Here is a 66,953-nt window from a genome sequence, read left to right as displayed (position 1 = left end):
ACATGTTAGTCTTCCTTGTAACTTCATGTGTAGGTGAGCATCTTGTAGCTGTCACTTAGCTGGTAGCTTTAGGGGTTGAATCATGTCATTCATTGGTATGATGCTGAAAGATGTGGTTTTATACCACAAATGTTGCCATTTCTACATACAGAAGGCTTTTGACCTTGACCTAGCTGCACTAAAACATTTTATGTTCGAACAAGTAAAATTAGATGTGGATGCATCATTGAAACCTTTCAGCATGACATTATGTATTTGCATCTTTAAGGTTCTTGTAGATAAGTGATTAAAGCAAACCTAGTATAAAGGTTAATACATATGATTCTGCTGTGGAGAACCGCACATTATGGGTTGGAGTGCCTCTGATTTGGGGAGATCTGGCTGCCCGCCTTGGCCCATGCTGATTGGCTGATTGGTCGTCAGTCATAAATGAGAGCCTGCTGTCAAGGCAGCCATCTGGTTTAATGTGTCTGAGCAACTGCAAGGGGGGGGGGGTGATTCTCTGCCTGGAGATGTTGCACCGTGTGACCAAACCCCCCCCCCCCCCCCCCCCCCCCCCCACATGCACACAGACACACTCTGGTTTCAGGTTTCTCTTCAGTCAGTCATTAATAGCAACTTCTGTCAGTTTAGTGGGTCTAATAAACCTTCTAAAGACGCTTGCCTTGTTACCTTGGCCTCTCCTGCACGTTCCTGGGTATTTTTTATTCAGTGCACAAAAGAATGACTTCCTCCAGGTTATGGCCCATGGGTTCCTTTAAATGGTGGCTTTCTCAAGCGTGTCACTGTGCTTCTGTTGAGTTCCTGAACGGCTGCCCAACTTGTGGTTCACATCTCGAGCTTCCTGTGGCATCTGTTTGCTTCTAACTCTCCTTGAACCTGGTGCCATTAAGCTGGCTGAATCTGCATCCTGCATTAAATGCATCATGTCCTTTTAGTCCCCATATCTGACGGTGTTCCCATTGCAAGCTTCATTGTTTAATTCTCGTTTTCTTTGCTTGGGTCGGATTTACCTCTCTTGACGGTTCACATTCATAATTACAAGTGACCTCTATCTAACGGTAATGTGAAAGCATCTGTCCTCAAACAGCATGCATGTGCACATTGGTATGTTTTTGCACGAGTCATCCACATCATCAACAAACGTCATGTTTATGGGACAGCTCGGTATTAAAACTGACGAAGTGGACACGCTTTACCCTTTCTTTGGCAATACTTTTGATAGCTTCTTGATTTTCAGTATGTTCGGTCCAGTTTGGCTTCAGCTGGTTAATTTCCCTGAATGTCTAGTAAATCGCCAGCTTCCCCATCCTTCTGCTAACTGTTGTCACAGCTGTAGCTCTTCTCCATTGTTGTTCTTCGGTGCTGGTGCTGGCTGATGACGATAGCACTCTTCCTATTCTATTCGCACGGCCACAAAATCAGTTGCGTATCCGATCTAGGACCACATATGAAAGTGACTCAGATCTGATCTGAAAAGGTCATATTTCTATGTCCTCTGCCCCAAAAACATCAGACCCGTGTCTCTCTAAGGCAAAAAAATCAGATTTGAGTCACTTTGTCCTGGTAATGCGAATGTAAGTAAAGCAAGCGAAGACCCCAAGGCCCACTATTGTGTGGGGTTGATCACCTCGCTACAGCTTCCCACTGCTCTCTGCTTAAAGTACAGCCCTTACAGCTGTAGAACTGGTGACCACTCCCTATGGTGATTTTTGTTAATGGTTAGTCCAGAAGTGTTGGTGTAAACAAACATGCTTAAGCTAAGGGATTGAGCTCACCAGCATGCTGCTTCTCAGTTTTGAGTGGAGACTGGCAGTATTAACTGAAGTTTTATCATTTTTGCTGAGGACCTGTTAAGAACCAAATTAATACTGATGACAGGCCAGGACCTCAGTGACAATATGCGGACGTTGGTCAAAACATTGATTTTATTATGCAGGTTTTAAGACCAGCTGGTAAGAGACTCATGGGGACTAGCTTTGTGTGTGATTTTTGTCTAGTTGATACCTCTGCAGATCCTCTGGTATCCCCTGTCAGCTTTGGCATGGAGGGTTAGCAGCTCGTGTTCCTTCTGGAATGTTGGCACTGACATGGGACAAATGCACCCAATAATATGTCAGTGCGTCACTGTGCATAAAGGTAGCGTGTTGGGCCTTGAGTTTAAGCAATCAACACGTATGTTTACATCTTGTGTAAAACCTGCTTTATGGAAGTTTGGGGCCCTTAAGGGACCGTGTTTGAATTACTGGTCACTGTGTGCATTGGTTTGGACTTTAGCAAGGATATTTGTTGAAATGGTGGATATTACTGTTTCCCTGTAGTTGCTGTTTATCTTTGTAATTCAGCAGCATAAACTGTTAAGGAGATTAATGAAAGCTTTCTCCCATTTGCTAATTGTCTTGGCTAAAGGTGATGTGGCAATGGATTGGAGCAGAAGGTGAAGGTTCATGAAAATGAGGCCTGTTTGTTGAGCTAATAGTGGTTTTTCCTGTTCAGGGGCCCTGCACAAGAGGAGGACATACTGTTGATGGAAGCGGGGAGGACGAAACCGACACAGAGAGAAAAGAAGCTGGTTTGAAGGTAAGATGTGAAGGTACCGGGTTTTGTAGTCCTTCCTGCTAATCGGAGAGGATTTGAAGGATCTCACTGAATACGTTTTACCTGCCCGTGGATGGGGTCTAGCGAGGATGGTGTGTCTGTACTGTGTTAAAATGTCGGTGTCATTCTTCGCCCTTCCGCTATTGCGGAGACGCAAGGCCTGAATTAAGGGTCAGGATATGTGGTGCGTATGCTGAGCTTGAGAATAAATCTCCAGTGTCTGACACCGTTTGATCCTTCACTCATTTTAGTGACAGCTGGTTTGGCGTTGGTCTTCATGCCCTGTGTTTCATCTCGTGTGCACTTGGGCTTCAACCTCTTCCACTGCTGGCAGACGTTGGTCTCTGGGTGATCCGTTCTGGTGTGTTGACAGGAGAGCCCATGATGAAAACAGGGTGTCTGTGTTCCATGGTAGCTTCCATCTTGGCAATGAGTTGTTCGGAGTACACAAAGCTGTACCTTTGCATCTCTTCGCCGAGAGTGAAGGCGGGTGGTCACGCTTGTAGCTGGTACCGGGGCTGCCAGATGGGGAGGCAGGATCCTGATTAAATCCATCTTGACTTGAACCTTACTGTCACATTAGTTTTATAGTTGACTTTCAAAAGGTGCCATTTCCCCCCTTGGCTGGTTGCTTGTTGAGCATGATGTCCAGTGCAATCCGCTGCTCTTGAATACAGAAGACTAACTGGCCATAGTTGTACTTATTTGCTGCTGGTCTCCGTATGCAACCGGATAAGCCAGTGTGGCGGTCTGCCGCCGTGTGCCGAGACTACGGATTTGGTAAATTCAGGAATTAAGTAGCCACTGCCGTAGGTGGCTGTTTCAGTTCCGCTCCCTAAACCGTCCACACCACAAGCTGGAAAGTGTCCTGAGCTCGGACGGGGAACGCTTTCTCAGGAAGCTGTCAGTGCGGCGTCTGATCTCGGCACAGAGGCCCGAGTGTGTTTACCAAATTGTGCGGCTGCTGCCTGGCGACAGTGGCGGCCTGGGGCTGTGCAGTGCCGAGGGGAGTTGGTTGTTGATGAGGGCTCTGTGTGCAGAATGTGCAGCAGAGATCGCTGGCGACACAGCATGGCTGCCGCCCAGCCTGAGATGTACTGGAACAGCAAAGCTCATTCAGTCTCGTTTTCTGAATGTGTTTTATTCTTGAGGGTCCCTGAAGGGTTTTCGTTTCGGGCCGTGCCATGGGGTGGGAAAGCTGCCCCCAGGACTTTTTGAAGGAACATCACCCCGAGTTGTCCGCTGATGTTTTTGGGCAGCTTTCTGCTGAGCTGTTTGGGCGACGATGTCACTATGTGTATGCTTATGTGTGTCTGTGTATCTGTCTGTGTGCACCTGGCCGCATCTCTTAGCCTTGCTGGTCATTCAGGGTTTTCACCATTAATTGCAGACGTGTTGGTTTTTATCACGCATGAACAAGTCAGTGGAGGAGCGCTCTGTGTCCTTTTGCATGAAATGGCGATGAGGTCACCCTGCTGCAGCTGTAGCCGCGAGCCCCGCCTTCCCCACTGTCTTGGCGACGCAGCAAGGAGTTTAAACATTGAGCGTGCTGCTCGCCTGCCCCCCAACCCCCATAGTAATTTTTAAGTAGCAGTTTTTGAGCTGTGCAGTAGCATGATGGCAATGCTTCCTGTCACTTGTCATCCTGCAGTCAGCAGGCCTGTCATGCTCAAACAGGAAGTGGCTAATGAACATTCGTCGTTCCTGTCCCCCACGAAAGTCCTGCACTCAGACTGCCCTCGGCAACAAGACAGTCTGTCCATCTAGCTCCGATACCATTTTTTTCTGCCTTTTTTTTTTTTTTTTTCTCCTCCTCCTCTTTGTGCTGCTTGAATCCCCCCGCCCCCACCCCAGTCACCGCAGGAGCTGGCAGGGGTTTGCTCGCTTAGAAAGACAACAGTGTCTCTCCATTTTGTGTTCCTGAGGTGATGTGGCTATGGAGAATGCCCTCGTTGCATGGCCCTCGGCATAAAAACAAAGGGGGCGCTATTCACCTCTTGCCTGCCCCACCCGCCTCCGTTTTCTGCAGCTTCTTGCATGTCACTGGTGGGGTGAGTTGACAGTCTTCACAGGCACTATGAAGAGATGCTGTGGTGCATGCTGGGAAGGTGGGAAGTGGGGCTGATTAACTAGTCCTGAGCTCATTGGCTGGGCCTCCGATGTTTGCATGTAATGTGCCCAGAGGCTCCGGCACACACACTGAGTGTCACTTTTGTTTTTTGGCATCGGCACCGGGCTGCTTTTCCTGCGTCCGGCTCGGCCCGAGGTGGCACGCGAAACGTGAGGCCGTGATGCATCCTGCCAACTCGCTCTTGGACAAATGGAGAGTTTGCTCTCCTCGTAGCTGTGACCTGCTCCCATCGTCCATGTGAACTGTTACGCTTTATTACTTGGACCCATTCTGTGTGTTTCCTGGGGCAGTTTAGGTTAAGCTCTTTGCTTGACTGGTGTGCCCACAAACCTGCCCCTGGGGCCTGACCTGGTGCTGTCAGCCCTGCAGATGCTCCTATTATTGTTTACCTCAGGATTTAAATATTTTTTTTTTTTTTTTTGCAGTGCCATTTAACAGGTCCATTGCGACTTTCACCCAGTTCTCCTGCCCGCACAGCGGCTCCCTCCTTGCGACTAGCACCGCCAGCGATGCCAAGTGTGCCCCACCCGGCTCTCCGCCGTGTCTCTGTCATCACCGCCGCCGTGAACAGGGACAGCTGCTGAACACGGATAGCCTGTCCTGCCGGACTCGCCGGTGCCCTGGCAACCCGGGCACGGCTCTCTTCTGGTCAGTTGGGGGGCGTACCTCCGGCCAGCGAGGTCCCAGACCCCACCCTCTCAGAGAACCTCCTGGACACAGGTATCATTGTTGTAGGAGTGCCAGTGGCATCCCAGAGCCCTGCTGTTCCCTAAATCGGGGAAGAAGGTTTTTAGGAAATGTTGCATCTTTATTTGGCTTTGTTGTGATGTCATCGCTCATCCGGCTTGTATAGAATTTGAATGGTTTCTCAGGTCCGTGACGTCCTCCTTGTTTTGTACTTCTCATTCTTTTTTTGTCTTCTCCCCAGGCATGGCACCTATCCGAGACTCAGTGAGCCACTCCCCAAACCAGACAGGTGAACTATTATTTTCTGTGTACCAGGGCCCCCCTCTCAACTTTTCTTGAAATATCAGTATCTCTATCAGTACAAGTTTTTTTTTCTTTTTTTCCACCCCCGCCCCCCATCCCCCCGAAGTTCGGATGGTGGCCTGGTGTCGGCTAGTTGCTTAGGTTGTTGTCCGTCAGCCAGAGCCAACTTGCGGTATTTGGCAATGTCTGCTGTCCCTTTCTGAAATTTAAGGCTGGCATGAGCGTTGGAAGAACTTGACAAAAGTACGACCACTGGAGTGAGATGTAATAGGTTTTAGCGGGGTTGACCTTTCCTCAAGCTTAGCCGATGTGCAATCCTACAGGTTTACCTCTGGTACTGGAGAGGTGAAAAGCGACAGTGAAACCACTGATGTCCCTGCATCGTCCGTGCTTGTGCTGTGGTGTCGGACTCTTGCCCGCTTTGCCTTAACCTTGCCCCCTCTGCCTCTCTTCCACCAGATGTGACTCACAGCAGCCTGGGCACCCAGTACGAGAATCACCTGTGGAACTCTGGTTCCCCAGGAAGCGATTCTGACGTCCCCTGGGGTGGTGGCGTCATCGTAGGCGGGTGTGACAGAGAGGTCTGGCCCTCGATCCACAGCGGCAACACAGATCTGGCCTCGGAGTGTGTGGATGGCGACTCCGCCTCCAGCTCGGGCTCAGAGAAGAATCTCCGGGCGACTGTTGCCAAGGGCGATGGCAGCAATGGCAAACAGGCCCACGGGCCCGGGTCTCATTTCACAGTGGCAAATGGCAGTGACTACGCTGGCAATGGAGGCCTTGGGGGAACTTGGGGTGTGACACACAGCCCTGCCGTGGGGGTGTGCGAGGGCCCAGTGGAGGCCTTAGCCAGCGGAGGCACTCTGAACGCAAACGCCAGCCACGGTGCCTGGTCAATCTCTCAGAGTGCTGGGCTGATGGGTGCCGCACAAGCAGACCCCTCAGTCTGGGGGGAGTCGCTCCAGGAAGACTGCCCTGAGCCTGCAGCCGCTGGTGCCACTGGTGGGCAAACTCAAAACCTTAACACTGAAAAGAACGGACCAAACAACACTACTAACGGCGTGACCTCCAGTTTACCAAACTCTACTGGTTCGTTGGAAATGGACGAACCCTCCACATGGCACACGGGTGCCGGGGTCGACTCCGCCCAATTCCGGACCTCCTCCACTGTCCCTGGAAGCGGCAAGGGAGGAAACAGTGGATCTCATGGTGTAGTGTGGGCAGCGCAGACAGGCACTACCTACTCGAGTGACAAACCCTCTGTCCTGGAAGACCCAGCTGCGTCTGACACTGTGAAAGCAAGCCTGGCTCACCCTGCTGTTCACGGTGCTGCCTCCTTCGGTAACTGTGACGACGACAGCAGTTCCAGGGCTCAGAATGGGGGGTGGGACTCTGGCCCCAGGGCCTCGCAGAGCATGACCTGGAGCACTGGTGGCAGCGTTGGGCCTGCAACAGCCCCTCGTCCCTGGGAGAGTACGTCCTCCTCATCCTCATCTTCGTCTTCCTCGTCCAACGCTGGAGCCAGGGTCTCGAACGGGGAGTGGACCTCCATGCCCGGTGGTAGACAGCGGCACCACACCGACAATGCAGACAAGAAGGGAACAGGCGGCTGGAAGTCCCTTGAGGATGATGCCCTCGGTGCCGTGGGGCAGCAGGGTCATGGCACATGGTCACGACCAGCAGGGGGCAGCGAAGGGAGTGCTGAGAGTAGCACTGGCAGCCACGGGGACCGAGAAAAGGATGCTCATGGTGGCAACGGTCACAAAAAGGCAAACCACTCTTCAGGACTGATGCAGAATATGCTGTCGCCGGCTGACATTGATCCCCGGGTCCTATCTAACAATGGCTGGGGTCAGACACCAGTCCGGCAGAACACCACCTGGGATGCGGCCGTCACCTCTGACAAAAAGCCGGATGCTGGCACGGGGGGCCGGGCGGCCGCCCCCACCCCCAGAGGCAGCAGCTCGACAGCCTCAGCTGGATGGGAGGATCCGAAATCTGCCTCGGGATGGGGGGGTGCCAAAGGTCTGAGTGGACAGGACAGTTGGGAAGACGGTTCAGCCAGAAATGGGCCGTCGGCAGGCTTGAGCAAGGAGAACAAGTCATGGTGCGGTACTCAGAAGATGAAGCAAGGCTGGTCAGCTGGACCCGAGGGGTGGGGTGGGGAGAGCTCTCAGATGAATCACTGGGTGGAGCCCCAGAAATCAGGCTCTGGCAGCTGGGACAGCGACAGCGACCGTTCAGGCTCCGGATGGAGTGAGTCGGGCCATCGCAGCAATCGATCAGGCAGTGCCCCCTTCAAGAATGATGGTCCGACAGGCTGGGGAGAGCCTTCCAAGCAAGGCGAGCAGAATCGGGGCTGGGGTGAACCCATCAAGCAGAACAACCAGAACCAGAGCTGGGGTGAACCCACTAAGCAGGGCGAGCAGAACCGGGCATGGGATGAGCCCGCTAAACAGAACAACCAGGGCTGGGGGGAGCCCAGCAAGCAGGGCGACCCAAACCGAGGTTGGGGTGAGCCATCTAAGCAGAATGACCAGAACCAGGGCTGGAGTGAGCCCCCCAAGCAGACTGACCAGGGCTGGGGTGAGTCGGGAAGCACTGGTACAATTCGACGTAAAGGTATCGAGAATGGAAAGAGAAACCAGTCCACCTCTGGCTGGGGAGGTGATTCCACCACACATGGCTCTCCAGACTGGAACAAGATGCAGGAACCCGCGTCCGGCCCGTCTGGAGCTCCTGGCAACAACAAACCCTCTGGCTGGCTCGCTGGGCCAATTCCAACACCACCTAAGGGGGATGGGCCAACAGGCTGGGAGGAGCCTTCCCCTGAGTCCATCCGTCGGAAGATGGCGATTGACGACGGCACGTCAGCCTGGGGTGACCCCAGCAAGTACAACTCCAGCAGCGTCAACTTGTGGGGTTCCGGTGCCGGGGGTGACACAGGGACCCCCACAACCCCACAGCAGGCACCTCCTAGCTCCTTCCCAGAGAAAGAGAAGACCTTCAGTTCAGGTGAGGCTCCCTCCTTAGCCTTGTGCTCAGTGGCCCTTGTCATTTAATCTTAGGTAGCTCTAATAAGGTTGACCTCATTTCTCTGGAATGCTCCTAATGCTGTTTAGTTGTGTCCATTCAAGGCCTCATGTGCATTCCCCCTTTGGGAAGCACATTGTTCAAAGTTTAGCCAACAAAATTTTGCAACCGCTGTTTGCTGCAGGTGTAACGATGACTGACTGACTTGATTCCGAAAATATTGTTCCGATGGCAAAATAGTTCCAGCACACAGCACGAGGGTGGTGTTTTTAAGAGAGGTGCAGAATAAAGGCTAAAGTTTCCTCCCAGCTGACATTGCAGTCATATGCCTGCAACTTGAGCTGCAGGATACCCATGAACGGAGTTATTTTTAAAGCAGGAATTTGGAGCATGCATTGGACGGTGAAAGTGGAAAGAGGTCCTCTGTAGTGCTGAGGTGGGCAGAAGTATCAGGCATAAGCACATTTGTACAACCAGGTTCATTTGTTGCACTTACAACTTTGAATATTTTAGCCTAACATTGGCTTAGCAGTGCTCCAAGGTCTTATTCTGCATGGCCTGTGTACTTGTGAACCAGTAAAGCGTTCTGCATGTGAGTATGTGCAACATCTCAAGATGTTGGAGGATCTAATGTAATGCTGTGGTAGTTCTTCATGAAGAGAGTAGTAGTGAGGCAGCCTTTAGTACTTGAGCATAGACCTTTCCCCTGCTTTGTTTTGCTCTATATTTACTTCATTTCTTAATCATCTGTGGTAACCATGATCTTATCTTTGTCCTAAGTTTCACATCCTGACTAGAGCATTACTTTAAGCGACACTTCAGGATTCTTTCCCCTTTGCAGCTCCCCCAGGCCTCTAACTTGCAGAAGGTTGTGTTTCAACGGGAGTGTTGAGTAGGACGTCGTCTGTACGTGAGTTTGTTGTAGCAAGTTTACATCGTACCTACTGGAAGTACTGTTGTGTCTGCAGGGTGGGGGGAGCCGTACGAAAGGACACCGAAATGTGAATCATCTTGGGGAGAGCCTCCGACTGGTCCCCCGGTCTCAGTAGACAATGGCACAGCAGCCTGGGGCAAGCCAGCGGACACCGGGTCGAGTTGGGAGGAGTCAGCTGGAGGTCCTAGCAGCTGGGGGCAGCAGTCGCAGCACAAATCTGGTGAGTGGGGTGGCGGATACTGGAGGCTCCTTAATGTAGAAAAACCACTTCTGTTGCCCATGAACCATAAATGAAATTGCATCTCGGTCCTGGTTATCGTAGTGCCCAAACCTATGCAAGACTGCTGGGGTGCTGAGCAGGGGCCTGCGACGAGCCGCCCGGCCTGGGAGGACAAGGGCCACGTGGAGATCGGGATGTGGAACAACGCCTCCCAGGAGACTAACCAGTCTGGGAACTGGTCTTATATGAAGAAGGCCCCTCCAAAGGTGTGGTGTCAGTCCCATTGATGTTGAGTAACCCTTAGGTTTAAAGCTTCTCCATGGACTGGAAGGTAGCCCTGGTTCTGTTATGCAAGAGTCTAACGGAAGCTCTCCCCAAACCCCACAGTTTAACAAGGGGGCCAGCAAGACCGATGACACTTGGATGAACCAGATGGCAAAGCAATTCGGCAGCATTAATTTCCCTGTAAGTATCTGCAGGTGAAGCATCTATGAGATGGGTGGGGCTTAGCTGATTGCTGAAGAAAACTCATTCTGTCTGTTTACAGAGAGACAGCCCTGAAGAAGCCCTCCCTAGCAATAAGATGGATGTACCTGGAGGTAAGTTGTCTTTTTTGGGTTTGGGTGTAATCCTCAAGTGTGCTGGGGAGGTGTGTAACAGCTTTAGAGATGGGTGACCTGGGTGGTAATCTTTGGGTGTTTTTCAGGGACAATGATGGACAAGCGAGCAGATCCTACGGAGTACAGCGGCATGATGGGAAGAGGTGCTGGCTCACGACACCAAGTGAGCAAGGAGCCCTCAACAGACCGTGGACCTTACTTTGACAAGGTCAGCTTGAGGTCTCACCACGGATTCGCCCAGCAACTTAACGTATAACCACTAAGCTTTTTGTGTGGCATCTCTCACGCTCCCCCCCCCCCCCCCAACCGCTTTTCACGTGATGCTGACCTAGCGGCATAACCTGACATACTTATTTCTAACACCGAGTTAATTGGTCGAATAATTAACATTGCCTGTGTCAGTTGGTGTGCAGCCAGTAAGCTTATCTCTCCGCCTCCAGAATGTCGGTCCTGCGTTCGGGGGAGGTCATGTGATGACGCACGGCCGGAGCTCCCAGCAGCCGCCAGCACAACCCCGTGCTCAGGTGCCTCCCTCGCTGCTCCCCTCTCAGGTAATCCAGCCCCCCTCCAGCTAACCTGGGTTCTGCTTGTTCTCAGTGGTATTCTGTCCAGTGATTGGCCCTCTGATTTGAATCTTCCTTCTGGCCAGCACTGCTTTTCTGAATCCTCTCTGGCAACAATTCAAGATGCTTTCAGGAGAGTCGTTAGTTTTGCTTGCTTGGCCAACTTGCCTCGTCTTGGCAGGTCCCTCCGTCACTGCTGAAATACCCCCCTAGCAACGGTGGTTTAGGCCCTCTCTTCGGACCCCAGCAGTTGGCTGTGCTCAACCAGCTGAACCAACTCAACCAGTTGAACCAATTGAACCAACTCAACCAGCTGAACCAGCTAAACCAACTCTCCCAGTTGCAGGTACTGCTGTTTTTTTCTTTTTTTTTCTTTTTTCACCCACTTAGGCTGAATTGTATTGGCAAAACCACCCTTAAATCAAGCACAGAAGGCTTGGGTGTCAGAGCATGGCATGTCCGACCGCTGCAGTTCTGCAGCTGATAGCTTTGACTGTAGCTTTGGTCTCCCCTCTTTGGCACACTGCTGCCCCCTTCTGGCCGGCTACTTATTTGGCCATATGTAAATGTTTTTAATGATTGATGAATGAAAGGCAAAAGGATTTCTTCATAGATGTCTTTGACCTTAGTTTTTCGTTCTGTTCACCAGAAGGCAGGACATTGTAGTTGTGAATGAGGGTGTTCTTTTGGTCCCAAGTCCATGTCTTGGTGGTACTGAGTCTGGATCTGTTGCTCTTCAGCGCCTCCTGCAGCAGCAGCAACAACAGCAGCAGCAGCAGCAGAAGAGAAACCTGCTAGTGGGGAATCGGCAACAGCAAGATCCACAGGTAGGATCTTTGCAAAATTGGGTGAACTTGCTTAATATCAATGTTGCATGAAAAATCTGAGGTCGTCATTTATTTGTGTAACACATTTAAAAATCAGGAGTTGACCAAAGTGCATTCAAGCCTAGAAGGAATTAACAAATACTACATGCATAGTACAATGTATACATGAAATACCATGAAAATGTGCTTACAGGAAATAAGAATTAAAATTAATGATAATATAATAAGCAGATTGTGGGGAGAAGGGTAGCCATATAGAATTTTTCAAAAGTAAATTTAAAGCCCCTCCCCCACACACACACAGGGTCGGCCTCTGGGCCCTTGTTCCCAGCTTCCCCCAAGACACCTGGACCCGGCCCAGCACAAACAGCAGCACAGTTCCTCTCAAGCTTCAGCTTTTCTGAACCAGCCGACTCTCAAGACCTACCTGGAGAGCCTGGTTCCCCAGGCTGTGGCTCCCGACCCCCCGAGGGAGCAGAGCACGCTGGGTGCCTTCGCCTCCAGCTTCTCCCTGAACAGCTTCCCTGCCCATGGGGGCCTGAGGCAGGCAGAGGCGCTGCTGCAACAAGCAGTGAAGCCCCCGCAGGTCACAGCTGGCCCGGATGGACATGGGCTTCTGAGTCCCACCCTGAGTAACGGCCTCGCCGGGCCGGACTCGCCCCTCCAGACACGATCCAGAAGGACCGGTAGTGGCCTCGACGGCAGCTCTGTGTCAGCGAAAGGTGAGTCCGCCTCCTGTGCTTCGGCGGCCAGGAGTGAATGTCTAACCCTGACCTTCCTTGGCCCAGCAAGCCGTGGCTTTTTATTCTGTTAAATCAGAGGTTGTCTTATCCAAACAGGGCCATTGTGTATGTATGATTTTGCTGTAACTCCCTAATTAATGATTAGAGGACTGACTGGCTGGAGAGTCCTCACACCTGGGTTTGAACAGCTGACCTAAAGGTTACCCCAAAAACCCGCATACACATCAGGGTTTTCGGGGGTAAGGTTGGCCACCCCTGTCATAAATAGATATTCGTTTTCATTGGAACCGTTTAGGTTAAGAGGTTGGCTTATGAGTCCGTATCTTTATCTCCTGTGTCACATGCTGCCCACTCGCTTTGATGCAGAGTGGGGGGAGACACTCTCGGCATGTTCGTCGTGCTAGCAGCAGCTAGGACATTTTGCCTTGCCGTCGGTTACCTGGGTTGACTGATTTTTAGACATTTCCCAGCTGAATATCTACCTCCCCTCCTCCAGGCCTGAACTCAAACTTGAATATAAACACTCTGGATCTGGGTTTCAAAGAGCCGCAGCAGAGTCGCCTGAAGAAATGGACTGCGTTGGACGTTTCCGTGAACACGCCGCTTGATCAAAACGCCAGCAAATCTGGTGTGTTTTCCCCCTGCGCCTCCCTTTCGCCCCCCCCCCCCACCCACGCTGTCTGTAGTTCCTGATTATGCTGGAGATCTGACCTCCATTCCAGTGCCGCCTGAATGAACCTGGTGTCTGTCGCACGCACAGGTACTCTCTCCTCTGGGCTGAGGGGCGAGGACCCCCCCTTTATCCCCTATGACATCAGAAACGGCAGTAGCTCCCCCGTCAGCCCGCCTGGATCCGTGGGGGACGGCTGGCCCTCCCGTGCCAAATCCCCTCATGGTGCCAGCCATGCCAACTGGCCGCTAGGTGGGCACCTTTCCTCACTACATTTGTCTTATGTCACGTTGACAGTCAACTGAAAGGCACCCCCAGACCCTAACCATAACCCCCCCCCCCCCCCAGAGTTCCGTCCTGGTGAGCCCTGGAAAGGATATCCAAACATCGACCCCGAAAACGACCCCTACATCACTCCTGGCAGTGTGATTAATAACCTCTCCATCTATACTGTTCGGGACGTGGATCACCTCAGGGACAGGAGCAGTGGTATGCTTACTTGTTTCCCATTTCCAATAGTTGTGACATCCCCACATCCTCAGATTCTACCTAAAGGTTGTCCTATTTGATGCCAATTGAGTCAATGGCCATCGGCGTCTGGCTTTCAGAGCCTCTGGTTTCATTTTTTGAGAGAACCCATACTGCACTGGCGCGTCTTGAGGCATCGGTGAACGTTTTTCTTCTTTTCCCAGGGCCAACCTCATCTCTGAACACCGCGCTGCCTTCAACTAGTGCCTGGTCATCCATTCGTGCCTCCACTTTCAGCGGTTCCCTCAACAGCACAGCACAAAGCACTTCAGGTCAACAGAGGGTGCCATCTGACTACCGTGTAGCGGGACGTGGCCACCACCCGGTGCTGTAACCGTGCCCTCTGTCTCTCTGTGACTGCAGCCAGAACGAGTGACTCCAAATGTGGATGGTCGCCCGGCTCTAGCTCCAGCTCCTCCCTGGCCCATGAGCTGTGGAAGGTCCCCCTGCTCACCAGGACTGCGCCTTCCCGCCCTCCGCCCGGCCTAACCGGCCAGAAGCAGCCCTCATCCTGGGACGGCAGCTCGCTCCGCCTCGGCAGCTGGGCCAGCTCCGACTCCAGGTTCACCCCCGGTGAGTGGGGCGGTGGATCCGGACCGTCCGATCACCTTTTCCCGTTTGTTTGCTTATCCACTCCTGTTTGTGGTCCTCAGGTTCAAGCTGGAGTGAGAGCAGCTCAGCGCGGACAAATTGGCTTATTCTGAAAAATCTCACGCCTCAGGTCAGTCTCCGTCACCCTGTGTGGCGGTGTGGTGATGTCACACAGTACTGCGTCTGACCTATGCTTCCTTGCGGCAGATCGATGGCTCCACGCTGCGGACTCTGTGCATGCAGCACGGCCCTCTGATAACATTCCACCTGAACTTGCCCCACGGTAACGCCGTCGTCTGCTACAGCTCCAAGGAGGAGGCGGCCAAGGCACAAATCTCGCTGCACATGTAAGTTCGTCCCGTCTCAGCTGCCGGCTAAGCTAACCGACCGCGCCGCTGTTGCCCCAACCGAACTTGACGAGCCCAATGGCCTCCTGTCGTTTTGTAAGTTTTACGTTCTCCGGTTCTTATACCCACATGACCACCTCTGCCTTGCCCACAGGTGTGTTTTAGGGAACACTACCATTCTTGCTGAGTTTGCTAGTGAAGAGGAGGTCAGCCGTTTCTTTGCACAAGGCCAGTCCATGGCTGCCTCACCCAGCTGGCAGTCCCTGGGTGCCCCCCCCACCCCCCGGGCCGGCCCCATGGACGGTGCCCACGCCTTCCCCGGTCGCTCTGACGCCGGCCACTGGAGCACCACTGGGGACCTCCAGGGCTCCTCCCTCTGGGGGGCTCCAACCTATTCCGCTAGCCTGTGGGGGAACTCCGGGGAAGGTGAGAGCCGGGGGGTGGCCAGCCCCTCCCCCCTCAGCTCCTTCCTACCCGTTGACCACCTGGCAGGGGGTGGGGACACTATGTGACACAGAACTGTGACCTCGGCGTTAACAACTATTAACCATAACAATAACAACGATGCTAAGATAATAGCGTTACGAATGCGACCAATGGCACTAGTTCAACCCTAACCCTAACCCCCTCCCAGCTACAAGATGGCGGGGTCCCCCTGTGGAGAGAGGAAAAAGTTGCGCTTTTCTACACATCTTTCCACTTTGTTTTAGCCCAAAACATATCAGTTTCAATACTTGAATCATGCAGGCCAATATTATAATGTGAAAGAATACATTTCCACTTCCAGGTAGTGGTCTTCATGCGTGGAAAAAGGCTTCAGACAAGTTCGGTTAATGTTTGTTTGTTCGTTTCGTGTTAATTTGAATTCCATTTTAATTTTCTTTTTTTTGCGTGTTGCATTTTTTTGCTGACGACGTTGGAGAACGAGCTTTTAACTTTTGCACTGAATGTGGGTTTTCTGTATAATCTGCAATATTGAGGGGGGCCGTCCGCTCCTGCGTAGTCGTTTACTCAAGGATGTTCTTTAAAAAAAAAAAAAACAGAAAATCGTGTACGCTGTACTATGCCTTGACGTACGCCCTACCTTTATTGTGGTATTGTGGAGTTTCAACGATCAAAATGCTGACATAGGATTACCTGCTATCGAGGAGTAAGTATTGCACCAGTTTTGTGTTTGAACTAAAGAATTTAGCTCTGCGACGTGAACTGTAGCCACATGACTTGGGATTGGGGGAGGGGGGTGGGGGGTGGCACTATCGGGGCAGGCTTTTCATATTGATTTGGGGGGCCCTTCTTGGGCCCTCTTGTTTACAGACTCCTGTGAGAGGGAAAGTGTTTGCTCTTCCTTCGTTTTAAAGTTAAACAAAAAAAAAATCAAATAATGCAAAAACTAAAAAAAAAAAAAAAAAAAAAATAAAGTAAAAAAAAAAAAAAGTGAGGATGAAGACAAAGCCTTCTATCTCTGGGAATACTAATCAGTGTTCGGCCATTTGTGTGTGTGTGTGTGTGTGTGGGGGGGGGGGGGGGGGGTTTCCCCACCTTCCTCACCTTCCTTCTTCCTCTTGTGTTAATCTATTCCTCTCGTCTGCTACATTTATGAGCATGGATCTCAGGAAATGCACAGATTCCCTGCGGAAACTCCTTGTAGGATAATCCAACTTTTAGCACTGACATGATGTATAGCCCTGTAGAGTGTGAGTGTGTGTGTGTGTGTGTGTGCATGTATATACGCGTGTGTTTTTTTTTTTTTTTTTTTTGCCGCCAAATAATTGCTTTAAGCCGGATCTGTCCCACATACTGCTCTCCGACATGCTGTCTTTTTATCGCCTGGCGATGGCTCGACGAGATGAGCTGCCGCCCCGCGTCTCGCCCTTTGTGACCGTCGGAAATGGTCCGACAACTATGCATCCTGTAGCCAAGTAGCCGGCGTACAGAATCGCGCTCGTCACGGCACCTCAATGCGCCATGTGCAGTTCTCGCTGTCCCTGCGGCAGAGATGTTCTCCAAAAAGTCACACGGAAGTCTATCACATTTCATTGCCTTGATTTTCAAATTGTCAAGTGGCTTTTAACTGTTTACAGATAGAATATGATTGTAACGTCTGCAGGTCGGTCCTTACCCATAATGACGCCGCCTCGTGTCTTTCGGCTGCTCCGGTACCTTGTCGGTAAGGCTACTTCGAGACCCCTGGCCGGTAGCTGAGAGACGGCAGTAGGCCAACAGTGGTGAATGTAATCTATCGCTGGTAGTATGACTAAACACATTTTAAATACTGTACATAGAAGACTTAACAGACGATACTTGCAATATTGGTTTAGTTATTGTGATGCACACATTCAGGTGCTTCACAACGGAGGTATATGTATTAAGCTCAACCATGGACCTTAAATGTCAGTGCCCCAGTTTTGTTTTGTTTTTTCTTTTAATTGCTACATTATTTAAAAAATATTCTCATTTAGGTTTTAAGTTGTTACGACCGGCTAGCCGTTTTACAGAACCTTGAGTATTACCCAGATTTTGTAGTTGCATGCCAGTATTGAAACATTAAATGAATCATAATTAATTCTGGGTCCTGCATTACTCTGTCCTGAAGTGGATCGTACTAACCAGGGTGGAAGGGGTGAGACGGACAAAGCCTTGGATTTGCACTTGGTGTTCATGTGGAATGAGCCACATCGTACTGTATTTGTGTGCTCCTGAATAGACGGGCACAGTCGCGGGGAGGTGGCGAGTTTTCCCAGGCTCTGCCGTCTCCTAATTGTGTCCTTCCGGCTCTTTCTCACGTAATGTGTTGAGCATTCAGGGTTTCATCTGCTTTTACCGCTCTGACTCGTGCTCTTCTGTGGGTTGTGTTTTTGTATTTGTTCTTGTCCATGGCTCCCATTACTACTATGAAGCAAATGCCCATTTACCCCGTTTAACAAATATGGGGATGACCCCCCCCCTCCATCCCCAAACTTGTACAGTGTCTTGTGCCCAGAGGAGCTGTGTGTGTGTGGATACACCTATTCTTTAAGCTTTAGGGTGTGTGTGTGTGTGTGTGTGTGTGTCCGCGGGTCACACCTCGCTCTGATCCTGAGTTGGCTCGGTATCACAGACCCCAGGACAGTCTCCCTTCTCCCAGATTGCTGCTTGTCAATAATGTTGCTGGAGTTTGAGGAAAAGCCAGTGGCTCCTGCCTACTTTTTGCCTTCTGGCTTTCTGTAAACTTCATGTTCAGCCCATGTTTACCTACCTAGAGCTTTTTGTTTTTTTTTTTTTTTTTTTTTTTAATTGTGTAACAGAACCCACTGAGGATATGTGAGAACTTGTCATGCCAAATTGTTGGGTGGGGTGGGGGGGGGTCAATTTATACTACTACTCATAAAAGCTGGACAATGTATGCTCTGTCAGCTGAAGATGGCCGTTCGGGGGTAAAACACATGCAATTGCTAACCAATCCTCCGCAGTGGGAGGGAGGAGCTGGGTGGGCGGGGTGTATCTGACTTTCAGCTTTTTGTAATCAGAGAATGTCATTGTTTTTGGTTTTTTTATATATAATATATATATATATATTTGTGAGAAGTACACCCTTGTCTTTTTCAACAGTCCCTGATCTTTTACAATGTGCTAAGCAATCGACTTTACATACTGTGATCATTGCTGTCTTATTCTGAACCCCAAAAAAAGCTTTAGCAAAACCAGCATAAAGAAATACACAAATGTTGCTTTGTAGAGTCCGCCTCCGTAACGAGGGACGTTCCGAGTCTATGCAGTGTGAAGTTAAAGGCCTCTCTGCCCAGTATGTATGCTCTATGTGCTCAGACCTTCGGTAGAAACTGGAGCTATGAGTCAGACATCATTGAATATTGTGCCATTATTGATCTGTATGTGGTGAAAATATTGGCCAGTTGTAGCATAAGGAGCATTTTTAATTTCTCTTCTCCCCCCCCCCTCCCCCCCCCAAGTCAAGCGGGTTGTGGAAATCCAAATTTTTATATATAAAGATGCAGTATATCAAATTACGTTTGCTCACTCACTGGTCTTATGCACACTGCTTTAATAGACTGTTTAATAAATGTATAGAACCAATGTATTTTACAGACTTAAATGAACAGGAAGTACCTTTTACGCTGGTGTGTCTTCCTGGGGTGGGGTGGTATCTGCGAATTACCTTGGGTGAACTGCACTTTTTGAAGGACAATCCTTATTTGTAATGGCATAAATTGACTAAAGAGAGTCTCATGCAAGGTAGAAACTGTCGTGTGATGAATGTTTCCACTTATATTGTCTTACCCCCAGCCCTTTTTGTTGCTTGTTTTGTTTTTAGCACCCTTTAATGAACATGTAAGGCAATTTAGCTTAGATGTCCAGTCTTTGACTATGCTAGTAGACTGAACTGTTTGTAGAGGTCAATGCTGATCTGTGTCCAAATACCAAGCTGTAGAAATTTGGTGCAAACCCACAATAAAACCAATAAGGGAACATCTTCCCTTTTGTGCGCATGTGTTTTCTTTCTTGCCAAAGTTAAGTGATCGTGACACAGATTCCAGCCCAGGCAGCTACTCCTCGACTGGAATCCCAGTGCTGGGCTGAGTGGTTGTGCTCTCACTGTGGCAAAGGCATGGCAGGGGCTACATCTTTACTAGCCCTTGGCCTTTTCCAAGTAAGCAGCACTGCCACAGAAAATGGTAAATTAAAACTGTGTAGATTCTGTAATACTGCAGCCTTCCCTGCATCATGTACACATCATGGTTATAGCATATCCTGTCTATACTGCACCCTAGTTACAGCTGTGCACATTTAATTACCGGCTGTTTGAATGCACACTTGCAAAAATGGTTACTCTGCCTAAGCTAAGCCAGATGGTTTTCCAGGTTCAAAATTAGACCCCTCCCCCATCTTACTCATCATAGCAAGTGTATCTTCATGTACACTAACGATTTCAATGAAATTGTATACCACTGGCAAAAAGAGTACCGATATACATAAAGCCACCATGGCAAAATCATTGATCTAGTGTAGAGCCAATTTCCCACCATCAGGAATAAAGCGGTAAAAACAAAAAAAACATATGTAACCAGTTTAATTCTCCAACCAATACCTTGGACATTTGTTACAATTAAATACAGTGTGTACAAGAGATGAGGCATTTCACACTAGCCATCAGCACAAAGGAAGAGACAGGGCAACGTCAACGCAAGGAGAAACAAAATCCTTGTCTTCATGAAATCTTGGGACATACGAGGGGCTGGGTTTACCTGCGGGGAGGTGGAGCAAGATCATTAAAAAGTGACAGCCAGCTCTACATATTTCTGGGTTAGTTTATTCATCTTTGGATTCCCATGCTTCCTGGGACACCCAGTGCTGGACAGGTCAAGATGGCCCAGGTGAGACAGGCTCTTCAAGCTATGCTTACTCGTAAACATCCTTCTTGTTGGCTATGTACTGTACGATCTCTTCTGGAGTCATCAGTTTCTCTGCTTCTGCATCGGGGATCTCAAACCCTGCACATCACACACAAAGAGGACCAATATCGGTGTTAAGTCAGAACACTCGTTCCTGTTTTGGTGCACTGGCTCAGGAATCCTAACAAAACTACCCACTGCAGTCGGTCCTGAAAACCATCTTAAACACACTTAACTAAAAGGCAAGAAACAGAAGCAGGCATCATCCAACCAAAAGAGACATAACAGCATGCTCACCAAACTCATCTTCCATGGCCATGATGATTTCCACCTGGTCCAAGCTGTCCAAGCCCAGATCTTTCATGAAGTGAGAAGACACCTGAAGCTGAGCACATGCCGCACCCGTGGCTGAGATGAGCATTTCAGACTGCAAATCCAACACCTCCAGGAATAACAAATACAACGAAGACCGGGTCCCTTACTTTCTCTGGACTGATCTTGTCGTAGAGCTTCAGCACGTACATAACTCGGTCCTTAATGTTTTCGAGGGTGAGGGGAGGCAGGTCTCCGTATTGTCGGCATTGCTGCACCAGAGACCCCGAGATCTGCAAAGGAGTTAGAGTGCAAGCAAACTTACAACATGTGACGGCACCGATATGAGCCCTGTTGCAAGACCTTCACATTTTCAAAGACAATTGGTAAGACTAACTACTACTACACCGCTGTTAAAATAAAACACACTTTCCCGTCCGGTTATCCTTGACGCCTAATTAAAGACGCATCATGCAAATGTACTTTGCACGCCAGCTAAGCTCCATGCCTGAGGTCATTTATTTTATTCGGCAGTACAAGTGCAGAGGTCATGCTGCAAACCGTTTTTTTTTTTTTTTTGGAAAGACACAGGTAGGTCACCGAGCGAACTGCAACGCTAGGCCACAGCCACGGCGGATTTTCGCCGTCATTCCGGACTTACCCACGCCTGGTCGCTTCGCCGTTTGGGCCGACTGTAGGAGAGAGCGGAGAGCGGCCTCCGCGCCAACCGGAGCGCCGCAGCGGCTTCCTGCGGACACTGCGCCACCAAGGGCCGGCTAAGGGCGAGGACGCGAGCACATCGGGACAGGACACGGGACGCCATAACTGTGACACCAGCGGGCGATCCCAGCATGCACCGCAAAGACGTACTTGAACACGGAGGCGGAGTCCAGGTGATTTTGAGTGCGCATGTGTTGGATGACGTCACCCAGTTTTCCGCATGGATAGGGTTGCCTGTAAATGCATTGAGGGCAAGGAACAACCCCTGACAAAAATTATAGAATCACCGCACTTGAAGGATGTTCGCCCAGCTTTTTCACTTTGTAGCAAATAAATCACCAGATGTGACACAACACGATTTTTGTGCAATTGTTTAACTTTCTAGCTTCATGAAGGGTACCTTAAATTAAATTATGTTAATTAATGGAACAATTTTGTGCAGATCAAGTAGAGGAGAAAATGACGTAATCATTCAATGTTAAGCAAAAAAGTTATGGAATCATAAACTAAAAAATTCACAATGAGTACTCTGTTGATCAAACCTGCATGGCGGCGTGAAATTCTTTGAGACATCCATCCATTCATTTTCCAAACCGCTTATTCTACTGGGTCGCGGGGGGTCCGGAACCTATCCCGGAAGCAATGGGCACGAGGCAGGGAACAACCGAGGATGGGAGGCCAGCCTATCGCAAGGTACTTCTTTGAGACATTAAATAAGTACTTCTATTTAGTCCTAAACTTCCGACTAGATAAATAAAATCTCTCTCTCTCTCTCTCTCTCTCTCTCTCTCTCTATATATATATATATATATATATATATATATATATATATATATATATATATATATATCTATGTAGTTTGTTTGAGATACATTTCACATAGCCAGAATGTTCAGCTATCAAACAAAAAATCTTTCATGGTATATCTGTAATAATTTTATTTGCTACGAAGTAAACAAAAAAAATCCTCTAAGTGTAATGATTTCATAATGTTTGCCAGGGGTTGTATATATTTGGAAAACAAGACTTAAGCTTTATTTTCACATTGCACTTGTTTATGATAATTTCAATGCCTTTAAAACAAACTTGATATATAATTTCTATATTTTGATTGCAATAGAATAGTTTAACAATACTACAAATTCATCATGAATTGTTTTATTTTTCCTGGTTTAGTTCTTTGACCAAATAAAAGATAAATATAAAATTTCAAATAAAATAAAATAGATTATATCAATGAAAAAAACAATTATTTGTGCACACAAGTTCATAAAATGTTTATCCATCAATGTCAAAGTCTAACTTTCACCTTCAGCAAAAGGTCAGTTCTGGTTGTGTTCATCAGTATTGAAATTTAATTGAAACCAACAGCAGAAATATTTTACTTTGTAAAGTAGGTTGAACTGTACAAATGTTTGGGAGACCCCTGCTGTAGTAAAGAAGGACGTTTTACTGAGCTAGGCCAGTCGTTCTCAAAGTCAGACCTCGGGACCCGCTGCCCTGCTTGTTTTCCAGCTCTCCCTGCTCCACACACTGCTGATTAGCTGGATCAGGTGTATTTAGTCAATCAGAAACTGAAAGACACCTGGGACTTGTGTGTGGGGCAGGGATAGCAGGAAAACAAGCAGGGCAGTGGGTCCCGAGGCCCGACTGAGAACCACTGAGCTAGGCGGCTTGCGTATTTCTGTAGTAATCAGCAGAGGGCAGCATTTGACTTTGCTCGATGTACAATCATCATTATGCAGCTTTCGTCATTTAAATACATACCATCATACATACATTTAAATACATAGTTTCTCATTCCACGTTTACAAAAACCTAAAAAAAAATCAACTTCATTTATAAAAAGAGCACATTTGATTTGTAAATTCAACTAGTGAATTGAACTAATTGACTTTTTTTTTTTTAAGAGAATTCATTCAGAAGCGTCTAAAACAGTCCTCTGTAACTCAGTACGGTTATGTGTCCAGTCCGGGGTTTGTTATATAGCTGATTGTGGTGTATGTGTGTGGGTGTGTGTGTGGTTTGGGGGGTCTACTTTAAGCTATAGCAATGCAGGACAGTGATTGAAGAAAACACCGTTTCAGCAATGTTACGTTCGTAATGCTCCCCCTACTGGCAGTGATGAGTCACGCCATGCTTAACGCGTGTTAATAGTTACACCATTTGCCTTGCAAGTCTTTGTGTCTCAGAACGCTGAAAAATACACACTGAATACCCAAAATACAGTCACCTTGATTAAAAAATGCCCTTCTTCCATTTTATCACTGTAACCTGTGTAAACATCTACATGGAGGAATAGCCTCATTTTAATTGGCCAGTGACGTTTGCTTAGGACTGTATCACAAAGTCAGACAGGCAAGTTGTTTTTCTGGTTCTCTGACATGAACACGAATCGTTTGTCCTGATTATAGCATTGAGACTGATCAGCTTCACCCCGATGTCCTTTGGTTTGCATCTTAGATCAGTGAAAGTCGCTGAATCTGGTTAAATTTCAAGGCAAGGTAAGCTGTGAATCAGACTTAAGTCATCACACCCCGAGGACACCGGGATTTCTAGGGGTTACATTAGGAACTACTCGGGTTTGCTCTATTAAGCAAAGGGTTTTACCCAGGTAGGAATTAAATATGCCACACGTGTCGGCCTGCGTGTTAGCATTAGCTTGGCCGGCAGGTAACCAATCTTCCCTAGCTGGTGTTGCCAAATGTTTACCGAAGCAATGCAGCTTTGAGGTATTAGCGTTAAGTCACGTTGCTTAAAACCACAACACCTGCTCCCCTTCCCGGGACCTGATAGAAGTCTGTGACCTTCCAATCCCAGGCATGTCCCACCGTGACGCCGGCTGCCATTCGCTGGCCGTGATGCAGGATGTGATTCAGAGGAGGGGTGTTTCCTCTCAGACCTGGGAAAGCAAATATATATTACAGCCCATCACGTGCCCACCAAACAGCAATAAAACACCGATTTACATTTCCACTGGCAGGTCGGCTCAATGTAAAATAAACCTTTGCCTCTAGTGACAAAAGCTCACCTCACGTGCTCTGTGGCATGCTAACGTTTACCCACTGCACTTGAAGATTATGATTGCTGTAGGAACAGCCATCTTTTGTGAACGCTCAGAGAAGCTGTGTTTTGAGGCAGCACTAAACATAACCTTACTCTGTGACCCTAATTCTGACCTTGGGAAAAAAAAACCGCCAGCATAATATATTTTGGAGGTATTCCATGCAAACACCCGGTCTAACATGTTTACATCCATATTTTTCCCCAAAAGCTGATCATTGGCTTTAATATATTTATGTATATTTGCATTGGGATAAGGCCTGATTATTAGTTCACAGTTTACTTAGCTGACATGTATCAGGTTGGGACTGGAGTGCAGATGGGAGAAATGGTAAGGCCCCCAGGAGATCGAAAAAATCATGCAGTATGCAGTGATATTCTTACTGGAACAATTTAGGTTAAGTATATCTCTCATGGGTACTACAATAAGCAATAAGTTTAGCAGTTCTTGTCAGATGCAACTGTACGACAAAGCCAGACAGGTAAGTTGTTTTCTGGTTCTCTGACATGAACATGAATCGTTTGTCCTGATTATAGCATTGAGACTGATCAGCTTCACCCCCATGTCCATTGGTTTGCATCTTAGATCAGTGAAGGTCGCTGAATCTGGTTAAATTTCAAGGCAAAGTAAGCTGTGAATCAGACTTAAGTCGTCCTAGATGCTGTTAAGGAAGCGTACAGCCCCAGAAAAAAACTGAGACCATTCTATGTTTTTTTTTTTAAAAAAATGCATTTTTAAATCCTGGTTTAATCCTGGTTCTGCTGGCCACTGAGCAGCAGGTTGCTTCCAGGCTCAAAATTTCTAAGACTTATCCGGCAGTGCCTCATAAACTGGTGGATGACCTCAAGTGACCTTCAAAAGGAATGGGAAAGTGCACTGCTGCGACAGTTCATAACAAGCTGCTAGAAGCAGGACTGAAGACCAGTAAAGCAAGGGAGAAACCCTTCATCACTGAGAAACAGAAATGAAGAGGCAGGTTGGAGTTTGCAAAAAAAAAAAAAAAAGAAGTATATTTTACACAGACGCATATCCATAACTTGAGAGATGAGTGAAATTGAAAATTTTCCAGAGCTTTATATTCTAAATGGCCGATAAGGATGTGTGATGTCAGGGTGTCTCTCTCTCTGCACATCACACGGCGCCGAACAGCCAATCGATCACTTCTGTCTCGTTGATCCGCCCATGCGACACGACTCGGGCTTTCCCATCTGGTGATTCCCGCTGCACAAAGGAGCTGTCATTTCCAGAACGGGAGATAACATTCAATTCGCAGTCAGTCACCGTTACCTTCAGTAGGCAGAACAATGTTTGGGGAGCAAAATATGCTTTAAAAATAGCCCACGGGCCAAAATCGGGAGCGTTGATTAAAAATAAACTTTCCACTGGCGACGACAAACAGTCAGTCTACATGGGGGGCTGGTCTTCAGTAGCTGGGGAGGGGGGGGGGTTACAAATACGCTTGGAACCTCCTCTGAACGAGAAACTCCCACTGCAGTCGCAAACTTTACAACCTGTAAGAGGTTTGCAAAACAAAAAATTTACCATTGAAAATAATTCCATTTGAACTTAAGGTAACACTCCACTTAAGGGGACACAAATAATTTATTAGCACACTCTTAATCAGAGATTGAATTACGCAGTGGCTTTTTTGGGGGGGGGGGGGGGGGGCTATTTTCTGCTGTGCACCACGCATACATATAAGTGCGCGGCAACATGGTCAATGATCGCAAAAGTTACTGCAAAAATAATTCTGCTATTACTGCTGCAGGCAGTCATATGGTCATTGCATTCAGCCAATTGAAAATGCAGAAAGAAGAGAATAAATATACACTGAAATTATAAAATGAACTTTATGGTATCCAGATGGGGACTATAACCTCAAGTCCAAGTCGGGTCCAGTCCTCAAGTATTTGCCATCAAGTCCAAGTCAAATCCAAGTCTTTCCATCAGTTTTGCCGAGTAGAGTCATAAGCCATCAAATTAGTGACTCAAGTCCCAGTCGAGTCACGAGTCAGTGACTCAAATCCCCACCTCTCGTAGATAGACCAGCGCATGACCAACAAGCAACAAATAATCAGCTAATCTAGGCTTTCAAGTCTTATTTATTACTGTTTGAGACGTGGCCATACATAAACTCCAACGCCCGTCATGGTGTGGTAGTTTGAGGGTTATGCATCATGCAGATGCTCTTCCAGTAATACAGGAGGCCTGACAACCTCTTCTGGGGCGAGTTCACTGTTTAGGGGACTCTTCAGCCTCTGCGGCACCATCTTTATGGAAAGTGTCACTTTCACTGGCCTCCTGTTGGATCACCATTATTGGCACAGGACAGACTTCAAATAGGAGAGGATTACTGCCCATTCAGGAGATTGAACAAAACAGATGGGCAAATGGGACTGGAGTGACAAGGCTTTGGAATAGTGCCTAAGGGCTAAGGACGACAGACACATGGCACTGAGTGACTGCTGATTGTTACACAAGTGTACGTGGAGAGCTTTGTCCCTGTAGCAAATGTATAACTGTGGGAGAAAAACCAGCAATATGGGGGACTGGGTGGCAGACAACAGGATTTTGTAGGTAAGCTAAGGAGGGCCAATTTCAAATGGACGTGGCTCCCTGGTAACATGCCCAAATATCAGTATGTGTCCGAGTACCATGGGGGCATCTACAAGATTCACAGATAAACTACATGGGCAAAAGCATTGGGACACACCACTTAGTCATTGAATTCAGGTGTTTTATTCAAGCCCATTACCACAGGTGCATGAAAGCAAGCACCTATTTATGCAGTCAGGTTCACAAACATTTGTGATAGAATGGGTGGTTCAGAAGATCTCGAATCTCAGTAAATTCAAGCGTTCCAAATTTCCTCTGGCATTAACCGTGTAGCAGAAGCTTCGTGAAATGGGCTTCCATGGCTGAGCAGCTGCATGCAAGCCTCACATCACTAAGTACAAAGTTACGCGAGGGATGGGGTGGTGTACAGCATGCCGCCATTGGACTCCAAAGCTGGGGAAACGTGTCAGTGGAATTGTGCTTCTCTGCCTGGCAGCCTGAAGGATGAGTCTGGGTTTGGTCGATGCCAAGACAACTTTTGACTGCATTATGCCGATTGTAAAGTCTGGTGGATGAAAGATATTGGTATAGGGTTGTTTTTCAGGGGTTGGGCGAGGCCCCTTAGTTCCAAGGAAGAGATTTATTAATGCTTCAGCATACCAATATATTTTGGACAATTCTAGGCTGCCAGCTTTGTGGGAACAGTTTGGGGAAGGAAGGCGCTTTCCTGTTCCAGCATGACTGTGGCCCAGTGTCCAACGCAAGGTCTGTAAAGACATGGTGGGGTGAATTTGGAGTGGAAGAACTTGACTGACCCGCACAGAGCGCTAACCTCAATCCCGTCGAACACCGTTAGGATGAACTAAATAAAAGAGAGATTGCGAGCCAGACCTTCACGTCCAACATCAGTGCCTGACCTCGCAAATGATCCTCTGGATGAATGGACAAAAAATTCCCACAGACACACTCCAACATCTTGTGAAAAGCCTTCCCAGAAGAGTGGCAGATGTTATAGCTGCAAAGGAGGGACCAACTCCATATTGATGCCTATGGATTGAGAAAGGGATGTCATAAAAGTTCCTGTAGGTGTAATGGCCAGCAGCCCCAGTACTTTTGTCCATATAGTGTACTGTTACCAGAGAAGAGCTTTGTCTATGTGCAAGAAGAATCCCACGTAGAAGACTGAGCATCAAATGGAGAGTCAGAAGCTGGATATCAAATCCCTAGCAGACCTTGGAATGGATATGGCTGCATCTCCGTTTGATCTTTGATGTGTCTCCACCTTTTGGTTTGTCAAACCTGCCACTGTGGTCCTTGGAATGGCCCTGAGAATCTCTCGTATCCTTTCCCATCATGCATCACACAGACATTGGGGCAACACTGAGAATGACACAATCTGCCCGGCTGGTTTACCACCGGTGTGTCCCCCATTCTGTAAGACCATGGACATATAATGAAAATGTCACGCTTGCTGTCATTTTTTTTAGACTGCTTGCTTGCTTCTCTTTGTCCGTCTTTGTATTACACCTTGCCTCTCTCGCTCCACCAGGCAGCCACAATTAAAGTCTTTATTCACTGATACACGGGATTAAATGTCAGCCGCTACAGTGGCCTCACATCCCTTGATTCTTATCGACAGAATAAGAAGGGCACCCCTAAGGAGGAAGCTGACAGGGTGAGCACGTTCGCTAACCATGACAGTCACAATAGACTCCTAACCAATCTGGTATTCTGCCTCTAAAGCGATGCCTTAATTACCGAAGAGATAAAGGTACACGTGTATCCCTAATGGATACCTTAAGCCGGAGGCTGTGACTGGACCAGTGAAACGAGCAGACTGGATAGAGCGGTATCCCGCAGACCAAGGCTTTATAAAAATTAAATACTGTTTTAATATTAACAAATGTCCAGTTCTGACTCTCGTGACCCTCTCCTATTTTATTTTTTGAGGCTGCGGTTATTTATATACGTAGGCTAATTGCAGCGTGAAAAGGAAATGCTGAAATCAACAGCTGTGTTTGCGTAATCATTCATTCGGTGTGAAATGAAAAAGCCATTCGCTACAGCGTACTTTAGGAATACAGCAAGCTGGTGCAGATCGGGACGACAGACAAGCAACCTCACCCATGAAAAGAAGCCGAAAATAACCCCACTGTGCAAAGTAATATGGAGAAAGCAAGCCCAAAATACATGAGAGTTTGTCCTGTGTTTGCCATATGATCTGCGTTCCTTGTAAATATAATATACACCACAACAGTAACTGAAATACAAGAGGCGTGGTTCTAAAGTTTTAATTTATCATTTTCTTTTGTTGGCGTGACAGTAAATAACTCCTTATGGCTTACCATAAGCCAAATACAGTATGGTGTGAATCAGAAGAAAAAAACGGCAATACAGCAACTTGAAAAACGCAGTCTGGACACTTTTGTGTTTATTCACCCCGTTTGACGAATAACCAGCGTTGCACTGGAAAATCAAAATACCACGTAATGTATGGACAGTATGATAGTCGTAATCTTAGTTACTTTTCGTAGTTAGAGTCAGGGAAAAGCCTAAAATCGCGTATAATTAGCGCACTCGGCAGCATACCAGCACGCCTTTCAGACCCGTCAAAGAACTAGATACTAGTGGTTTGTCGGTAGGCGGCGCCTTGCTGGAAGCGCATCACGCCTCCTCCTGCATCATTGGCAAGTGCAGCTGAGGCGGAGATTCTGCACAGTACATAAGGTTAAACTTAGACGCTTCCTGACTTTAGGAATCTCTTCTTAATAAAGTTTTTAGGAGTCAGGAAAGGAACAGCCTTGTTTTCTCTTCCACTTTTGTGGAGCGTCAGCATACTGCCCTTATCGGTCTGCGCAAATTCAGACGGGTGTCCATTCCCTAAATAGCGCGGAGCGATGTCTCCGGCCGAGAAGAACAAGACCACCGTCCGCCTGGTGTTCTTCGGCGCGGCGGGGGTGGGCAAGACCGCCTTGATCCGGAGGTTTCTGCAGGACAATTTCGAGCCCAAGCACAAGCGCACTGTGGAGGAGCTGCACAGCATTGAGCACGACCTGGATGGGACCAAGATGCGCATCGAGATCATGGACACCAGCGGTAGTTACTCCTTCCCGGCGATGAGGCAGCTCTGCATCCGCCAGAGCGATGCTTTCGCCTTGGTCTACTCTATCAACGACCCCGAGTCCTTCGAGGAGGTGCACAGGCTGCGGGAGGAGATCCTGGAGCTGAAGGGGAGCAAGCTCACACCCATTACCGTGGTTGGTAACAAAGCCGACCTGGGAAACCATCGCCGGGTTCCCGCGAAGGAGAGCATGACCATCGTAGAGCTGGACTGGAGCGCCAGCTTCGTGGAGGCGTCCGCCAAGAGCGGCTTGAACGTCGCGGGAGTTTTCGAGGAGCTCTTGCGGCAGGTGAACTTCCCTAGCAGCCTGAACGCGGGGCTGCCAGTGCGCAGGGGAACTGTGCCAAAGGACGGCGCTCTGGTGCGCAAAAAGCCGCTGATAAAGAAGGCAGACAGCTGCACCGTCTGCTAGCCGAGAGCTACAGCTCTGCCTCACAAGGTGTCTGGTTGATATCATGACTGGAGCAGGACGTGAACACAGCGAGAAACGGCGTGGAAGATGCCCAGCCTGCTTCATTTTAGCTCCAACTTTTTCCAAAAGGCGCATGGAGTGGAATGGGCGCTGCACCAACTCGGCACAGAGCTGCTAATTCTAATGTAAATATTAAGTGCTTGTTAAACTGTACAACAGACATATTTTCCCGAGGGTGTGAGGAGTAATTAAAATGAACTTGTGTAGGTGTGTGATAAATGGAAACCGCGTAGTTAAATTGCTCAGATAACTGCATATTTTAAATGTGGTTGATATGCATCTGGGAATTTACAGCCGCACAGTTTAATAGCATCAGCTTTTACTATCAAATTATCACACAAGTAATATGATCAGGCAATGCATAACAGATTGCCTTTGGTAAGAGAGTTCAATTCAATGTAATTTGTTTTTATATAGCGCCTTCACAATGCCTGCCCCAAGGTACTTTACATGAGTGTGTTGTGTTACATTATACAGCAGTGATGGGCAATCTTATCTGCAAAGACCCGGTGTGTATGTGGGTTTTCGTTGTAACTCCCTAATTAGATTACTAATTAGAGGACTGATTGGCTGAAGAGTCCTCACACCTGGGTGTGAACAGCTGACCTAAAGGTTATCCCAAAAACCTGCATACACAGCCACCCTTTGCGGATAAGATTGGCCACCCCTGCATTACGTCATTAAGACGGTACAATACAATAACAGGGAAAAGGAAAGACAGAAAAATTCAGGAAAAAATTAAAATAAGCTTCCAATTCATCTTAGTATTCAAGTAGTTCTTAGTTGCAAAGTTGTATTGAAATCGGTTTGTTTAGTCGCTCCCCATTGACTCCACGTTGCACGGCGCATCGATTCATGTGTCGCCAGACCTGGGCGCTATTCCGCCCTCTAGTGGTTGTCATGGTTCGTTACAGTCGGAAATGCCTCGAACTGAACAAACCTGGTGATGAAATGTAAGCTAATTGTCCTCTTATATTTTATATAATATCGGAACAGGTGGGGGTAGGTTGTTCCTGGTTCACGGGTGAGGAGCCAGAATCCAATCTGATATATTTATATTTAATGCCCACTCGTTTTTGTCTTTAATCATATTCAGTATATACTTATATATTTTAATAATGTAAGTATTGTGCATTCATGAAAAGTACTGCAAACAACTGTGATGTTAAACATATGCCTTTCAGCGCAGCACAGGCAGCGGCCTGCCAGTGGGGTGTAATACATTTAGTCTAAAATGTAATTGTCTGCTACTGAAACTTTACAATTAACTGAGAATAATGCTGCTTTTTTTTATCAACACACTGGATGATTCAATAATAAAAGAATAAACAGAAAAGGTGCTGAATCTAGTCAATGCATCGATAAAACATCTTTAATTTTAGAGGGGGGACACCTCCTCCCCCGATGGATCAACGATTTTTCATTGTGCGAGTGGGTTACCCAAGATGCTTAGTGGCTCCCTCTGCAACAACATAACACACTATATTCGCAGAAGTATTGGGACGCCTGGCCATGACACCTACAGGAACTTATATGACGTCACATTCTAAATCCACAGGCATGCAGCTGGTCCCCCCCCCATAACATCTGCCACTCTTCTGGAAAGGTTTTCCACAACATGTTGGAGTGTATCTGTGGGAATTTCTGCCCATTCATCCAGAAGAGCATTTGTGAGGTCAGACACCGATGTTGGACGTGAAGGTCTGGTTCGCAATCACTGCTGTAGTTCATCCCAAAGATGTTCGATGGGGGTTGAGGTCAGGGCTCTGTGTGGGCCAGTCAAGTTCTTCCACACCAAACTCACCCAACCATGTCCTTATGGGCCTTGCGTTGTGCACCGTTCATACTGGAACAGGAAAGGGCCTTCTCCAAACGGTTCCCACAAAGCTGGAAGCGTAGAATTCTCCAAAATGTCTTAGTATGCATATACACCATCAAGTACAAGATAAGATAGATAAGATTTCTTTATTGTCGTTATACAGAGGACAACAAAAGCAGTAGCAGTCCTAGAACATAAGAAATTTACAAACGAGAGAAGGACATTCGGCCCATCAAGCTCGTTTGGGAAGAATTTAACTAATAGCTCAGAGTTGTTCAACTCTTATCTAGCTCCGATTTAAAGGAACCCAGGGTTTTATCTTGCGTTACACTAGCAGGAAGACTATTCCATACTCCAACTACACGCTGTGTAAAGAAGTGCTTCCTCAAATCCAGTTTAAAATGTTCTCTCATTTGATGCACTCACATGTAACAAATATCAGTTAACTATCAGGAAAATATCAGGGAAAAGCTACAAATTAGACTAATTTAAAGTACTAAAAAGAAAATATTACATATAAATTGTGCAAGTATATTTGTGTGGTTTTATATATAAATAGAATGTATAATTGTTGTAATCTGAATAGCAACTGAAATAAGACATTCCAGAATATTGCACAATGAGGCCTGAGTTAGTGTTAATGTAATAGGAGATATATGTATAAAAAGTGCAAATAGAAACATATATATAAATATAACCATAGATGTAAATATCTAAGCACAGATTAAATACACACACGCAATCAAATTAATAGACATAGGGCGCGATGTATACTAGTACAGTGCGTTCAGATTAATTTTCATTAAGTTCAGATCCCCTCCTTCTCATAAATCCGTAGCGACGCTGCTGGTTTACACTTAGTCCAAATGACAGCTGTTTGGGTGGGAACAGACCCTTTAAATCCAAGTTATTTAAGTTTAAGGCTCCCATGGTGCCTTGGGGCGCAAGCCTACGATTCAAATCGGGAGGACCAATCAGGCGGCGTCTTACGGAACGGAGCAGGATTTGAAATCCTGCGGTTCGCTCGCGGAGGGGGAGATACCATGGAGACGGGCGGTGTGAAAGACGGATGATTGTGGCGATTTGTTTATATACATTTTTTTGCACATAATGTAATTATTTTTGATAAAATATAAACTATCTCTGTGCCACTTTACGGTCGTGAATGTATAAAAATTGTTTTATTGAAATAATCTGATTTTATAAACTAGAGATTAACAGTACTACAGGAGTTAGCTAGCTGTCTAGCCGCTCGTTGACTAAAGCTGGATAAAACTCACAAGGGCTGTAGGCTATATAAAAAAAAATATATATTATAAACTATCAGGGAAAACGTGAGCTTTGAAAATGAGCGCAGGGATAAAGGCGCCGGCGCACGTCGACCCCAGGTCTGCCCCTCTGAAAGAGGTCCCCGAGGTGCTAGTGGACCCACGGAAGAGGAAGCGCTACCGGCGGGGAAGGTTCCTGGGCAAGGGCGGCTTCGCCAAGTGCTACGAGATCACGGACATGGACACGGGCGAGGTGTTCGCCGGGAAGGTGGTTCCCAAAGCTTTACTGCTGAAGCCCAGCCAGAAGGAGAAGATGTCTATGGAAATCGCCATCCACAAGAGCCTCGACGACCCGCACGTTGTTGGCTTTCACGGTTTCTTCGAGGATGAGGATTTCGTCTTCGTGGTTTTGGAGATGTGCCGGCGAAGGGTGAGTGCGAGCTGATGAAACGTGAATGCATGTATATTTACAGTAAAGCGAATTCAGAGTGAGTGTGTTAGGGTTGAAATGCAGCTCTGAAAGTTGCTTTTCCAGTTTTGACATTCCTTAGACCATCTCTGTTCTGACGTTACTTCTCAACATCAGTTTACTCGCCTGCTCAACAGAGAGGGATTCTTACTGTAGTCCGCGGATGACGTGTAGAACTCATATTTGTTTAGCTCAGATTCCTTGAGGTGCATGCACTTTCTCCACTGATTTATAACACACAAAGCCCCTTGATTGTCTTTCAGTCTCTCCTGGAGCTGCACAAGAGAAGAAAGTCGGTTACAGAGCCAGAAGCTCGATACTACATGCGGCAGACAATCCAGGGCTGCCAGTATCTTCACAACAACAGGGTCATTCATCGTGACCTCAAGCTGGGCAACCTGTTTCTCAATGATGACATGGAGGTCAAGATAGGTGGAGTGCCCGTTTTGGCACCTTTATCCAGCCTGTTTGCATTCGGTTCAGGTGACTGAGCTGAGTTTTCCTTTACTGCAGGTGATTTTGGGCTAGCTACGAAGATCGAGTATGATGGTGAGAGGAAGAAGACTCTGTGTGGAACACCCAACTACATCGCCCCAGAGGTTTTGTGCAAGAAGGGCCACAGCTTCGAGGTGGACATATGGTCACTAGGCTGCATCCTGTAAGGGCGGGCGGGTTGATAACGGATCTCACTTCCAGTGACTTGATTTTTAGTAATGTAGTCTGCTTGTATATGACACACAGAGTAAAAATCCAGACCAAGATTTTGTTTCAACTAACCAGTTGAGCATAAAGAGTCACAATCTGAGAGTACTGGACTGGTTGGTTGAAACAAAATTCTGGTCTAAGACTTTTACTCTCTGGACCTGAATTACCCAATTCTGATGAAAGAAGTGTCTGCCCGGAACCTTCATCATTTATGGTTGCCTCATAGGTACACATTGCTGGTAGGGAAGCCTCCATTTGAGACGTCCTGTTTGAAGGAGACGTATATCCGTATCAAGAAGAACGACTACACTATTCCCAGGGTGAGCTCTGAACTGCTGCTGTTTATCACCTCTACATGTTGAGTTTTGCCATACTCGAAAGATTAGTCCCAGGTCCTCTTTAGTATGGTTTTAGTGCCTAAACCAGGGGTAGGGAACCTGATCCATGGAGCCGGTGTGGGTTTTTGGGATGGCCTCTCAATCAGCCAATAACAGTGGATTCCAGGACTGGAGTTGAGAATCGCTGCTTGACTGAGAGGGCATCCCAAAAACCTACACCGGCTCTCCATGGATCAGGTTACCTACCCCTGGCCTAAACCCTTAAAAGTGAACTGGCCCTTTAAAAAGTGGAGCTATTTAAATGTATAAAGGCGAATTGGGCTCAGGTGTTCGCTTTGTTGGTCTGTTCATTAAGCATCCTTGTGACTCCACTCCATGTCCTCAGCACATCAACCTTCTAGCGATGGCTCTCATTCGCCGGATGCTCCACCCCGACCCCTCAAAGCGGCCCACCATTAGCGACCTGCTTGCGGACGACTTCTTCACGTCCGGCTACACGCCCCTGCACCTGCCCACCAGCTGCCTCACTGTGCCACCCCGTTTCTCCATCGTCCCCAGCACGCTGGAACCGAGCTTCCGCCAACCCCTCACCGCGCTCAACAAAGGTCCTGTCTTGCCCGGTTCCTGACTCTGCTTCATTTCGTTACCGTATGACCTCGAAGGATGATCCTCATTTGCCCCCCCCATGGTCCTCCAGGAACGGAGAGTCCCTTAGAGAAGATGGGGAAACTGGAGCCCAAGGAGGATCTGCAGCCAAGGTAAAGCTGAACCCTCCTGAGATAAACTTCCTTTCCTTCTCCTAACGTAGCCTATGAATTCCTTACCCCCCCCAACAAGGTCTATAGCCATATATCCTGCTTCATCTTTAAGGCAGAGGACAATTTCCATAAATGCCTATATAACTTTGTTGAATGGACATGTTTTTACATTTACATCTATTTTATTTAGCAGTTTCTTTTGTCCAAAGCGACATTCAAGTGAGACAAATAGCGCATTGCAAACATCAAGGAGTCGACTAGGCATAAGTGCAGCTAGGCTGAGCTTCCAGTCAGTGCCTGGGTACAAGCGTAAGCAGTATTGGAACAGTGCTGCACAACATCTAACAAAAAGAGCAAGACCCTAGTAAGACAGTTGTTCACGCGTGTTGTGTCCCCATGTATCCTGGCTTTATCTGGTTACCGTGTCATGCTGAAGCACCTGCCTGGTGATCCCGCACAGGGACGTCGCCGAGATGATCGCCGGTTACCTGTCCGACCTGCTCCAACAGCTCAGCAGCGTTGACATCTCTAAGCCGTCGGACCGGGCGCTGATCCGACAGGGTGAGTGAGGGACCATGGATGGCATCGCTGCTTCGAGTACCACATGTCCTAAACGGCTCTGCTTTCCCCACAGAGGAGGCAGAGGATCCCGCCTGTATTCCCATTTTCTGGATTAGCAAGTGGGTCGACTACTCTGATAAGTACGGTCTTGGTAAGTCACGTCCCGCGTGTCCGCCGCCATCCACCTGGGGGGGAAGCCAGTGGGCAGCTGGCTGGTTACCGTGCTGCTGCTGCATCCTGGGCCTGTATTCAAAAAGCATTTTATCTTATCACTGAGTACTTCTAAATTGCACTGTTTTTAACCTGAAGTTTTTTCATAAAACCGATTCACAAAGTGGCTGAAAGCAACTTTTAGTTAGGAAAAGAGCCGACTCCTAAGCTACGAGTAAGACTGTCGCTTTGACTGACATAAGTTCTCATGCACAAGCTTGCCTGCAATAACCACGGGGTGAAAATGTATGTGCAACATCCCATAAACACAAATACAGTGGAAACTGCTTATAGTGATCATGGTTATAGTGATCAACCGCTTGTATAGATCAAATAGCTTGGGACAAAATCATTCCTGTACAAATACTGTTTAAAAAATAATTTGCTTATTGTAATCAAGCAGTCCGTTTAGTGATCATTTTTGTTTTTAAACATGACAACATTTTGTCATTACTTTGCCTTGCGGTAACCCATCTGCTTCTGGCTAGCTACCTGAGGCTAATGCTGCGTGCATTGAAAACATGATGGCGTTTTATTACCTTATATTCATGTAATAAATATACAAATGTCAATTAGACGGTAATCTGCTTGAGACATAAAGAAAAAGAAAGAAATTGGTTATAATGATCACTATAAGTGGTTTGTGAATCGGCCTTAGTGACTTAGGAGTCCTCTCGACTACTTTTTAGTTCTCCCAGATTTAGGTGCTACTTTCAGCGCTAAGGGGCTTTGTGAATTACTCTTAGTAAAAATAAAATAATAATAATAATTAGGAGAAATTTAGGACTGATTGGGCCATAAGTTTTAGGAGTTTCTTATAAATGGCGAGTTAGGAGCTACCTTTGGCCTTAGGATGCTTTGTGAATACGAGCCCTGTGCTTGCAACCACCCCACAGGATACCAGCTGTGTGACAACAGCGTGGGCGTGCTCTTCAACGACTCTACGCGGCTCATCATGTACAGTGACGGGGACAGCCTGCAGTACATAGAAAGGAACAGCTGCGAGTCCTATATGAACGTCCGCTCCTACCCTTCGGCCCTGGCTAAGAAGGTGGGCATCCACCGTGCCAGTCCCCAGGCTCACCGAGCAGAATAATGTAGTTGGGTTGTTTTTGCAATATGTGTTTGTTGGTTTGTGTTTGTTTTTTAAACTTTGTTAAAATCACCTCTCCTTGAACTATGTTCAGTCTTTATAATTGCTAACCCTGCCCCTCTCGCTAGCACTTCTAACCTTTTTGTTCCCACCCAGATAACCTTGTTGAAATATTTCCGGAACTACATGAGCGAGCATCTGCTGAAGGCGGGCGCAAACATCACACGGCGGGACGGCGACGAGCTGGCCCGTCTGCCCTACTTGTGCCACTGGTTCCGCACCAAGAGCGCCATCGTGCTGCACCTGAGCAACGGCACCGTGCAGATCAACTTTTTCCAGGTGGGGAGGGAGCAGAATCTACGCTAACTTGGAACCTTCCATGAAATGCTTATAATCTGTCAATGTTTTTTATGCCAACGAACCACATCCTTCCAGTGGTGAGGTCCAAATCATCATGCTCTCTGCCTGCACACTAACCATGTTGGTCCGATTGTTTTTCGTTCGATTTGAAGCTTTATTTATTCACGTGCATAATGTACTAAGTATGACGGAATTCTTCCTTGCACAACCCCATGCAGAGACCACACAATAGTTAAATAAGTTCAAACAGTACACTTCAATAAAAACAATTTTATAAAACGCAGCAATTGCAATAAATACACCAGTCTTTATTTTATGTTGAAACTGAACTTCTACAGTATGTAAAGTCTCATAGCACGATTTATGTGACAGTAGTGGTTGAGACTCAGAACAGTACAGTAATTATTTCTTAATCACAAGGAGTTGCCCTCTGCTCCTCCCCCCGCCCAGGACCACACCAAGCTGATCCTGTGCCCCTTGATGGCAGCCGTGACGTACATCGACGAGCGCCGTGAGTTCCGCACCTACAGGATGAGCCTGATCGAGGAACAGGGCTGCTGCCGGGATCTGGCCTGCCGCTTACGCTACGCCCGCACCATGGTGGAGAAGCTGCTGGCCTGCAGGTCGTCCTGACCACGCCCCCCCCCCCCCCCCCCCAAACCCACCCCATTCAGCCAAAAGGTCACTACACTCACCTTACGAGGGTTCCTTTCTATGTATGTACTAGGTATGTGAGTTCACTGTTCTGAAAACACTTAATGTCCCTTCGGTTTCTCATGCAACTGTTCAGTTTTAAACTTGATTTCGTTGATCAGGCCTGCAGGGTAATGAATCCAATCACGTATAGGGAGCTCTGTGTGTGTTTTATAGAAGAAAATTTATATAAAAATTTCTTTCCTCTCCAGACAGTCTTACCGTTTTAAATGTTTGTATGTTTCCTGTTTTTAAGTGTTTTATCAAATGCTGGAATAAAGCTTGACTTTTTATTAACCCGTTGTGTGACACAGTGCCAGTGTACCAAAGATGAATGCTGGCCCAGATCGTCTGACACCTGAAGACAAGAGCTGAACAAACTGTGACTGATGCAGAGGTTTATTTCAGATTTAAAATAGACTTGGGTATATACAAATACTGCAGTGAGTTACTTTACGCGTATAAATCAGTTTAAAACCATTAAAATACTTCACGTAAAACACTGGTTAAAAGGACAGAGGTGTCACATCACAGAGACTGGGTGGGCAGAACAATTGAATATTCGTGCAACACTGGGGGGGGGGGGGGGGGGTGTCACGAAGGGGAATGCAAAGGTGTCTCCAGTGTTGGAACTATCCGATCCAACATGGCGGTTCAGCGGCTCGATTTCCATCACAAAGAGCCGTCCTGTTTTGGTCAGTAACCTAAAGTAGAACTGCCAGCACAGTCGACTACCATCTGCAAGCCCTGTCGTCAGCAGCTCATGGGGGGGGGGGGGGCAAAACTCTAAGCCTTTACAGTTTAAAAAGATCTGACCCCCAGCCTGATGGGGCACTGCCAACTTCGGCTGAAGCTTCGCCGCCCACCTTTCTGAATATAAACACTGCAAATGCTTCTAGGTGAAGCAGGAAATGCTCAGACTAAGACTAGGCAGACCATCTGTCTCTAGCTTAAAAGCCTAAAATATAAGAAAATAAAACATAACTTTTGCTGTACAGTGTACTTATGGATATCACTGGAATACAGTAGGAATATGTCTCTTTAGTGGTTAAAATTGTAAAATGCATTTAAATGAGGCCAGTGAAACATGAGCGATGATGCCCCAAAAAAGGTAGGTGAATTCCAGCTGGTGCTGGTAGCATCAGATCCCAGTGGGGGTGGACGGGAAGGCCCAGGGGAGCCCTTGCTTCCGGAAGGGTGCGGCTGGGGGAGGCTCCCTGCTGGGCACAACCGGTCCCCAGTTCCCTAAGGACGGACGCTAGGTGATGTGGAGGATCTCTTTGAACTTGGAGACGTTTCTGGGCCAAGCGGAAGGACTCGTGCATGTTGTGCCATCGTCATCTTCCTCCAAACCTGCTGGAGGTATTGTTACCTGAGACCTGGCCTTGTGTTATCTAAGTGTGATGTTTGCCTGTGTGTGTGTGTGTGTGTGTGTGTTCGCTTCCTCAGTCCAGGGCCCACTCGCATAGCCACTGCTGGCACTGAACCCTCTGTTCCTCCGTCTCCAAAGGTGGGGCCCTGCTGACGTCCTTCCCCGGTGGCTCTCCCATGGTCTTCAAATCACTCTGGTCGCACTGGTCCCCTCTGCTCCCAAGCAGGCTCTCCAGGGCGCCCTCTAGTGACTGGACCAAGTGCTGCGGTACCCATTTGGTGTCCAGCGTGGACTGGAAGGGGTCAGGAGCCGTGACACGGATAGGCTCGCCCTCCAGCGGGATGTCCAGCAGGAAAGCATGTAGCATCATGCGGTAGGGGGCGCTGTCCGTCCGCAGGCTATAGGTGAAGTCCCCCACAATAGGATGCCCAATAGCGCTGCAGTGAACTCTCAGCTGATGAGTCCGACCTGTAATGAAAGGCTGCTCATGCATCCTATATTTCAATTCATTAAACTAAACCTGTTCCTCCTCCATGCTGAAAAGAAATGTATTTTATTCTGAAATATGCTAGTCAGCTAATTTGTTGCCTGTAAAATCCAACCCATTCTAGGAAAATATGGTTTTTGCTATATGAATTCAATAGTGACCAGCAGGTGGCAGCAGTACCCTTAAGAGCCGTTCTCTAACTGCTGTCCCTTTACCATAAACACCTTCCACCCCACTGTTGTAGTTTTGGTGTTTTGGGACTTTCTCACACCTGTCAGTGGCTGCAGCAGGACTTTGGTCACAGGATCGCCGTCGTATGATCCGTACTCCAGCACGGTGAGTACCGTCTGGCATGGCTTGGGGTTTTCGCATCCTGGGGAAAAGCAGCAGCTAGTTACCCTGGAGCACGCAGTTGCTGGCATGGCCCCTCGATGGACGGAGGTGAGCCCTTACCCTCGCTTCCCTCGATGCACATCATGTGAGTCCTGCCCTCTGAGGTGTTCTTCCCGATGGCGAAGTCCAGTGTCGTCCTCTTTCTCTCTAGAATGCCGCGCACCTGGGTTCCAAACGGGAGTGTGGCTGTTAGCAGCTGCGCGATGGGCATGTGGCGGCACTGACCAGCGGACAGGGAGTGGCCCACCCACCAGCGCGAGATAGGCCTTGGTGACCAGCCGGTCCTTAAAGCAGCGGTAGGCTCGGCCTGCTGCTGCCCGGTTCAGCGCCACACACAGGGCCCCGCTGGTGGAGAAATCCAGCTGGTGACAGAATCTGTCAAGGACACGGGGGCCAAAACCTCCAGTCAGGTTTCCTTCATGTATTCAGTGCAGTGAGACAAACTGCAGGGTTAGAGGCACAAAGGATGTTAAGCCTCCTTGTACAGCCTTTAGTTTCCTTTATAGACCCTCCTCACTTAACGACCTACCTGTTTAACGACCGCCTGGAGTTACGACCGGCTCTCTGACCAGTTGGAATTTTACGCTGTATTCAGGATAAGTAAAAACGGCTAATTCGCTTAACCTAGTCGTTCACCTCTGACAAACTGCATGAGTTTTTTTGCCTTCCCAGGCACAAACCCTTCCCTTTGCCACTTTTTCAGTGATGGGCGTCTATACTAGATGGAAAGGCTGAAAAATTACTGAGCTTTATTGATAATGAGCATATTGAATGTCTAATATGCACCAAAAAAAAAAAAAAAACGAAAATAAAGCAAAGATGGTATCCCAGGTGAACACAAAACTACTGCTATTAAGGAAAAGTTTACCACTTTTAGATAATTTTTTAAAAGCCTTTTTAAAACCTTAACGCAGTTGATTAGACAATAAATCGCATAGGTAGTGCAGGAGGAGATTACTGCGCGACCTGAAGCCGTAGTATGTTTCGGGGTCCGCCAGGTCCGGGAAGCGATGCCGCAGCTGGCTCTGCACCGTCTGCTTCTCGTACCACATCTTGCTGTCAATGCGGATGTCCCAGTGTTTGTTCACCACAATGAAGTCACTGCTCTGGTACAGCACGTGCAGGTTCTCCAGACTGGCTGGCTCCATGGCAACGTGCCACGAGTCGCAGGAACGTAACTGTAAAACCATATAGTACAACAGGTATATCTATAAAGACAGACTGTTGCATGTCCAAGAGGAAAACCTGCAAACTTTGGCTCACAACTTCAGATCCTAGTGGCTAGGGATGCACACTTATAGTTGAAAGAATGCTGGTTGGAATCCTTGACCAGCGAAGTACCACTGAGGTACTCAGAGAAAGGTATCGCCCCCAAGCACTGCTCCCTGAGCGCTGAATTAGCTGCCCCTGTTGTGACACATTTCGCTGTTTTGCTATGGCGCGGTAAGAATGATAACTAATCACTTTCCATTAACTGCTATGCTACTACACCCCTTTCCCAGAAACGCATTCTGATGTCAGAGACGCTATATCCTAAGAATTAATTAAAATGATACTAATTGTAGCAACTTTCTATCTTGCTACATCTGATTGACAGAGAAAGGGGCAGACAGGGAAACAATGGGCGAAAAAACTTCTACGAACATCTGTTACTGACGGATAAATCGATCGCATGACGCATTGAAAAAAAAACAGATCAGTGTGTTATCATGTCTGATAATTGCGCATTATCAAGGTGTCATTCCCTTGCTTTGGAGATCCAGAAACAGTAACGCGGCATTACCAGTCGAAGAAAATTAGTTAGCCAGAGAGCTAAAATCACACTCCAATTAGTACAAACTTAACGTTTTGAAACGTAGCTCAGGATGCATTTGCATATTTATTCAGGCAATGTGGCACAAACCTAGGTGCTGCTTTGCAGTTTATGATTCAACTCCGCCGTTTATTTCGCAGGAGTCGACGTTGAAGACCCACATTTCACCTGTCAGTGTACAAACACTACGTGTGGATCACGTGGTCCCTCACTGTGTGGCGTCTGCGGTGACAACATCATTAACCAATCAGAAGAGAACTTCGTGTCTCTCCTCCAATCAAATTGTTGAACCATTTCACTTTGACCCGGAAGGAAAGGCATACAATATTTTTTGCGCGAAATGTGAGAATAACTTTCTTATAGCTGCGGGTTAAAAAACGGAAAAAGTGGTAAAGTGCAGTAAAGTCATCTTTTCATTTTGACCGACCTTATCAGCGCGTAAAAATGGACGAATATGATGAAATGTACGGTATAGAAGATGACTTTGAAAGTCAGTTTGCAGACGAATTGGAAGTGTTGGCGGATATGGACAGTAAGGGGAGAGTTTTCTGTTATCGTTTTCAGTCCATTTCAGAAAGACTATGAACTCTATTTGATATATTGTTTTGATAACCTGTGCAGTCAGTTAATGGTTTGCATATGGTTATCATTGTATGCCTTATGTGTATTATTCATGCACCTTGTCTGTTATGAATTAAAGTATGTTCATCTGTATTGTACGTTCTTTCCTACTGTATGCACAAGATTTTCCTCCCGGGATTAATAACGTGTATCTAATCTAATGTAGTGTGATCTAATCTTGTATGATCGTTTCTTTCATTCCATATGCTGTCAGTCAGAGTCCCTTTTCTGATTTTATTATCTCTTATTTCCTGTCTCTGATTTCTGTAGCTGACTTTCGTCCCCTTCCAAAGAAGTCAGAACGCAGGACCAGGGTCTCAACCTCCTTTGAGGAAGCCCTCGCCTCTGGGGACATGGTCCCGAGAACTCAGCATGCTGTTACGTCACAGAAAGCTTCTCCCGATGTCCTGGAGACATTGAACAAATGTGACAGTAGCTTACTTTCCAAGGTGTCGGAGAACGACTACCTGGAGAATTTGTTGACCAGCGAGGACTCTTTGAGTGAGTGCAGGCAGATTGAGAAGAAGGGAAGAGCAGTCTGTCTGCGTCTGCATTCACCGTTTTGTTTTTCCTCCACTTTTTCAGCTCCTAAGGCTAAAAGGCAGAGGCAGGACGTGGTCAAAAAACTAAAGTTTGATTCTGCAGACGATGGGAAGGAAATCACCCCTCCCTCATCCCCGGAAGAGTATCCATCGGAGAGCAGAAGGTAGGGGAAGTCGACACAGTCAGACGGCATGTTGGACTTTCATTGGTTGGGTTTGAGCTGTTCGTCTGGGATGTCGCTGACAGCCAAAATTCCGGTGGAGACAGCAGTGCTCCGGCAGTGACGCCCAACGCTCTGGACATCAGCGGTCTGGAGGTCCTGCAGGCCACCCCCCAGAGGGCAATCATGGCGGCACAGCACATCCTCCACAGGCCGCCCCCAATGGGCGACTTCATCTCCGTCACGGGCTCCTCCGGTGACCGAGTGTACCTGGCGAAGAGGGAGGACGAGGATGCGGGGAGGGTGAGTAAGGTGTTAGCCGTGGGCCCAGAGCCTGCTGAACACCCCAGCTGACCTGTATGTGTGTCTTTCTCCATGGCGGGCAGGCGTCGGATGCCCTGGCATTCCGGAGGTCTCAGTATAGCCTGGGGCTGCTGTCGGTGCCCATTGAGGTTCTGAAGGAGCAAGTAGCAGAAAGGGTGGGGCTCCTCCCATAATCGTTCCCGACACACACACCCCTATACACACACCTCTTTGTTCCCTTTCCAGTTCCCTGGCTGATGAGTCTGTTTACACTCTCCCTGCAGCGACATCAGCAGTTGGTGCAGGAGTCTCAGCGCCTGACCGAAATGCTGAACAGGTGATTCTCTGACTCCCAACACCTGCCCCCCCTCCCCCCCCGTGTGTTCTCCTACCCTGATGTGCTTCTCGATTTCGGTTTTTCTCTTTTGCTCTCCAGTCAGGTAGATCGGGAGTTTGGGGAAATGGACGCTGAGGAGCCTGCTGAGGGAGAGGGGATACAAGATGAAGGTGGCAAGGATGCAGCGTCGCGGCTTTGGGTGGACAAGTACTCACCTGCGCACTACACTGAGCTGCTGAGCGACGACGTGAGTGTGTGTGTTTATGTGTGTGTGTCAAGAGGACATGTCTGCACATGCAGATGTATGTGTGTGTAGAGTTTGTGTCTGTATATGCATGTGCATGGAGGGTACGTTTGCACACGCGTGTGTCTGAACCCCTATACCTTGTGCCCCTAGTTCACCAACCGCTGCTTGCTGAAGTGGCTGAAGCTGTGGGACATGGTTGTGTTTGGCCGGGAGAAGTCCACCCCGAAGCCCAGACCCACCCACACAGACAGCCGGACACAGGTGCAGTGCGGCTTGGGGACTCAAACTGCTGCACTGGAAGCGTTGTGGGTCCAGGTCCCGGGAAGAAGCTCTGCCTATAGGGGCTTTGCTGCTCCTATGGAAAACTGAACCGCTAGTATAAAAATGTAAAACTGCAGTAAATAGAGTGACATACGTTCGCCTGCAGAAGGACCAGCAAGCCTCCCGGTTCAAGACTAAGACGCAGATGACGGAGGAGATTCTGGAGGCCGAACTGGACCAGTATCACCGCCCCAAATACAAGGTGTGCTCTCGGCAGATACGGGGTCATGTCTGTGGGCAGTTGGTCTGTGTGGGTAGATGGTGAAATCCCTTATTTGTTTGTAGGTGGCGCTGCTGTCAGGACCCCCTGGCCTGGGGAAGACCACTCTGGCACACGTTATTGCAAGGCATGCTGGGTACAACGTGGTGGAGATGAATGCTAGGTAGCTAATCTCACTCGTTTTATTATTTGGACTTTGCGAGTGTGTTCCTGACCATGACACTGGCTATTTTGCACGCAGGATATCAATTTTATTTTGCGGCTAATGGCCCCTGTGCTATCTTGTATAGACACTTGGCGTCTTAAACATGGTGGCTGACTTAGCTTACGTAAGAAGTCCCAGAGGAAGATGTTTCTGTGTGCATGTGTTCCTAGCGATGATCGCAGCGCCGAGCTCTTCCAGAAACGAATCGACACGGCCACACAGATGAAGTCTGTGCTGGGGGCCAATGAGAAACCCAACTGCCTGGTGATCGACGAGATCGACGGCGCCCCCTCTGTGAGTCCCTGCCCGGGTCAGCTCCGGCCTAGCTCTCCCCCTGCCCCTGTTATGTTTAGCCACCAGAGGGCGCACTGGTAAAACCCAATATTGCAGGCTCTGATTTTCAAAGGGATGGTATGGGTTTAAGAAATATTTATTTCAGACTTTTTATACCCACCCCCAGGCTGCTATCAACGTGCTCCTGGCCATCCTGAACCGAAAGGAGACCCGGGACACGGAACCAGTGGCTGGTGGTGGCGTCTCAAGTGCACTCAAGAAGAAGAAGAAGGAGTCTATTCTAATGAGGCCCATTATCTGCATCTGCAATGACCTGTAGGTGGCGCTGTGGCTTTCATAGGGCTGAAGAGAATCCTTCCTGAATAGGGGTCTGTCTTTTATTCCCAGTGCCATGCTTTAGTGCTCCGGTCCGCTTGGTCTCCCGCAGGTACGTTCCCGCTCTCCGGCAGCTTCGGCAGCAAGCCTTCCTCCTGAGCTTCCCCCTGACGCAGCCCTCGCGGCTGGTCCAGAGGCTGGTTGAGGTAGCATGAGACACACACACACACACGCACTGCGAGTCACATGCGTCGCGCACTGCTAACTGGGACCTCTGGCGTATGTGCAGATCTCCAGGCGTCAGGGCATGAGGGTGGACACGGGGGCACTGCTGGCCCTGTGTGAGAAGACTGAAAATGACATTCGCTCCTGCATCAACACCCTGCAGGTGGGCTACTCTGCCTCTGCCCCTGCCCTTGCCCCGCCCCCACAATGCTCTGGCTCCTCCCACTCCGGACTGAGCTGTCTCCTATATGCACTTGCTTTCCCTGCTGTGCCCCTCTAGTTGGAGAGGTTAATTAAAACCCAGTGTTCCTGCTCTTACTTCGTCTTGAGGCCAGACTGTTATTGGGCCGCGCTCCCCGGAGCGGCCAGTAGAGGGGGTCGCCCATGTGTGAGCTAAGTGTCTCTGTGAGCAGTTCCTTCACGGCCGAGGTCAGCGGCAGCTGGACCAGCGGACTGTGCAGTCCGTCCAGGTGGGCCTGAAGGACCAGAACAAGGGGCTGTTCTCCATGTGGCAGGAGATCTTCCAGCTGCCCAGGACCAAAAGGTACCCTGTCTGGGTGGGGGGTGCTTCTAGCACCATCCAAACTCACCAGTGACCCCAGCCATCCACGTGTATGGAGCTGGGGACTTTAACACTAATTTGTCCACCTGTTAATCAGTGTGTTGTACTACACGTCCCATCATACATTGTGACTGCCCCTGGCGTGTCACCCCGCCTGCGTGCTGTTGCAGGAAGCGGGTTAGTGAAGATCTATTTGCTGTGGTGCCGGACGGTGGGCTGGGCAGCGCGGGGGCCCAGAGGCTGCAGCACATCCTGCACCTGGCCACGTCCTGCGGAGAGCACGAGAAGCTCACAAACGTACGGCATCTCCCTCAGCCTCACACCACTTCCTCACCCTCACACCACTTCCTCACCTTCCTGCTCCTTCCTTCTCTGTAATTGTACAACTTGGGCTCAGTGATTTCAGCTTCCTGTTCCCCTCTTTCCTCCAACTTTCTCTTCATCCCTCTCTCTCCTCCATCCTCTTTTCCTCTCTCCCCCTCTATTCCTCTTCCTTCCTTTCTCTCTTCCTCTCCCCCTCTCCTTCCCCCTCTCCCTCCCTCTCTGTTCCTCTTCCTCTCCATTCCTCTTCCTCTCCATATCTCCCTCCCTGTCTTTCTTCCTCTCTACTTACCCCCCAGGGACTCTATGATAACTTCCTGAGCATGAAGCTGAAGGACTCTAGCCTGCAGGCCGTCTGCATGGCCCTTGACTGGCTCGCCTTCTCCGACCTCCTGGGCGAGGCTGTCATGCACAACCAGAACTTCTCGCTCTGGCGCTACCTGCCCTTCCTGCCTGCCGCCTTCCATCTGCTGTTCGCCGCCACCAGCGTGCCGCGCATCAACTACCCCAACAGCCACTATGAGGTAGGGGGCGCCATCCGCCGGCAGGGTTCACAGCTGGATGTCTGTGTAAGGCTGGTCCTGCCCCCATCTTGAATCACAGGCGGTGACCCGGATGCAGCACACCCGCAATGCCCTGGCGGCCATGTTGGCTGAGGTGCCCCCGTCCATCCGCAGCCGGGTGGGGCCTCGCTCCCTGTCCCTGGAGGTGCTCAGTCTCCTGCTGGAGGTCGTCTGCCCCAAGCTGCGCCCGGTGAGTCCTGCGTGCCTGCGTCTGCGTGCCTGCGTCTGCGTGCCTGCGTCTGCGTGCCTGCGTCTGCGTGCCTGCGTCTGCGTGCCTGCGTCTGCGTGCCTGCGTCTGCGTGCCTGCGCATGTATGCTGTCACTACTGTATGTTCTCGGGCCAGAGCTGCTGCATGATATCAATGAGCAAAGCACCTTAAAAATCAGCTGGGAACAAAGTGGGGGGGGGCATACTGCTTTGAATAGATTTATGCCACCCACAGGAACAGGGAGCGGGGGTGGGGGGGCAGGCGGCAGCTACCTTATCGCTTCCAGGCAAGCCTGAATCTGCACCAGCATCCCTCAGGATTGCCTGCCTGCTCACCCACTTATCCGGCTCCTGGCCTGTGTGTGCGCGTGTGTCTGTGTGTGCGCGTGTGTCTGTGTGTGCGCGTGTGTCTGTGTGTGCGCGTGTGTCTGTGTGTGTGCGTGTGTGTTTCTGTGTGTGTGTGTATGCGTGCGTGTGTCTTTCTCTTTGTGTGTGTGTGTGTGTGTGTGTGTGTGTTTCTGTGTGCGTGTCTGTGCGTGCGTGTGTCTGTTTCTCCTTGTGTGTGTGTATGTCTGTGTGTGTGTGTCTCTGTCTATGTGTGTGTGCGTTTGTGTGTCTGTGCGTGCGTGTGTCTGTTTCTCTTTGTGTGTGTGTGTATGTTTGTCTCTGTGTGTGTGTGTGTGTGTCTCTGTCTATGTGTGTGTGTGTTTGTGTGTCTGTGTGCGTGTCTGTGCGTGTGTGTGTCTGTTTCTCTTTGTGTGTCTGTGTGTCTCTCTCTCTATCTATGTGTGTGTGTCTCTGTCTCTCTGTCTGTCTATGTGTGTGTCTGTCTATGTACATTTTCCTAATCGGCCTCTTTCTCTAACTACACAGCAGCCTCCGTCTTAATTATTGCTGGCTAAATGTGTTTTTTTACACCGCTACCAAAAAAAAAAAAAAGTCACGGGGGGGGGGGGGGGGGGGGGGCAGCTTCTCTTTCTGGTTTCTGGGACGTGGAGGGGGGGATTCGGGTCGACTGGGGGGGGCAGTGCACCGAGACGCTAGCCAGGCAGCTTCCACGTCATCCTGTCGATGCCCTGGGCGGCGGCGCTCGCGGCACGGGGGCCGCGGGGGCCCAGGACATGTTAATTTTCTGCCGCCCGTTTTCCCGCTGGATTCCCGCAGCACCTCTTGCATAACAGGCCGTCACCGCAGACCGGCGACGTCACCTGACCTTTTCGTCGATGCGCTCCTCCTGTTTTTTAAGAAGCTGGGGCCTTGCTGCCAGTTGGTGCGTAGCGGGTGGGGGGATGGTGGGGTTGGACTCTCGCTCTCTCGAGCGGCAGCATCCTCCCCCGTCACTCTCCTCAGGCTCGTTCGTCATGTTTGCCGACATGCCGTCTGTCCTGCAGCCTCCCGGGTTCTGCTGCCGATTACGAAGGTGTCTCAGCCTGCTTGTACCCACCCCCGCACTGCCTACAGAATTTCTTCCGGACTCTCACATCCCAGTAACTTTGTTACGAGCTGTGGTCTGACCTCCTCAGAGTTGTTTTGCCCCCCCCCCCCCCCCCGCTCCATTTTAGGTGATGCTCTGAGTTGCTCACGCCTTCACAGTGGGCAGCTGTGTGGTATAGAGTGTGGGGGGTGGGGGGTGTTTCATTTTCTCCTGGAGCCTAAGCTAGTGGGCCGGCTCCAGAGCATGCTTGTCACACATGGAGCGGAGGCTGTGAGCCCTAAAGGACTGTGGGTAATCTAACCCCCCCCCCTCCTCAAGTCTGTGGGTGGCTGACATGCAGGCTATCCTTGAGTACACACAGAGGGATCAAGGCTGTCATGTTGACAGCTCCTGGGGGGGGGGGATAATGCATTATTTCCTGCTAATACATGCACACACCCACCCACACCCCTCTGTGGCGATTACCTGCTCAATTGCTTTCCTGCCCCCCCAAATGATACCCACACCTGTCTTGCAGGTGAAACAATGACGGTGCTTGTTCCCATGCAGCTGTAGGGGCTGTGGAGGGGGGGGGGGGCTGTGGGGCTTTTCTTGCCAGTCTTACCAGAGCTGGGGCTGTAGCTGACGCCCTCCAGCTATTTGGCGCATCCATAATTAGTGCATCTCATGTTTTATTTACCGATTTTTCATTCGTGTGGAAAGTTGCCCTTCCTGGTGGTACTATGTCATAAGCCCGGCCTTGGGAATACGGGTATCTGGGACGAACTCCTGCCAGCCCACCTCTGGAGACCTGACATGGCTGTTCCCTGCCCTCCCAGGTGAACCCCCAGCTGTACAGCAGCCGCGAGAAGCAGCAGCTGGTGGAGCTCATCGACACCATGCTGTGCTATAACCTGACGTACCGACAGGACCGCACCCCCGAGGGGCAATACCGCTACCTGCTGGAGCCGTGAGTACCCGCCCTGCTGCCTCACCCAGTCACGGGACTCCATGTCTACCGAACAATACAGCCACCTGTGTGTGTGTGTGTGTGTGTGTGTGTGTGTGTGTGTGTGTGTGTGTGTGTGTGTGTGTGTGTGTGTGTGTGCCCACCATGTGATAAAAACCTGTTACTTTGACGTTGTGGGGACCATTTCATCAGTTCCCACAAGGGGAAATGCAGTTTGATAAAACTCTGTCACTAAAAGTGCCAAAAGACATTTTTGTTTGGTTACTGGCTCAGGTTGTCATTGTTGGGATTAGGGTTCTTCCCCATAGAAATGAATGGACGGTCCCCACAAAGATATGAGGATATGAGGACAGGTCTGTGTGTATGTCTGTGTATTTTGGTTTCCTGTAAATACCTCACTGTTGTCGCAGTGAGCTGGTCTGTCTTTCCCCTCAGTCATCCTTTACATTATCTTGGCATTTATTCCTCTGCGGTTTGGTTCCCCAGTACTCAAAGGAAGGCTTCTGCTGTTAGCCCTTCCGGCCTGGAGCTGAAGGTGGAGCCCTTCAGCTTTTGCCAGTTTCCGCCCAGCCGGCTGGGATCCCTCAGATCACTGAGAATTCAAGGCGTTTAATTAAAGTGTAACACCTGACGCACCTGGTGAGGTCACCCGCCAACCTCTTAATTAGTGCGTCAAAGTAATTAAGGGTCAAGGCTGAACGAAACTAACTGGCCTGCTTTTGTACAGGAACCCTCACTAATCATACGTAGAATTATGGGACAGGTAACGGAGACCAAAATTAATGACGTCGAGGGGAACACATAAGCTCGATCGTGAACCGTTCATCAGTGAGCACGATAGGAAAATCCGTGAAGCGTCTGCATGTTGGCTGGGATAAGCTGTGTACCCCAAGCAATGTCCTTTCGGGTTTTTCTAGATTCTGGTGCTATATCACTCTTACCTCGGTGTTAGCATAATTCATTTGTGGTGCAGCTTAGACTTCATCATTTATTTTCTGACGAGGATTAGTGATGAAGAAGATTAAAGGAGGGGGGGACATGCCTATAATCAGCAGTACTGCATCTGACTCCGTACTGCTCGCCTTAGCTCAGTCCCTTGAACCCTGCTGCGGTCCCTATATTTGACCCCGATAGTAACCGGTGGATCACAGATTTAGTCACCATTGTTCCCCCTCCGCTAGGCCCCACCACCTTCCAGAGAGAGTCAGGAATACAGAGCTTGCCACCCCTGTTTGGGAAATCCATGCTGGGATTCTTAGCCAGAAGGTGGACAGCGGACTCATTTGAATTCTGGGCTGTGGATCGGATCGGTGTCGCTCCTACCTTTCGGCCTTTGCGGTGCACCATGCAGGGCTCAGATCTCCAGGTGTGATGTGAGGAGCCAATCATGGCCACCGACTGGGGGCTTCCACTGGCTATCGCCCTTCTACTGCTGGGATTGGTCTATGCCTTCCTGTACCTCCCGGGTATGCGCGCCCTCCTGGATCAGGTGGCGACTAACCAAACCGGGAATGTAGCTGTTCCTGGCAGCAAGGGTAACTACACACTGATCAGGAGTACCTAAAGTAGTTTGACGAGGGACGCTTTGTCTGTGAACTTCATAGGGCCTGTGAAGACCCTGCGGAATGCCGTTAATGGATCAAGGTAGCGACTTTGATTTGTCGCTACTTACTTTAAATGAGTTTGTTGTGGGAGAGCCAGACAGGTCAGTGCCGTGAAGCGTTGGCGTGTTATTAGCGTTTTGACCCAGTTTTAGGTTTGTCTCTAGCCTGCGAGCTGTTCCTTGTTTCCAGACCGACGGCGCTGGGCAGAAACATGGTCCCCCTCATTTCAGAGCGCGTCTCCTCTGAGAGGAGCATCAGCTGATGCCGCCTCGCCCTGCTTCTGCTACTCTGTATGAGACCAGAGCCAAAACGGCTGCCTTAGGCGTCATGGACAGATATCATAGCAGAACCTGCCTGTTTTTGTTTCTGAAGTATTAGCCGTGTAAATGTGGCAGGTGTGATTTGTACCCTTCCTTCCTGAATTTCTGTACTACCTTCGTATATAAAGTGCAGTGTTTTTAGTCAGTGCAGGTGTCCGATTTTTCATGTCCTCAGTTCTGTTCAGAGGCTACACCAGGCTGTGTGCTTTTATGTAAAAAACAAAGCATAATTATGAATTTGCTAAATGATTTAAATGCATATGAAATGTGTGATGTCATATCCTGGCTTTTATGATCAGCATCACTGTAGTATTACTGGGAAGAATGGGTTTGCAGTTTCATCCTCTCCGTTTGGGCTCTGCCTGGCTGGCTGACCGGGTAGGGGGGTTCCAGTGGAGTTTGCCTGATTAAAACGCTTGGTCTTTATGTAGGATTGATTGCTCCCGATTAATGTGTCCTCCATGTAGAGCTGGACAGTATGACCAAAAATTTATATCACAGTATTTTTGAAAGATATATCGGTTTCATGGCATACAACGGTATTTTTTTTTTAAGTATGACTGAGCATTTACCACATTTTACTGGACACATTTTTGTTTTACGCTTTTGCATTGTTCCCTCATTAACTATATTATTTTATTATTAGCCATTGGGCCTATCTGCTACCTTAATGATAACATACGGCTAACGTGTTTGTTGGCTAACTGCTTATAGATGAACGGCTAATGTTAAGGTGTGTGCCGGCTAAGTTAACATTTTTGATAAGTGTGTCCAGTGCAGCCCGAACGCGAGCTTTACTGACCTCGCGAAATTTCTCAAAGACCAGGATGTCGGTCTTTAAGATGCTTCGCCAGGTTTGACGTGCTACTTAACTTCGTCGCCACAACTTTGTAGCACTGTTTGCATAGAGGCTTATTGACATCCTTAGCCTTTCCATGCTCGTCTGCAAAATACTTCCAAATAGCACTTATTTATTTATTACGAAAGCAGCTTGCGAATTGCCTTCAACTATAACATATGCCACGTTCGGCCAGCTCGGTACGTGTGCGTTAACCAGCGTGAATGCGTTCAGCGGCTGAGAGGAGGGGAGGGGCTGCGCGAGTGTGTGCGTGTGAGTGCACGCACGCGCGCCTGCGCTGTAGTGGTGCTGTGTGAAGTGTGGCGAATGAGGCGGAAACCACACTGTTGGTATCAGTAATAGTGAAAATGAGTATCTAATCACACTAATTTTTAATATCAATTACTATTTCAGAACCTTTTTTTTTTTTGACAACCCCAGTGTCTCATTATTTGCAACTCCAACATCAGCTGTATCTTCCGCTTCTGATCTTTCGCGGTACATTTTTAGCGGTGCGGCAGTTAAAAAGGTCACTCCTTATACAGTTTCCAGCTGCGCCACTTTCTGAACTTTGTGTAGGCTATTTAAACCGGTATTGCGGTATAAGAAAAATTCATGTCATAACAATAATAAAAAACGGTTTTCGGTATGAACCGGTATACTATCCAACCCTACTTCCATTTTTCCTTTCCGTTGTGGAGTGAGATCTGCTTGCTGTCAGGTTCCTCTCCGTCCTCACGGATTTAAATATGCAATTTGGCAACATTGTGATGTTGTGCCTAGAGAGATTAAAGTCTTGTTTTTGATTTTCTTGTTGTGTGTAAAGAGGAAGGCTGAAGTCCCAGGTAATGAAACATCATTTGACTGGAAACGGAGGCATCCTCCCTCATATTTATACACACAGTGGCTGTTTGGGCTGTTTTCCAAGAATCCCCGACTTGCAGTGCTGTTTGAGAAACTTCTGCGGGTGTATTTTCTAGAACGGATGTAAATTTTGAAGCTTCTTGGTTAAATTGGGTATAACTGACCCCGGTTAATAAAGACTAAGTTTGTGGCTCCTGTAGCTCACCAGTGGGGTTAATCTTTCATTCTTTCGTGTGTTCATTCAGTACGTCAGCCTGTAAAATATACCATTATAACAGCAGAATAAAGAGCAGTGTTATTCCTTGCATCGGTTTCCGTCCTGTGTGTCTGAGCAGTGAAATGATTCGGTGTGGTTTCTTTGCGGGTTATGCTGAAGTTCTCTAGACACAGCAGATTTTGTCTACGGTAGACAGATGTACCACATTTTAATAATTAACCTGCAGAGCTGTTTCTTATTTGTTTGTTTATATGCTCTTGTTAATGTTACGCTTATGATAGAGCTACATATTTAAAATTGGCCGGTTGATGTGGTGCAGGGTTCGTGACCCCAAATCTCCACAGGTGTGGTTGGCGCCCCCCCATCGCCGGGCCGCTCCCAGTGGATGTGAATGGGTCGTGTTGTCCGTGTGAGGCTGATGGGTCCTGCCGATCCCCGGTGTGGTGTGTGAGAGTCTGAGAAGGGTGTGCCATCACTGAGGGTTGTTGTGTGACCCCCCCCCCAGGAATGTGGAGGATGCCGTGCGATTCCCAGGCCTGCCTCCCCGCCGGCAGCTTACGTACCAAGCTAAGCAGATGATCGCTAGGGAGCTGGAGCTGGAGAAGATGAGGAGGGCTGAAGCTGTCCTGCTGGCACGCAACCCGCTGCCGGTGACGTCTGGGGGGCAGGGTGGCATGGGGGGGGGGGGGGATGGTAGCACATGTGCTTTCTTACCAATCCCCTGCTGGTGTGCTGTGGGGGCGGGGGTGCACATGGAATGGAGGGGGGCAATGACACATGCGCCTTCCTGCCAACCTACTACCGGGCAGGGTGGCATATGAAGGGGGTGATACATGTGCCATGTACCACTACCAGTAGTAAAAATGACTTTACTGTGAACTTTGCTGCTTTCTGTGGGCCGACGAGGTTCCTGATGATTAACATGCTATAAATATCAGGATCTGTGACATTCCACATCCCATAATGCATCTGGTCTCGCACAGGTTTCTTTATGTGCATGTGACACATGAATATGTCATGATAAACTACACTAACTGTAAATTTGGCCAGGGTTATGCCAGGGACAGGGTGCTTGTTGCGTCTAACGGGGTTAGTGCTGTTCCTTAACACCCTGTAAGAGCTTTCCGGAAAGCACTGAACAGAGTGGCAAGGAACAGGAGGGCAGGAGGAAGAGTATGCCTCCCTCCCGGGGTGGGGGGTTGAGTGCATGGTTTGAGTGCTGGTAAAAATCCCTGTAACCAGTACACCTTCATTCTCACAAGACCATCAAATTCTAGTCTTTTTGGGGTCGTACGCGCTTTGGGCTGGGGGTGTGACTCTTCTTCACGCCCCCCTCCCACCCCTGTAAGTTTAACCGCTCTCTATGCCTGGGCTCTACCACTCAGAACAAGGAGGAGGAAGAAGGCAAGACTAAGTCGAAGGCCGACCCCAAGAGCAGAGAGAAGTGCCTGCCCATGGAGAACCACCGGCAGAGGCTGGAGACCATCGTGAAGCAGAGCGTGGTGGAGAGCAAGGTGGGAGCGGCAAGGATGGAGGCTTACGCCCTCTGCCGGTTAGGAGCGGCAAGGATGGAGGCTTACGCCCTCTGCCGGTTAGGAGCGGCAAGGATGGAGGCTTACGCCCTCTGCCGGTTAGGAGCGGCAAGGATGGAGGGTTACGCCCTCTGCCGGTTAGGAGCGGCAAGGATGGAGGCTTACGCCCTCTGCCGGTTAGGAGCGGCAAGGATGGAGGCTTACGCCCTCTGCCGGTTAGGAGCGGCAAGGATGGAGGGTTACGCCCTCTGCCGTTTAGGAGCGGCAAGGATGGAGGGTTACGCCCTCTGCCGGTTAGGAGCGGCAAGGATGGAGGGTTACGCCCTCTGCCGGTTAGGAGCGGCAAGGATGGGTTAGGAGCGGCAAGGATGGAGGGTTACGCCCTCTGCTGGTTAGGAGCGCCCGGTCTGGATTGGAGCGCTGGACTGGTCCCCGGCTTTCGATCCGTTTACAGGGACTCACCGCTACTCTTTATTTGCCAAGATCCATATCGGCCTGGAATTTGTTTTGTGAATGTCGGGTAAATTCCAACGCTGCTTGGTAAACAGCGGGAGCCTAGTGCTCTGGTTGGTTCCGTGTGTCTGTGTGTGTGTGTGTGTGTGTGTGTGTGTGTGTCTGTGTCTCTGTGTCTGTCAGCCCATGGTTGGGGGTTCGAATCCCAAGCCCTCACACCCCCTGTGCCTGTGTGCCACGTGCTTCTTGAGAGAGGCTCCAGCCCCCACCTCCCTGTACTAGTTAAGCAGGTAGGGAGGGAGGATGGATGGATGGATGGAGTATTTGAAAGAATCTGTATAATTGTCTGGCTCTCTGTCATTCTCTCCTTCCCTCCTTCTCTTCCAGTCCTCGGCCTCCATCTCTGCCTGCCCTTACTTATCCTCATCAGCAGGGTTTAGGACGAGTGGACTCGGCGAGGCTGATTAGGGCTGTGGTACCCCCCGCAGGTCTAGCAGCGGTGTTAGGTGTATGAAGAACTCCTCGTATGAAGCCCCCCCCTCCTTTTGCTGGTGGTGTGAAATAGTCAGAAGTAGGGCAGCCCTCCCATTGAGGATGGGTGCCGATAAAGCCCACCCCCCTGCCCCCAGACGGAGTATGACCAGAGAGGGCAGCCTGGAGGGTGGAGCGTGTGTCAGAGAAGCAGAGCAAGAGACAGCGAGTCTGTGGGGGGGGGGGAACTGACCATTTTAATGTCCCTCCTGGCCAAGGTCCAGGGGTCTAATCTAACGAAGCATAACCCCCCCACAGCCCCCCTAGGGACCGCTGAGATAATCGGGGTGTGCGGAGGGCAGCTGGAGATGCTACCTACAGTGGGCCGGGGGTTTGGGTTGCAGTAATGCAGCGCTACTGGATTTCTGAATCTAATCCAAGCGCTGCTGGGAAATTGGCTTAATGGGGGGGGGGGGGGCTGGTTTAAGCTGCAGAGGCGAGGCTTAGATCTGCCAGCCGCCGTCACCAGCAGACTCATACCTTCTGCCTGTTTGGTATTAATTGTTAATTAATTTATGACTAAAACACACAGATGTAATTAACGGAAACAAAACACAGTAAAGAGGTGGTAAAGCCGCTAGCCCCCCCCGACCCCAGCGAGGCGTGCTCACTCCCCGATCTTCTCTCTTCAGCCCGAGGTCGACTTCTTTGGCCGCGCCATCGTGCCGAGGGTGAAGCCAGAGCCCACTGCAGCCTCAGGTAAGACTGGAACCCGCACACCGCGTAAGACTGGAACCCGCACACCGCGTAAGACTGGAACCCGCACACCGCGTAAGACTGGAACCCGCACACCTCGTAAGACTGGAACCCGCACACCTCGTAAGACTGGAACCCGCACACCTCGTAAGACTGGAACCCGCACACCGCGTAAGACTGGAACCCGCACACCGCGTAAGACTGGAACCCGCACACCGCGTAAGACTGGAACCCGCACACCGCGTAAGACTGGAACCCGCACACCGCGTAAGACTGGAACCCGCACACCTCGTAAGACTGGAACCCGCACACCTCGTAAGACTGGAACCCGCACACCTCGTAAGACTGGAACCCGCACACCGCGTAAGACTGGAACCCGCACACCGCGTAAGACTGGAACCCGCACACCGCGTAAGACTGGAACCCGCACACCGCGTAAGACTGGAACCCGCACACCGCGTAAGACTGGAACCCGCACACCGCGTAAGACTGGAACCCGCACACCTCGTAAGACTGGAACCCGCACACCTCGTAAGACTGGAACCCGCACACCTCGTAAGACTGGAACCCGCACACCTCGTAACCTGAAGCGCCGGCAGCCTTGTACCGACTTGCGAGCCTTCGCTCTACGGCATGGCCGCATTTGACCCGTGAGGTCATCGCATCATTGAACCGAGAGCCGCTCTTCAGAGTGGGTTCTGGACGTGTCTGTTAGAGATGGACTAATCAACACAGATTTTTTTTCAACAAAACTGCAAAAGTTGAAACTTGTTTGTTAGACGATTTTTTTTTTTTAAGCTCGCCTTCATCAGAGTGCAGTATCAATGCAACAAAAGGAATACCGGCGATTGCAGATCACTCAATTTTTATGAAAATCAGCTGATACCAATTGACAGCTAATTGATTGATCCGTACATCTCTAGCTTCTGTTCTGTGGGGGAGTGGGGGCGCGTTTGGGCGGATTGCTCCGTTCCGTGCTGCATGGCTCGTTCTCTGGGATTAGCCCTGCTAATCTCGAGGGTGGCGGAGCCCCTGCGTGCCTGTGGCTGCACAGCCTGCCCTCCCGCACACCTGGCAGATGGCAGATTGTTTAAGTGCTGATTACTGTAAGAAGCCAACACACTCGTTGTCATGTATTATTCAGGGGACACTTTCAGGCGCATGCAGCCTGCAGGCTCTGCTGTCCGGCCTGTTTATGCAGACGGAAGTATGAGCACTGGGTCGAATTTGTGGCTTAAAATGCATGTAACCACACGTGTTTTCTTGGGACCAGAAGTGCCCTTTTGGCTCGTTAACCATTTCACTACCGGCTGGTTTTGCTAATGATTTGAGAAATGAGGCTTTAAAACCTACACCCAGGTTAATCCTTTGTGATTGGCCTGCTGTGGGGGGGGGGGATACTGGAATTGGCTTTTGTAGTGCAGCTGAATGGAGTGTGTGTCCCTCTCGCCATGCAGCGAGGGGAGAGAAGACAACGGTGGAGCTGCTGATGGGGAAGGCCGTGGGGAACAGTGACGTCTGGTTCCGCTTCAACGAGGGTGTGTCCAACGCCGTACGGCGCAATGTCTACATCAAAGACCTGCTGTGAGGCTGACCCCCCCTCTCCCAGTCCCCCGCCTCTGGCCACCCTGCCCTTAATTTCTCTGGCATAATTAACCAGACTGCAAGTGTTCTCAGTTCCCTCCGCTCCCATTCTGTCCATCAGTCAGATGTTAATGTGCACATTTTCTCTCGAACCTGCAGGACTGGGGTGTGACTGTCACTGCCCCGTAATCCATGCTGTCCATATTAACCCTGTACACGGGATTCGCTGTGGTGGGAGGGAGGGGGTCGTTCTTGTTATGATGTTCTGTGTTTGTCTTCAGTACGCATGATCTCTCACTCAAACAACAGGCATTAGATTGTCTTAAAAATCCTCTACTTTTATTCAATATGACAAACTTTTTTTTTTTTTGCAAAACATTCAATAAAAAGGGTAATTTATTTATTGCTTTGTCATTGAATCAATGCTTGACTGTAATGCATACAATTTCTAAGCCCACTCCGAAATAAGACAACAGCTCTCTGCAATTTGTAGCTAAATGTATCATAACTCAAAGTCCACATTCCTGCTAGCTGTCCTGAGCCTCCTGGGGGGGGGGGGGGGGGGGCATGGCCATAACCTGAGGGTGAGGCTCCCATTGTGGGTTCTGCATATGTCTAGCCCTAGCTGGTCGCCCGCTAACCACTGTTAACAGGCACACGATCTTCGAGAAAAAGGCAGCATTTAAGAATGAGGTGTTAAAGGCTGCCTTATCTCCTGTGTCAGGGCTGGGCTGTAGCGTCCAAAGCAGACAGCACCCATGTATTATATAATCAGAATAAATAGCATGTATATATACAAGCGCTCTGGGATGTGAGCGTCTGGAGGATGTGAGCGTCTGGGGGATGTGAGCACGTGCACGCCGGCCTTAAAAGGGCGTCACGTTGGACGGCGGACCGTGCGCCGGATGTTGGCGCCGCTGTTCCGCCGATTTTGTTTTGTCGTTTTGCTCCAGTGTTTTTGCCTCTTTAACGCTCAAGCAGCAGCAATGATACGACCACAGCAGCGCGATTACAGACCTACGGGCCGCGTTTATGCACATCTAAAAGTATAATAAGTGCCGTTTGCAATTTTTTATAGTGAAGAATATATTTCATGGTTATAACTAAAGGCTTTTTAAATATATTTCATTGATATATGTTTTTGTATTTCATGGTTATAACCCCCTCTCCCCCAATTCTATGACCTATATTTCCTGGGGGTAGGGGGGCACTGTGCGTCTCAGCCAGTACTTGCTCGGGTCGGGTTGGGTTTGAGGGGGCGAGGCTGCAGCAGCTTGCTGAGCTCCGTTAGAGGATGGTGCACTTTCCTTTCTCCACCCAGGGGTTGTTCTTCATCAGCTCGGGGTTCAGGAAGGGATCCTCCGACACCCCATTCTCAATCCATTTCACCAGGCTGCACAGGTATGTGGGGGTGGGGGGCGGTGGGTTGAAAGGAAAGTACCGTCACATCACTGCCACCTCCTGCCTGGATGCTTCACTTGTGATCGACCTGGACTTGGTGGATGTAGGTTAATGACACCTTATTTACTGTTATGTACCTGTACCATGGGGTGGGGGGTGTTGCACGCACGCCTCCTGCTGACCTGCCTACCCTAAGATCCCCCCCCCCACTTTGCACATGTTTCTGAAGCAGCTTTGGTGACTCTGCTCTTTAAAGCCTCTCACATCTCCCTCCTGGCAGTTATGAGCCTCCCATCTTTACAGGTCCTGAGCCACTGAACCTTGCATCTTCTCTATCCGTCTCCTCTAATGTAAATTTCTGCGTTGTTCCTCCGTGGTTCTCTCTAAGGAACTGCAAAGCCAGCCTCTCTGTGGCGATCTGACTTTGGCCGCTGCTCTCACATCTCTCCAAAGTGGGAGGAGTTAAGGTTCTCCTGCAGACGACTGCTCCAGGAACCAGGGGCAGCCGTCGAGGTCACGCACATCTGGAGATCATTACACAACCTGATCAAATCAGCCTGAGCTTGGAAGAGGAAGGTGAACTGCAATGCTGATCGTGATGTCATGATGATGTCATGTCATGGTCATGTGAGGTGGTGATGCTTCTGGTGCTTGAAGACCACTTACTCAGTGGCTGTCTTGGAGGACTTCTCCCTCTTGAAGGCCAGCTGATACTTCAGACTCTCCACCTCTTTCTTCATCTGGGGCAGGTCCATGTCGTCCATGACTGCGGACTAGACGGGATGGCTGTCTGAGGAGGGGCTGGAGCCAACGGTGGAGAAGAAAGTACTGTCGACACCCAGCACCACATGCGGTCATACTGAGGTCAAGCTGTTTTGCCGTTAGCCCCTGTGATGAGGGGAGGGGGTCCACAGACCTTTTAGTCGTATTACTCTATGTGAACTCCCCGTGGGGGTGGGTGGGGGGTGCATTTGCTGGGATTTCAGCCGACTGAGCTGCTGATGGGAAAACTCAAGAGCAAAATAAACAGGCTGATAAGTGAAAAGCGGCCCGGCAGCTTCGAGCAACCGCCAACTCACCTGCCTCCTGAACTGCCCGGCTAAATGCAGCTCTACCGTAAACCGGGCAGAAATTCCGACCTCTGACATCGCAGAACCGTAGTTCGCCTAAAGTTCCCCAAGTTAAAAACTTTTTTTTGTAACTCCGCAAAAAAACGAATGGTCGATTTAATTTATTCAAGTTCATCTAAGGGGGATTAAACTCCGGTCTTATCAAGCCATGCAAATGTTGGAGGGTGATTTTCGAAACGTCTGGTGGGACACGGTACAACAGTAATGCTCTTTAAAATAGCCTACAGCCCATGACAATTTCTGTCATTATTTAATTTCACTGTATTTTTAAATGTGCATTTGCGCATGATACGGTTCATTTTCATAACAATTAAATATCCATTCACTAAAGTCTTTTGTAACTATTTACCGCCATTGAGTTTCCTCTTCTTCAAGGTCTCCGAGGTCATGCTATGTGTGTTTTCGTCGTAGGCTCTTTGGTTAAGTTACCTACATATTTTCTCCTAGCCTAGCTTCATTAATATAGTCCGTCAAAATGGGCAGGTTAAACCGGGTCAGCGGTCACAAGACTAGTCTTCCTTCCTGCGTCCCGATGTGGGGAAAAGTTGTGTTCGCACCTCAATTAAACCCATTACAGGTCCTGTACAGTGGTGATCGGTAACCGCTCCTAAAAATCAAAATACTGAAACCAAATAGAAAATGCTTAACTTTACGAGATGAAGGTGAATGTGAATGTAGGCTACAATATTAATGCCTCATGCTGCCAGTAGAAAATCCTTCTGCAAATAGAATGTCTTTTGGTATGAATATTTATATGTATCCCCGCGATAACACATGAACTAAAAACACTGCCGGCTTGACAGTCCCAGCATCTGTTAAAATATTCTGCTTGGGAGCAGCAGCGCACGAAAATGCACAATGCATGATGGGGGGTCGTAAAGGTAATTAACTTAGCCTCTTGACAACCAAGCGTGTAGAAATGAGCTTAGGAAGTGGGGTCCGGAAGGCGAAACGCTCCCCCCCCCCCCCCCAAAGAGCCGAAGTTTATGTAATGAGTCTCAATGCAGGCGCAGCGACTGTTTCATACAAACTCGTAAAGCCACATCATGCATCCTGCGACCCCCTTGACAGTGTTCTCCCTCCCCTTGAATTAAAAATATTAAATCGGTGGAAATTAAAACGCAACAGTCAGATTAATTCCCCCTCCCCTATGGCTTTTAAAGGGAGATGTTCACGGAACTTACCTCCCTGACGATCTGGTGCAATACACAATCCTTGCTGTCCCCACCGGTTTCAATGCACTTGCCGTTTCCTTTTATTGTGACTTTCTAAAAATCATACGACGTTCAGATGTGTTGCGTTACCCTAAAGGTGCTTTAAGTCGCCGTTGAAATGAGGCGGGGATCGAGATTCAGCCCCTGGGCGAGAGTCGGGAAGTTCGGTCCGGTTCGGGCTACGGAGCGAAGCGCTTGATGGTGTGAGCGGTACAAGACGGCGTGGGGACTGGATGCGCGGCGATGTGGATGGTGTGCGTGTGTGTGTGTGAGTGTGTGTGTGTGCAGGCAAGCCGGGAGGGATACTCGTTTTAAACTCGGATCCTTTCTCTTTCGGGAATGATCGCAGCGTCAGAGCGGCATTTTGGGTGGCGGGGGAGGGGAATGGCGCTGTTCCTCTAAAGCCCTGTCCGCTTTTCCATCCGGATTGTTATAAATGATTTAGTGCGTCGATCGACACTTTCCCAAATCTGGACGCTTAATGTTTGACTTCATAACGGTGCTCTTTAGAAAAGGACAATCCTTTATTTGACATGCAAGGCTGCGCAGGCAATTGTGCAAAACACGACCTATGTGGTATGTGGTTTGTGTATATCTATAGATGATATAATCCGGTTATAGACACTTGCTTCGGTCTTTTAGGCCTAATTTAAAAAAAAAAAAGACTTCACTTTTATAACTGTCTGACCAGGTTAACCTAAATTGTGTGACGAGAGGGAAAGAGTATCATATAAACATTTATGACACCTGTTTTAGCAGAAGACGGATGGAATACTAGAAGAATTCGCCTGGAACATTTAAATGTAGCTATTAATGATATGTAATATAAGGGGCCAGGTAATGGCCAGCTTCCTAGTCAAGAACACAAAGTATACGTGTAATTGGGAAGCGACTCCTATTACAATTTAGAGATTACACTGCCATTAAATTAAAGATTATATTTGATTGGTGTTTTATCTATATACAGAGGTCTTGGCGAGCACGCCTGCAATGTGAATTTCAAATCCTGCCTAGAGCCACTTTGTGCGCCGTGAACAGTACCTGTCCGTTGGGGGACGGTTCTGTCCTACAGCAGCGCCCTGCTTTTTCTCTGTCTGTGAAAATGTATTTTATTTTACATTCTCAGGGACTGGTGTTTGCCTTGCAGTTCGTTGCAAAGCCCTGCGCAGACAAGGAAGCCGGCAGTTTGGCATTCTGTGACAATGTATAGGTCAGGTCTCTGACCACTTTGGGATGTAATGGTGCCCCTGCGGTCGGGAAGGGGGGGGGGTCTCAGCCCAGTAAAAAGTATTCTGGGAGGGGGGAGTGTTAATGGATACTCTGAATGATGTGTGTGCAGTCAGGGGGCACAAGATAAAAGCGAGTTTGAATTTAAGTGTGTGTGTGTGTGTGTGCGTGCATGCATTGGGGGGGGGGGGGGGGGGTGGTTGCTCATTACACCCGCTCCCACAGCCCCCCACGGTCAAAACCCTGTCTGCCAGAAGGCCCATCCGATGCACCCTGACAGCAGATATCTTACTTCACTTAATCCTGGTCCAGCGCCCAGGACGCCCTTAAGTGCTTCAACACTCTGGTCCAGGAGCAGCTAATGCAGCGTCTCCACTGCCGCCTAAGAGCAGCTCAGATGCCACAATGGCGGCCGGACGTCTTTCAACCCGACCTTAATAATTTCTATATCTGCGGTCTCATGTAGGATTCGTACAGTCACAATATATTCTGCCCAGAAACCCAGGCTGGAATAAATGTATTTAAAGATCAAAGCAAGCTTTTGAAGAGTTGGCTAGATGAACGAGAACTGTCTCTGAATTGCACTATCAATCTGCATGCGAAATTAGAAAAGCCTTCTCACCTGTACGGCATTCAACTGAGGAGTTCCCGCTACGACAAACGCAGCCTAATGGCGCCCTCTTCTGTTTGAATTCAAACCTGCGCCTGCTGCGCAAAGGAACGGAGCCTTTGAATGAGACAGAATATTATACTCGCGCCACCTCCAATTAAGTGCCCCGGGATTTTCTGCATTTTTATCTGCGTTCCAGTGTTATATTAATAACGTGCGGAATTTTTATTTGCCACTAGATGATCTTTATATTTTTAAATCTCTCGTTTAGGGAAAACTGCAAAATATGTATTGTCACTTTGTAGTCAACAGCCGTACTGCATTTATTAAAAGCAGAAGTATGTTTTCTGTAGCTGTAGTACTTGTATATGACCACAGGGTGTCACCAAATTTAGAGGAACTAATTTTCCCACACAAGACGAGCCAGTTTGCTTCCGGTAACGACGTAGCGGCAGTCCAATGGCATCTAATGAGGACATTTAAATAATAAAATCATTGTTTGTACAAGCGGTGTAAATACGGTCAGTAAAATAATTTTATTATATTTATCTGCTTAGCTAATTTATTAATCTGAAAGCGACTGGTCATTTACCTAATAATTTACATATTATTTGAATGTCAGGTAGGTCTACCTTGTTCAAGGTGGCATTTTTCTTATGAAAGCAATGGGTGAAAAAACTCAGTTCAGATTGGACCAGTGTCGTATCTTTAATAATGAAAACGTGCGCAGAATTGACAAATTCACATACCTAATGACTTATGGTAGTTTGTGTTACTGGGCTCGGTGGCTGCAGTAGAGAATCAGACGTACCTCATCAGCAGGGAGCTGGACTCGTAACTGTGAAATCCCAGGGTGGGGCTCTAATGTTAGACCTTGGAGCGGCTCACTCCTGCTTAATTGGTTCTGTGAAATACCCAGCTGAATCATACCTGTCAAAATGAGCCGCAGTCCCCTGGTCCCTAGTGTAACTACAATTCACAGAAGTCACCACTTGTTACTTTCAACCTGAAAATCTGTCAGGCAACTGGGAGGAAGCCGCTGAAAGCAGGATGAGCACATCTGCGGTGCTGGGCCTTTCGAGTTTCTCTGAGTGTTACATATGTGGTGTGTGTGTGTGTGTGTATATATATTTATAAATCTTTCATCATTTTAAACTAATGAACCCTAACTCACAAATCAGTCAGTAAGCATTTTAAAGTAATTTAGGTTATGATGGAAAACACAAAAATAAAATTATGTTTAAATAAAAGTAGGAAAACAGATGTATTTCGTTAATTACAGGACACAGACGGGAGGGTGGGCTTCGCAGACTCATTCAGCTTTGACGTTTTAATGTTGTTTAGACGTCATCTGTTCAATATCAAGAGGCTTCAGAGTCGGATTCATTTCTGAGCCGGTGACCCATGCAGGGAAGTGAATGTACTTTTGTGCTTATTTTAAATTGGGTACTGCTATCATTCCTGTCTCAGGTGATCTCCCTCTTTGTGTGTGTGTGTGTGTGTGTGTGTGTGTGTGTGTGTGTGTGTGTGTGTGTGTGTGTGTGTGTGTACACTATGGCCATGTACATATTACATTTTGGGGACCAAATGTCCACAGAATGAGATAAAAAGCCTGTTATTTTGTAGAGAGCGTTTTTTTATTTTTTTTGATAAAAAGCTGTGAATGCGATAAAGAAGCACAGAATGTCAAAAGCCTTGTGTTTCATTTGGTTACTTATGGTTAAGGTGAGGACTGGGTGGAGCTTAAAGTCATCATGTAGGGTTCAGAGGCTTCCCCATAGAAGTGAATGGAGTCCCCACAAAGATATAATTACAATCGTGTGTGTGTGTGTGTGTGTGTGCATGCATGTGTGGGCTAAGGTTGTTGAGGCTGGTTGCCTCATAGAAGCACCTGTAGAGCAGCGTCTAGCAGACCATGAAGGTCAGAGGTCACGAGCTCTGCTGCTACCCCTGGCTCATCTGTGTTGAGCAAAAACAATATGTCAGCGTCTGGTTTAAGAGCTTCTCTCCAGTTTGCCTTTGATGGTAAACCTTCTTTTTGTTTTTGTTTTCGTTTTCCAGGAAAAACACATTTCCTTTATCTCATTACCACTTTAAGGCTTTCATCTTCTGGGAAACATTTAAATCCCTACAGAGG

At 48.7% G+C, this 66,953-nt stretch overlaps 7 protein-coding genes and 1 long non-coding RNA gene across 15 annotated transcripts in view; 4 read left to right on the top strand and 4 right to left on the bottom strand.

The window, feature by feature from the left end:
* Window positions 1-19,264, top strand: part of LOC125717502 (trinucleotide repeat-containing gene 6A protein-like) — a 37,793-nt gene extending 18,529 nt beyond the window's left edge. For all 4 annotated transcript variants that reach the window (XM_048990507.1, XM_048990506.1, XM_048990509.1 and 1 more), the window contains exons 3-23: window positions 2,497-2,580; window positions 5,155-5,449; window positions 5,658-5,705; window positions 6,179-8,734; window positions 9,721-9,906; window positions 10,009-10,172; window positions 10,294-10,371; window positions 10,454-10,505; window positions 10,613-10,734; window positions 10,967-11,077; window positions 11,271-11,435; window positions 11,830-11,916; window positions 12,221-12,638; window positions 13,156-13,287; window positions 13,420-13,581; window positions 13,678-13,818; window positions 14,022-14,129; window positions 14,221-14,430; window positions 14,511-14,578; window positions 14,656-14,795; window positions 14,950-19,264. In XM_048990507.1, the coding sequence (XP_048846464.1) occupies window positions 5,660-5,705; window positions 6,179-8,734; window positions 9,721-9,906; window positions 10,009-10,172; window positions 10,294-10,371; window positions 10,454-10,505; window positions 10,613-10,734; window positions 10,967-11,077; window positions 11,271-11,435; window positions 11,830-11,916; window positions 12,221-12,638; window positions 13,156-13,287; window positions 13,420-13,581; window positions 13,678-13,818; window positions 14,022-14,129; window positions 14,221-14,430; window positions 14,511-14,578; window positions 14,656-14,795; window positions 14,950-15,307 (5,304 nt within the window). In that variant the 5' untranslated portion in view covers window positions 2,497-2,580; window positions 5,155-5,449; window positions 5,658-5,659 and the 3' untranslated portion in view covers window positions 15,308-19,264. The remainder of the gene's footprint in view (window positions 1-2,496; window positions 2,581-5,154; window positions 5,450-5,657; window positions 5,706-6,178; window positions 8,735-9,720; window positions 9,907-10,008; window positions 10,173-10,293; window positions 10,372-10,453; window positions 10,506-10,612; window positions 10,735-10,966; window positions 11,078-11,270; window positions 11,436-11,829; window positions 11,917-12,220; window positions 12,639-13,155; window positions 13,288-13,419; window positions 13,582-13,677; window positions 13,819-14,021; window positions 14,130-14,220; window positions 14,431-14,510; window positions 14,579-14,655; window positions 14,796-14,949) is intronic.
* A 581-nt stretch (window positions 19,265-19,845) lies between these two features.
* Window positions 19,846-21,366, bottom strand: ndufab1b (NADH:ubiquinone oxidoreductase subunit AB1b). 2 transcript variants are annotated; one of them, XM_048990511.1, is made up of 5 exons: window positions 21,156-21,365; window positions 20,665-20,787; window positions 20,480-20,567; window positions 20,194-20,281; window positions 19,846-20,035 (listed from the first exon to the last, which is right to left on the bottom strand). In XM_048990511.1, exons 1-5 carry the CDS (start codon window positions 21,345-21,347, stop codon window positions 20,032-20,034), a joined length of 495 nt encoding a protein of 164 aa, XP_048846468.1. In that variant the 5' UTR covers window positions 21,348-21,365; the 3' UTR covers window positions 19,846-20,031. The 2 variants fall into 2 exon arrangements, with proteins under 2 accessions (XP_048846468.1, XP_048846469.1); XM_048990512.1 differs by lacking the exon at window positions 19,846-20,035 and having other exon boundaries at window positions 20,081-20,281; window positions 21,156-21,366.
* An 8,204-nt stretch (window positions 21,367-29,570) lies between these two features.
* LOC125718510 (ras-related protein Rap-1b-like) lies at window positions 29,571-31,751 on the top strand. Its single transcript, XM_048992414.1, has one exon. The coding sequence runs from the start codon at window positions 29,732-29,734 to the stop codon at window positions 30,365-30,367; it is 636 nt and encodes a 211-aa protein (XP_048848371.1). The 5' UTR covers window positions 29,571-29,731; the 3' UTR covers window positions 30,368-31,751.
* Window positions 31,752-33,248: 1,497 nt separating this feature from the next.
* LOC125718334 (serine/threonine-protein kinase PLK1-like) lies at window positions 33,249-38,998 on the top strand. The gene is made up of 11 exons (XM_048992121.1): window positions 33,249-33,944; window positions 34,247-34,415; window positions 34,497-34,641; window positions 34,915-35,008; window positions 35,412-35,631; window positions 35,724-35,784; window positions 36,245-36,345; window positions 36,419-36,496; window positions 37,452-37,606; window positions 37,805-37,987; window positions 38,459-38,998. The coding sequence occupies exons 1-11, from the start codon at window positions 33,594-33,596 to the stop codon at window positions 38,639-38,641; spliced, it is 1,740 nt and encodes a 579-aa protein (XP_048848078.1). The 5' UTR covers window positions 33,249-33,593; the 3' UTR covers window positions 38,642-38,998.
* An 86-nt stretch (window positions 38,999-39,084) lies between these two features.
* rpusd1 (RNA pseudouridine synthase domain containing 1) lies at window positions 39,085-42,958 on the bottom strand. The gene is made up of 6 exons (XM_048992123.1): window positions 42,857-42,958; window positions 41,920-42,131; window positions 41,205-41,328; window positions 41,014-41,116; window positions 40,832-40,933; window positions 39,085-40,541 (listed from the first exon to the last, which is right to left on the bottom strand). Exons 2-6 carry the CDS (start codon window positions 42,099-42,101, stop codon window positions 40,147-40,149), a joined length of 906 nt encoding a protein of 301 aa, XP_048848080.1. The 5' UTR covers window positions 42,102-42,131; window positions 42,857-42,958; the 3' UTR covers window positions 39,085-40,146.
* Window positions 42,959-43,087: 129 nt separating this feature from the next.
* chtf18 (CTF18, chromosome transmission fidelity factor 18 homolog (S. cerevisiae)) lies at window positions 43,088-59,576 on the top strand. Its single transcript, XM_048992096.1, has 23 exons — window positions 43,088-43,298; window positions 43,658-43,888; window positions 43,973-44,093; window positions 44,177-44,393; window positions 44,477-44,569; window positions 44,678-44,730; window positions 44,830-44,977; window positions 45,128-45,238; window positions 45,405-45,500; window positions 45,584-45,681; window positions 45,894-46,017; window positions 46,184-46,332; window positions 46,445-46,538; window positions 46,622-46,720; window positions 46,971-47,101; window positions 47,290-47,416; window positions 47,740-47,964; window positions 48,044-48,193; window positions 50,465-50,595; window positions 54,944-55,088; window positions 55,824-55,952; window positions 57,587-57,653; window positions 59,108-59,576. Exons 1-23 carry the CDS (start codon window positions 43,211-43,213, stop codon window positions 59,236-59,238), a joined length of 2,958 nt encoding a protein of 985 aa, XP_048848053.1. The 5' UTR covers window positions 43,088-43,210; the 3' UTR covers window positions 59,239-59,576.
* LOC125718324 (uncharacterized) lies at window positions 57,666-58,245 on the bottom strand. The gene is made up of 3 exons (XR_007384814.1): window positions 58,131-58,245; window positions 57,915-57,986; window positions 57,666-57,794 (listed from the first exon to the last, which is right to left on the bottom strand). It is a non-coding gene; the product is annotated as an uncharacterized LOC125718324 (long non-coding RNA).
* Window positions 59,552-63,347, bottom strand: LOC125718323 (guanine nucleotide-binding protein G(I)/G(S)/G(O) subunit gamma-13-like). 4 transcript variants are annotated; one of them, XM_048992098.1, is made up of 3 exons: window positions 62,950-63,347; window positions 61,302-61,436; window positions 59,552-60,627 (listed from the first exon to the last, which is right to left on the bottom strand). In XM_048992098.1, the coding sequence occupies exons 2-3, from the start codon at window positions 61,397-61,399 to the stop codon at window positions 60,522-60,524; spliced, it is 204 nt and encodes a 67-aa protein (XP_048848055.1). In that variant the 5' UTR covers window positions 61,400-61,436; window positions 62,950-63,347; the 3' UTR covers window positions 59,552-60,521. The 4 variants fall into 4 exon arrangements, with proteins under 4 accessions (XP_048848055.1, XP_048848058.1, XP_048848054.1 ...); XM_048992101.1 differs by having other exon boundaries at window positions 61,302-61,408; XM_048992097.1 differs by lacking the exon at window positions 62,950-63,347 and adding an exon at window positions 62,115-62,629 and having other exon boundaries at window positions 61,302-61,408.
* Window positions 63,348-66,953: the final 3,606 nt, after the last annotated feature.

The sequence above is a fragment of the Brienomyrus brachyistius genome, chromosome 22 (assembly GCF_023856365.1).
Source record: "Brienomyrus brachyistius isolate T26 chromosome 22, BBRACH_0.4, whole genome shotgun sequence".
Classification (NCBI taxonomy): Eukaryota; Metazoa; Chordata; class Actinopteri; order Osteoglossiformes; family Mormyridae; genus Brienomyrus; species Brienomyrus brachyistius.
The sequence above is the reverse complement of the archived record's forward strand: the minus strand, read 5'-3'. Positions and strand labels throughout refer to the sequence as shown.

Excerpts from the sequence above, each read along its gene's own strand:
- ndufab1b (XM_048990512.1), bottom strand. The coding sequence starts at position 21,347 with ATGCTGGGATCGCCCGCTGGTGTCACAGTTATGGCGTCCCGTGTCCTG. Across the intron at positions 20,788-21,155 it reads GGCGAAGCGACCAGGCGTGG|ATCTCGGGGTCTCTGGTGCA; the intron begins GTAAGTCCGGAA and ends ACTCCTTTGCAG. Across the intron at positions 20,282-20,479 it reads GGCCATGGAAGATGAGTTTG|GGTTTGAGATCCCCGATGCA; the intron begins GTGAGCATGCTG and ends TGTGATGTGCAG.
- LOC125718510 (XM_048992414.1), top strand. The coding sequence starts at position 29,732 with ATGTCTCCGGCCGAGAAGAACAAGACCACCGTCCGCCTGGTGTTCTTC.
- LOC125718334 (XM_048992121.1), top strand. The coding sequence starts at position 33,594 with ATGAGCGCAGGGATAAAGGCGCCGGCGCACGTCGACCCCAGGTCTGCC. Across the intron at positions 34,642-34,914 it reads TGGTCACTAGGCTGCATCCT|GTACACATTGCTGGTAGGGA; the intron begins GTAAGGGCGGGC and ends GTTGCCTCATAG. Across the intron at positions 36,497-37,451 it reads CTCTGATAAGTACGGTCTTG|GATACCAGCTGTGTGACAAC; the intron begins GTAAGTCACGTC and ends ACCACCCCACAG.
- rpusd1 (XM_048992123.1), bottom strand. The coding sequence starts at position 42,101 with ATGGAGCCAGCCAGTCTGGAGAACCTGCACGTGCTGTACCAGAGCAGT. Across the intron at positions 40,934-41,013 it reads GTGCATCGAGGGAAGCGAGG|GATGCGAAAACCCCAAGCCA; the intron begins GTAAGGGCTCAC and ends GCTTTTCCCCAG. Across the intron at positions 40,542-40,831 it reads CCTGCTGCAGCCACTGACAG|GTCGGACTCATCAGCTGAGA; the intron begins GTGTGAGAAAGT and ends CTTTCATTACAG.
- chtf18 (XM_048992096.1), top strand. The coding sequence starts at position 43,211 with ATGGACGAATATGATGAAATGTACGGTATAGAAGATGACTTTGAAAGT. Across the intron at positions 44,394-44,476 it reads AGGACGAGGATGCGGGGAGG|GCGTCGGATGCCCTGGCATT; the intron begins GTGAGTAAGGTG and ends CATGGCGGGCAG. Across the intron at positions 46,018-46,183 it reads AGATCGACGGCGCCCCCTCT|GCTGCTATCAACGTGCTCCT; the intron begins GTGAGTCCCTGC and ends ACCCACCCCCAG.
- LOC125718323 (XM_048992097.1), bottom strand. Across the intron at positions 60,628-61,301 it reads TCCTCCAAGACAGCCACTGA|CCTGGTGAAATGGATTGAGA; the intron begins GTAAGTGGTCTT and ends ATACCTGTGCAG.